We start from the raw sequence: 60948 nt of genomic DNA, 5'->3' as shown, positions 1-60948 counted from the left end.
AGGTTTTGATAACGTTTCTACTATTTTGGTTATTTGTCATTGTTTGTAATACGAAGAGAATGTCCGGTCTGAATCTATGTTTGATAAGGAGGAGTTTAGCTATTACCTGGTCACGTTTACCCCCTTGAATATTCCAAGAGCAGATTCTCATTTAAAACTGGTTTGAGTTAGAAATTCTGCAAGTATTACCCCCAGGTTAAATAATTTCTAATAATCAGCAGCAGATTTACGAAAACAGTTCCGATGAGGAAAGGAACTTTAAACAAAAAATAAGAGGATATTAAAATCCGGTTTCGATAAGAACTTTCGTTCTTAGGAGATTCTTTAGCGGACTTTGAAATCCGGTTCCAAACAAGACTTAAGCTTTTACAAGCAAAAAGTGTCCAAATGTTCGATCTTATGATCAGAATACATGATAAAGATTTTCTAAAATACGAATTACAATTATAAAGCGTTAAATTTAAATTAACATTTAAATAGGTTTTGCTCTTTCCAAGTCAAGCAAGTGATCAGAGAACCCACAAAAAAAGCAAGGTCGTGCTGCAATACAAAGATCCAAGTTATGGCTCAAAAGGGAACCTGAATGCAACAAGACACGAGTCAAAAGCACAAGCAAGAAGCAAGCATTGTAAAAATAGTTGTGGTGCAATAGCAAGGAGATGGTTTGAACCCTCCTACTTAGAAAAGGGCAATAGGGGGAGTTAAGTTATTTTAAAAGAATACAGAGATTGCTTGACATAATTAAGAAACCCACCAGCATTTCCCATAGGGGGGAGAGGAGCAGTACCCTCAGTCCCAAGATAACGAGCAAACATGGGAACATCATAGGGTAGAGGCTTATGTACGGAATGTCTCTCAAGAACGAATGTCAACCTTGTAACTAGCATCCCAAGGAATGGGTTCCTAGTTATGAAAAGGAGCAACAAACGGAGAATTGTTCCATGTACATTAGCATTGACACAAATAGGGACAAAGAACCAACACAAATCAGAGCTCATGAGCTCATCATCATTCAGGGGCAAGAAGTAAACAAAAGCAAATGAAGCATTATCATTAAATTCCTGCACTGAAAGCCAGTATTACAATCACTAATTTCAGAATTAGAAAAAACAACTAGAATACAAAGACTAGGATTAGAAGCTGAAACATAAACAGAAATACAAATAAAAGATTGAATCAGGTTAGCCTGAAAGATAACATTTCTCATAGAACACCACCAATGATCCATGGAAGACATCAGAGACGTGCACAAGTAGTGGCAAAAAGCTGGGTCAAGATTGAGATATGCATGACGGCTCACAAAAAAGCAGTGCAGGAAAAATATAACTTAAGTAGAGGGGGAGGGAGGAGGAGAGATGTTGATGGAGTCTCTCTTCCTTCTTTTCTGCATATCCAGAGGCTTCTCAATCATCTCATAGTTGAAAAACTCCATAAGATCATCAATATTATCCATTTCCTCATCAATCATTATTCTTTGATGATGGTAAATTGACGCGTATTTATGTTGCTTGATGTTAAAGACTTTTAGATATTCAACGATGATTTGATATTATCTTAAATAGATTCCTTGTTATATTGTATTAGAAGTTAGGTTAATTTATTTATTAGAATATCAATTTTAGAATGTCCTTAAGTTATTTGTTTCAAATTTACTTTGGGAATCCTCTTGGATTTAATTATATACGTATTTATTTATCTTTTTACGTCAAATTTTGTAGAAACTCACGTGTACCCACATGTGAATAGTCTGAGTAAAAGAAAAGGAAAAATTAATTTATAGAGTTACAAGTATCAACAATTAATTTTAGTGTGGAAACTCCTATGAGGTTTCATATTTGGTGGGTAACGATTTTTTTTTTGAACCTCGAATTTGAGTCTCTCTCCAAATTTCACACTTTAGTAAGTGGACTTACATCGAACAATAAACTTGGTGAATACATTGACTACTAAAAAAGCAAAAAAAAAGTTGTCTTAGTATTTTGTCGCTTATTTTTATTTTTCTCTTTTTAAACAAGTCATAAAACCGATACAAATTAGAAATTAATGGGGAGGTGGAATTCGAAGCAATCAGTTAATCTTTTAACGACTAAGACAATAGCTTATTGATTTAATTTTCCGCTTTGTTGAATTGTTGTAGACTTACACTCCGTACGGTACATTTTAGTGACCATCTTGTCGTAGAATCCAAAATCCGGTGAGAAGTACCTTTACGGTGAGAAACGTGAGAAGTAATGATGTCCCTTGGATTAAATAATTGACGGTCGAGATCAGGTTTGGGTTTCCTTTTATTTTTGCGTCATCTTCTTCTTCCTCCCAACTTTCAGTGAGTTGAAGTGCTTGATTAAAAATGGCGACGAGGATAGAAGTCACACGAATTAACTTCCCTCTCTCTCTTCCCACACTATTTATCCACTCCATTTATCTCTCCTCATGAACCAGTCATCCATTGCTGACATTTATCGTTGTAACCGTCAACATTGCCAAGAAACTCGATCAATTCAATCTCATAATTAACGCAGTTCAAAACCCGTATAGATCGAAATAACTCATTAGGATTAATTTGGGTAGATCGAAATTTTAAATTAGATTAAATTAATTGAGGAAAATATGATATACATCAAGCATGTATCGTGATATATTAACAATGAATTGGAGATACATCAACAATGTAAAAGAAACACATCAGTAATATACTAGAGGTACATTAATGGTGTACTTGAGATACATCAACAAAAAAAAAATAGAGAAATCTGTAAGAGATACATCAGTTGTATATTAGAGATTAGGGGTGTCAATTCTCAATCCGACCCAGTGAACCCGATGGGTTTGTCCGACCGTTTAGAATCCGAACTGTTTAGAACCCGCAAGCTAAGATCCGAAATTTGATCCGGTCCGATTATATTCAACCCGAATCCGATCCAACCCGTTAATATTGATCCGATTAAGATCCGGATCCGATAACAGACCGATCTGTGACAATCCGAATCCGTTTAATCCGAAGCAAAGCAATCTGAAACCCGTTTATGATCCGATCCGTTTGAACCCGAATCCGTTACAACCCAAGGAAAATCCGTATAATCCGATTCGTTTGTAATCCGTGACTCGTTTAATCTGAACCGTTTCAAACCATGACTCGTTTAATCCGAACCGTTTCAATCCATGACCCGTTTAATCCGAACCAATTTCGACCCAAACCCGTTTAACCCAAACCGTTCACGACCCATAAGAGAACATTAATTATGTTGCACTGCCAATTAAGCGTATGACTATTAGTTATACGAAGTACTTGTACTTCATTCTCCCTTTATATACTCTGTTCAAATGAAACTTGTAATTCATGTAGATTTAAGGCGTAAAGAACTTTCAGAAACGGATGTAGTATTAAACTAAGTTATATACTATATACTCAATAACTTATATTATCGATCTTAAATTCTTATTACTTTTAAAAGTTAGTTATCGTTTTCGTCTCCTAATTAAGTCATCGATATTATAATTATATAATTTGGAACCAAATGGACCCGACTCGGATTCCAACCCGCTACCGAATAACCTGATCCGATAATAACCCGAACCGATATGAAACTTAATTTGATGTAACCCGGCTAAATCCATTTCAATCCGACTTGTGTTAGTCCGTTACCCGATTAATCCGATCCGATATGAATCCGACCTGATATGAATCCGACCCGATATGAATCCGACCCGATATGAATCTGAACCTGTTATAGTCCGGCTAAACCTGTTAACAATCCGTCGTGTTTCAATCCAATCAGATCCGACCCAACCCGACTACAATCCGACCCGTTTACAACCCGATCCGATATGAACTCCTGCATAAAAAATCCGACCCGATCCGATCCGTTAAGTTTTCAATCCGATCCGACCCGTTAGCCAAATTAATCTGTTCCAAACCGATCGGTTTCAAACCGAATCCGATGAGTCCGACCCAAACCCGATCCGTTGATCCATGTGAATAGTCCGAGGAAAAGAAAAGGAAAAATTAATTTATAGAGTTACAAGTATCAACAATTGATTTTAGTGTGGAACCTCCTATGAGGTTTTATATTTGGTGGGTAACGATTTGTTTTTGAACCTCGAATTTGAGTCTCTCTCCAAATTTCACAGATATGACGACCTTCTATATTGATGGCGTAAATAGTAAGTTCTAGGTCCAATGAACCTATAACGATAACTTTTGTGTAAGATTGCTTACTGAAAAGACCACTTTGATTGCCGAACTAATTTATTCAATTGCTTAACTAATTAGTTCTAGTGCTTAACTAATTAGTTTCAGACTTTTAGTGCTTAACTTATTAGTTTCAGTGCTTAAATAATTATTTCTAATTGAATCCATTGCTTAACTTATATGACACTAAGGTAATATTTTGCATAAGAGCATCTTCAACGGTAAGCTAATTGCTAAAGTAGCTTCTCATGCCACATAATATATCAAGCTACTTTCCTTTTTATGCTAGTTGGTACCCTAATGGTTAGCTACTAGCTTGATATTAATGTAGTCATATTTGTCAATCAATATTTTAAATATAATATAATTTAATACTATTGCATTGGCCAATTTTTTCCAAGCAAATTAGCTTGTTTAAGCTAATTTGCTTGGTCAATCTCATTTATCATTTGAACTCCAATGGTCAAACTAGTAGCTTGGAATTTCTAAAAATTACAAGCTAATCTCTATCTACAACCATTGGAGATGCTCCAAAAACGTCTTTATATAAAAGTTTGTAAACATATAAATGATCAATATTGATGGCGTAAAAAGGTAAATTTCTAGATCCAATAAACCTATAAGTGGTCTATTAAATTTTATTCAAGTCTGACTTATTTCAACAAATTTCAATCATGTTCTATTCAGTCACGTTTCAATCTTAATCTCTCGGGACAAGATTTAATAAATTTCAACGGGATAAATTCCAATGAAGTGCGACCTAAGGAGAAAGGCTTAAAGCTTTAATTTAGGGAGAAGTGTGAGCGTGGTGGATGCACTAGCACAAGACAATTAGACAAGCCTCTTTTTCACACGGCATATTTTGATTTGTGTTTAGCAATTTGATTACTCGTTAATTTGTGATGTTCAGGCTAATAATCTCATCTTAAATACGGAGTACTTCTTTAGTTCATTTTTACTCGCAATTTTTGTCACTTTCACGCATACTAATGCACAACTTTGATTATTAATATCTTTAATTCTTTTTAAGCAAAAAAAATTTTAAAATTAATATTTTAAAAACACACATTAAGACGAATCTAACAAGATCCCACATGACTATGCTTCATCTTACGTATAAATCACCAACAATAATCAAAGTATAATATGTGAATAGTGCACCACATTACGAGTATTAAATATCAAAGGAAGTAATTTACAAGAATCAAAATGTAACAAGGAAAACAAAATGCACGTGGACCAATAATGAAAGGAACCCTTATTATACGACAATTAAATTTTCAATATGTTAATATGGGATAGAAATTAGACAGGAAAATTCTCGGATGGGAACAAATAACGACTTGTGATCAACTGTTAATTGATTGCAATTTTTTATTTTTTAAAAGATTGAGATGTACGAATCTCATTATATTAATCAAACCCATATCCTTATAATTAATTTCGAAGATGTGGGTTTGATTTGTACTTGTTGTAGTTGACGTGTGTTCTATGTGGTTGAGCTGATTTACTAATGAGGAATTTTTGTGAAACAGTGTTTTTTTTTTAATGTCCACATTGATCACTGAGGATGCTTGATTGGTGGTGAAGATCCCCACACTTCAAAGTGTGTTATTAGGGCCTTTTCCCTTACCTTATACAAATGTTAGTTGATTAGACCTTATAAAATTTACTATATTTGGTCTAATTTAGGCCCTTTTAGTTCACCTTATTTCAGGACCTTATTACTTATTTCAGGTTTAATCAAATCAGACCAGATCAGATCAGATCAGATCAGACCAGACCAGATCATATCAGAACAGACCCGAGTATTATGATGATTATTATTATTATATATTTATATCATTGTTAAGGGATACACTTGCCTTTTCCGGCCGTATTTATTTAAGAGATACACTTGCCATTTTTAGTAACTTATCAACACCACCATCTAATTAAATAATCTATCTAATATATAATATGTTCCACCACCCTATTAACACAAATAATTTCAGAACTACACCCCACCTCCCACCCCCTAAAATCACATGGTCCCCACTTATTTTACCTATTAAAATATCTACCCAACCTCACTTGTTTTATTACTTTATTTCATTCAATTTTTCATTTTAATACACGTGCCCGGCCAAGTCTACCCCTTAAATAAATACGGAGGGAGTATTACTTAAGGCATAAAAAAAACATTAACAAAACATTCAAATTCATCATGTCCAAATTAAAACCATTAAGTCCGATCAGAAACGATATGATCAGGTCATGTCCATATCAAAAAAAAATTATAGATCAGAACCATTATATATCTAGACCAAAACTGATAGGATCATATAATATCCAGATCATAACTGATCTATACAGATCATGTCCATATCATGTTCAAATCTGCAAACATCTTGTCTACATCAGAACCGATCCTTACATAACCAATATGTTCAGATCAAAATCGATTTGTACATATCATGTCCAACTCAGAATCGATATGCACGTCCAGAATATAACTGGTCTAGATATCGACTATGTACAGATTATGTTCAGATCAGAATTTTTCTGCAAAGATCATGTCCATATCAGAATTGATTTGTACTGATCATGACTGGATCAAAACTGGTCTGTACAGATCATAACCAGATCAGAACTAATCTGTACAAATCATGTACAGATCAGAAATAATCTGTACAGATCATGTCCAGATCAGAAGTAATCTGTACAGATCACGTATAGGTCAGAACTGATCTGTACAGATCATGTCCAGGTCAGAGCTGAACTGTACATATCATGTCCAGATCAGAAATGGTATGTACAGATCATGTCTTGATTAGAACTGAACTGTACAGATCATGTCCAGATCAGAACTGATCATGTCCAGAACAGAACAGATCTGTACAAATCATGTCCAGATCAGAACCGATCTGTATAGATCATATCCAGATCATATCCAAATCATAACCGATCTATCTAGATCATGTCTAGGTCTATCTAATATAAGGAATAGTTAAATCATGAGCAAAGTCAAATAAATAATAACAATATTATAAATTTGTGTAATATTTATTTTACACGTAAGTCGTTTAATATTAATAAATGTAGATTTTTGTTTAAACTTAATTATGAAGAATCAGCTCAGATCAGATCAGATCAGATCAGATCAGATAAGAAAAAATAAGTTCAGATCATATCAGATCAAATCAGAAAAAATAAGTTCAGATTCAGACCAGATCAGATCAGATCAGGAGAAATAAGGTGAATTAAACAGGGCCTTAATCGTCACATTAAGATTTTCACGGAGTTTTATGTCATAATTTGCTGTAAGTTTATATATTACTCGCTCCGTCCCTTCTTGTTCTTTACGTTTGGTATAACGCACTCGATCGACTAATTAACGTGCATTGAGATTTTTTATTTTTTTATTTAAACAAGACGAGTTACGTTTTATTTATAATGTTTTCACTTCTATAAAAAAAACCTGACATTGGAAAAATGAGAAAGGTTTAAAGCTACAATGGAAAAGTGTGAAAGATTACCCAATTAACTTAATTGGTTAAAATAATCCTTGGACATAAATTTTGATAGAATATTAAGCCATGTATGTGATAATATAAAAGGAAATGTGAATAACAAAGTGGGACATTCGAATTGGAATACGTAAAGCACAAAATGGGACAGAGGGAGTATAATTTAATAGAAAAGTAGGTGGGATTGGAGAGAGTGCACGCAGACGGAATTTCCAATAGAAAGGGGTATTGTCTTCATTTCACGTTGTGGCAGTAAGGGCAACTTGGTAACATCGCTTGAAATGGAACGGGGATTGACTTCGTGTTTTGTTGACTCCTTTTTCTCGTTTCAATTTGAAATTTGAAATTCACGAAATTGGTTTACTTTTCCGTTCTTCTCTCTCCTCTTTCATTACTTGCAGAACTATTTCTCTCTCCTCCTTCATTCTCCTCTTTCTCTCTCATCATTCATCGTTTATTGTCCCGCAATTCATAAAAAAAGGTATGTAATTTTAGTAAAGATGTTGATTATTATGCTGATTCTTGTATAATGTAATGATTTTGGTATAAAAGTTAATTATGAGTCTATATTACGAGCTTATGAGTTTCAATTTCATTACTTTGCAGACCTACTTCGCTCTCCTCCTTGCAATTCCTCAAAAAGGTATGTAATTTAATTAACGATGTTGATTTTTACGCTGATTTTGGGCAAAGATGATGATTTTTATGGTATAGATGTTATTCAGGATCTCGAAAATGTCGCTTAATAGGGTGAAATTGTAGTTTACACTTGTTCCTGATCGGTTTTGAATGAACCCTAAAATCGATTTTTATGAACCCTAAAATCGAGTACCCTAAAAGTCGATTTCTGATATGGATATGAACCCTAAATTCGAGGAATTTAAAGATAATCGTTTTGCATGCGATTTCTGGAGTTAATTGAGGATTAAATTGGGGGAGTTACTTTCCATGTGAATCGTTGAGTTAATTAAAGATTAATGGTGGAAAGTAACTTTCCAATTGAATTATGGATTAATTAAGGATTTTGCATGTTTCTGAATTTACAGACCTCCAATAATGGGTTGTTGAGTTGGAATATTGTTTTAATTAAAAGGTTCTGTCAGGAATTTGTTGGTGCTAGGTTTCATCATCCCCAACATGATCCCCAACATGAACGGCATTACAGTCATCATTATCATAATCATCCCCAACATGAACGTCATTATCATTATCACAATATTGCAATTAAGTACCTAATTACCAATTAACTAAATAACCAAGTAAACTAATTAACTAATTACCAATTAATAGTTTTTAATTACTTTGGAAGTCACTAATATATACAGTCAATGAATCAATATTAATCAAAACATTTACTAATCATGTTGTGAAACACAAACTGACCTCTTCAAATTCTCCGGCACCGCTGTCATATCCTACGTCACCGTCATATATCATATCCTCCGAGAAACTCATCATCTTCCTCGACAATCTCTAATCTCCGTCTCGCCGGAATTATCGAAATATTCGGTCAGTACATGTCGTTCATCTCCTTCTTTCTTTGATTTCTCACTCCAATTTTGATGAAACCAATGCAATAAGCTACTCGGAAGATTTATTTGAGAGGGGGAAGGGGGAACACTAAGGGGGGAAGTACTAATCAATGGTAGGTTTCTGTCTCTAGGGTTTGAAGTAAAGGAAGTCAACCAAATTGGAGAAGAAGGAGGAGAACGGTAATGCAATTGGTTTTTGCGAGAAACATGCAAAATTTCCCTTTGATGGTGCGTTACAAGAATTTACCAGCCCATTTTCCCTTTACCCCTTATTTTTACCTCACTTACCTTCATTCATTTAAACAAGTCATTTTTTTCCCCGGGTATTGTAAAGTCCCGTTCATAGCCGCTATCATTTAGTACTTCCCCGAATTGGAGATGGTGAAATAAAATATATTGAATGTGAGAGGATATGAGACCATAATTTTGTCACACTTTTTGGGTAAATGAAAAGTGTGACAACACCTCTATAATTACTACTCCCTTCGTTCCTTAATAATTGTCGCGCTTTGACCAACATATAGTTTTATGCAATTTAATTGACTTATTAATTTATTAGGTGGCCGGTAGTTGATAGTGAAGTATTTTTTTTAATATAGTTAGTTAAAAATGTGTTAAATATAGGGGTAGTAGTGGGATAGGGGTGAGGATGAGGTAGGGGTGGGGATGGGGTAAGGGTAGGTGGGTGGGGGTTGATTTTTTTTTAATGTTTTTTTCAGGAAATAAGGAATATATGTGGGTCCATGGTTAGGTGAGAAATGATATAATATTAGTAAAACTATGCCATTTATAAAAACAAAGCACATATTAAATGACGAATTTAATATATATATATATATATATATATATATATATATATATATATATATATATATATATATATATATATATATATATATATATATATATATATATATATATATGTATATATATAAAGGAGGCATATTTGCTGAATTATTAGAGCGCCACATAGGATTACTAATGGTTTCGGCCAATGAAAAATAAGATTTCTAATTTATTTTTGAATTAAAAGAATCGATTTCCACATAGGTAATTAATTAGGTGCCACGTAGATATTTTAATTAATTAATTACTAATATATATATATATATATATATATATATATATATATATATATATATATATATATATATATATATATATATATATATATATACAAATCCATCTAAAATCAAATTCATCCAAAATTAAATACTAATATAAACTAAAATAAATAAATAAATATCTAAAATAAAATTCATCCAAAATCAAATACTAATCTAAAATAAAATAAATAAAATTCCATTTAAAATCAAACATGAATCCAATAGGCATATTTGCTGAATTATTAGAGCGCCACGTAGGATTACTAATGGTTTCGGCAAATGAAAAATAAGATTTCTAATTTATTTTTAAATTAAAAAAATCGATTTCCATGTAGATAATTAATTGGTGCCACGTAGATATTTTAATTAATTACTTACTAATATATACAACTCCATCTAAAATAAAAAAACTCTAATAATTAAGAAATAAATCTAAAATAAAATTCATCCAAAATCAAACACTAATCTAAAATAAAATAAATAAAATTCAATTTGAAATCAAACATTAATCCAATATTAGAGCGCCACGTAGGAAATCTAATAGTTTCGGCCAATGAAAAATAAGATTTCAAAATTAATTTTGAATTAAAAAAGTCGAGTGCCACGTAGATAAATAATTAAGTGCCACATAGATATTTTTATTAATTAATTATTAATATTACGCATATACAATTTCAGCAAAAAACAAACACTCTCATAAATTTTTGTAAAAAAATCTAAAATGAAATTCAATGCAAAATCAAAAACTAATCTAATATATATATATATAAAGGAGGCGTATTTGCTGAAATATTAGAGCGCCACCTAGGATTACTAATGGTTTCGGCCAATGAAAAATAAGATTTCTAATTTATTTTTGAATTAAAAAAATCGATTTCCACGTAGATAATTAATTAGGTGCCACGTAGATATTTTAATTAATTAATTGTTATTATATACAACTCCATATAAAATCAAACACTCTAAAAATTAAAAAATAAATCTAAAATACAATTCATCCAAAATCAAATACTAATCTAAAATAAAATAAATAAAATTCAATTTAAAATCAAACATTAATTTAATATTAGAGCGCCACGTAGGAAATATAATGGTTTCCGCCAATGAAAAATAAGATTTCAAAATTAATTTTGAATTAAAAAAGTCGAGTGCCACATAGATAAATAATTAAGTGCCACGTAGAATTTTTTATTAATTAATTATTAATATTACGCATATACAATTTCATTCAAAAACAAACACTCTCATAATTGAAAAAAATAAATCTAAAATGAAATTCAATGCAAAATAAAAAACTAATCTAATATAATATATAAATTGGTATATATATATATATAGGAGTTTTATTTTAAACATAACAATTTAATAGAATCCGTGCATCGCACGGGCTAAAATCTAGTTTAATCTAATACGAAGTATATAAAATCCCATATACATAGGAGTTTTATTTTAACATAACAATTTAATAGAAATCGTGCATCGCACGAGCTAAAATCTAGTTTATAAGAAAAGCGGGCGAATATGAAGGGCCTGAGAGATTATATATCCTAATTACCGTTATAATTTTATATCAAATACTTTGTACCATATTTATCGTACATGTACGGTGGCTATATATAGGACTATATGAGTGTGATTAAAACTAGGCATATGAGTTTTAAGTACTCCCTCCATCAAAAATATTCGGAGTACTACCTAAAACTCATATACGGTGGCTATACATTAATGTGTTTAATACTCATGATGAACATCCAAAATATTACTCTTTCCGTCTCATATTACTCGTTACAATTATTTTGCACAAAGTTTTAGGTGATAAGTAGTTGTTTGGTTATTAATTGTTATTTTATTGAAAAAGTTGATGTGATAAGAGTTAGTGAAATATTTTTTTTAATTGAATGTGAGAGGGTGTAGGGACCAGATTTTTTTTAAGTGAGAAGAGAGAGACAATATAATAATTATGGAGTCATTCCAAATTTATAAGTATAACAAGTAATGTGGGACGAGCAAAAAATATAAGTATAACAAGTAATTTGGGACGGACGAAAAAAAATATAACTAGTAATGTAGGATGAAGGGAATAAAGTAAAGAGAGACACATTGATTGGTAGATCTAGATCATAAGGGTAGTTATACGAAGTATTTTAGAAAAGTTGTGTGCCCATTTTTTAATAAAGATAAAAATAAAGCTGCAAATTAAATGAGTTTTGGTCACGAATTCTCCGGTTCTTGTTAGCTTTTAAGCATTATTAAAGTATAAGCAACCCTACATTCTCCAACCAATAGTGCAATTGATATGAACACTTTTTTTTTTTTAATTGACTTTTAAACTTAAGTTTCCTATAATATTGTCATTGTCATATGCACAAGACTGTTGATTAAATCACTTTAACTCATAATTATTCAATAATTAAATGTAATTATTTGATTTTAAAGTATAAAGTTGTCGGATTTGAGCTTCTTCTCCGTTGGGAGGCCGGATTCCCCCTGAGTTGTTGCCGACGTTTCAGTTTTCGGCAAGAGCTTGCGTTTGGTCGCCGATTTTGTGGCAGATTTTGAAGTTGGTGGCTTAGTCGTTGGTTGTTTTGGAGCCATGGGATCAGTGTTTGGAGAAGGAGGGAGGGTTTTTAGAGGTACGGCGATGATGATGATGGGTTCAAGGGAGATAAAAGGTTTGAGGGATTGGGAAAAGTGAGTTTGTAGATGGTCATGATTATAAAGAGTGGGTTGTTGACGAATTTATGGGAAGGGATAAGGACTTGGTTTTGAAATTTGAATTGGATTTTAATTTGATGGGATGATACTGATTATCCTCGTTTTATAGGTGGGTAAGATGGAATGGGAAGAGTTTTGGTGTTGGGAAATGATATAGGATGCGTGTTTGAGTGAGGAAATGTGAACAGTTATGCATGCGCCTGGTTCGTAAGATTCATTGAACCACAATTGATTTCCATTCATTTTAATTGACCCACATAAATGCAGATTAAATGCTAACCAAGTAGTCAAGTGCAAATACCTTAGTGTTGTGCAGGGTGACTATGGTAGTGCACAATTGGGTTTTGCAATGGGTGCTGCATGAAAGTCCATTCGAAAGAAGAAGAAGATGTATTTTTGTACATAAGAATTTTTTTAAAAGACATAAGTAAAATAAGTAAAGCAAAATAAAGTTGGAAAATAGATTTGGCAACAAGCATCATTTAATTCGAATCATACCAAGTTCTAACCTTAGTTTGTTGTGTATGTCCCTATTTAATGGCTTTGTGAGAATGTCCGCTACTTATTCCTATGTGGGACAATATTCAAGCTTGACTAGTTCCTTTTCCACATTGTCTTTTAGAAAGTGATGACGAATGTGTATGTGTTTGACTCTTGAGTGGTGAACTGGATCTTTAGAGATACAAATGGCGCTAGTGTTATCACAGAGAATAGGAACACATTTTAGTTTTATACCGAAGTCACTAAGCTGCTGCTTGATCCAACATTTGGGAGCAACAGGATGTGACGGCTACATATTCTGCTTTTGTGGTGGATAGCGCTACTGTGTTCTGTTTCTTTGATTCCCAGGAGACAGCATATGCTCCTAGGAACTTGACCATTCCTGATGTACTTTTCCGATTTACTAGATCACCTGCATAGTCTGCATCTGTATACCCTTGAGGTCAAAATAATCATAAGTAGGATACCATAAGCATAGATCATATGTTCCTTTTAATTTAAATATCTCAGGATTCTTTTAACAGCAGTAAGGTGAGATTCTTTTGGATTAGATTGAAATCAAGCACATACTCCAACATTGAATGCAATGTCGGCCTGCTAGCAGTGAGATAGAGTAGAGACCCAATCATACCTCTGTACCTTGTCTGATCAACACTTTTACTTTTCTGGTCGTCGTCCAATCTTGTGTTAGTTCCCATGGAGGTTGTCTCCATTCCATATTTTTTGATTAGGTCCTCAATATACTTCTGTAGGCGAATCATTATGCCTTGTTCCGTTTGTTTGATCTGAAGTCCTAGAAAGAAGTTGAGTTCTCCCATCATGCTCATTTGAAATTCCTGTTGCATTAGGTCAAAAAAATTCTTGCATAGAATTTCGTTAGTTGCTCCGAAAATGATGTCATCAACATAAATCTGAACAATTAGAATGTCTGTATTTCTTGACTTAAGGAACAAAGTTTTATCTACTTTACCTCGAGAGAAATGATTATCTAATAGAAAGTGTGAAAGACGTTCATACCAGGCTCTCGGAGCTTGTTTTAATCCATACGGTGCCTTGTCCGATTTGTAGACGTGATCAGGAAGTTCTGGATCTTCAAAACCCGGGGGTTGTTCCACATACACTTCTCCCTTGAGATATCCATTTAGGAATGCACTTTTTTACATCCATTTGGTACAACTTGAATGCCATGTATGAGGCAAATTCTATAAGGATTCGTATGGCTTCCATTCTGGCTACTAGAGCAAAGGTTTCTTCAAAGTCTATTCCTTCTTGTTGATTGTACCCTTTAACTACTAGTCTGGCTTTGTTTGTTGTGATTGTGACATATTCGTCTTGTTTATTGCGGAAGACCCACTTGAGACCTATCACCCTGTTGATTGTGGGTTTTGGTTCAATATGCCAAACTTTAATTGTTTCTCTCAAATTCATTCAATTCCTCCTGCATCAATAATCCAATCAGAGTAGGTTAGTACTTCTTTGCAGTTTTTGGGTTCAATCATAGATAAGTAAGCATAAAAAGCACATAAGTTTTTAAGTTGTGATCTCGTAGTTGTTCCTCTTCCGAGGTCGCTTATTATTTGATCAAGTGGATGTGAACTTTGGTGTTTCCACGACTTTGGTTGGAATGGTGTTGTGGTATCTTCTGTATTTTGAACTTCGTTATTTGGTGTTTTGTGGGTTGTTCGTCCTGAACTTGTTCCTCTTCGACTATTCCATCTTCAAATATTTCTTAATTTTGTATTGGTTCTTCAGTGCTGGGTGTTCTTTGAATCTCTTTGTCCTCTGCTTCTTTTGTCAATCCGAGTTCGAATTTCCCATTCGTTGTGGCTTCTGTACATGCATTACAAGAATCAGTTTCATCAAATATAATATGTATGCTCTCTTCCATGCACATGGTTCTTTTATTGTATACTCGATAGGCTTTGCTATTTGAGGCATAGCCCAAGAATATAGCTTCATCACTTGCCTCAAATTTTCCCTTTCCATTGTTTTGAACAAAACATTTACATTCGAAGGTTCTGAGATGAGTGATAGATGGCTTTCTCCCCTTGTAGAGCTCATATGAAGTCTTGTTTTTTATAGATCTAATTATTACTCTATTTAGTATGTAGCATGTTGTGTTTAGTGCTTCTGCCCAAAAGCTCGTGAGTAGTTTGTTAGCAATTAGCATGGTCCTTGTCATGTCTTCTAGAGTTCTGTTTTTTTCGTTCTACTACTCCATTTTGTTGTGGTGTGCTTGGTGATGAGAAGTTGTGGTCTAGACCTGAAGTTTTGCACAGATCATTGAATCTTGAGTTCTGAAATTCTGTTCCATGATCCGATCTGAGGGGAATTAGTTTGTGACCACTTTGTCGTTGGACTTTTGTGGCAAATGCAACAAATTCTTCAAATGTTTCGTCTTTGCTGGTTCGGAAGATGACCCATATGTACCTGGAGAAATCGTCCACAATCACCAGTACATATTTTTTACCGCTTTTTCTCTAAGTTCTCATTGGTCCACATAAGTCCATGTGGATCAGCTCTAGAGATCTTGTGGAGCTAATTAATCCTTTTGATTTAAATGACATTATTACTTGCTTTCCTTTGACACAAGCATCACGCACTGAAATGTGTTGGGAAGACCTGATCTTAATTTGTTCATTAGAGACAATCTAACGTGACCAAATCTTTTGTTCCAGAGTAAGGGATCTTTTCAATAACACTGAGGCAGGTTAGGTTAGCGTGAGGAACATAGTTGAGGTTAACCACATAGGTGTTCCCTTTTCTATGTCCCTCCAAAATCACTGTCTCAGTTTTACTGTGTATGATGTATCATTTATCAGAAGAGAATTTCGCATAGTTTCCCTTACCACAAATTGAGAGATACTTATTAGACTATGTCCTAGACCTTCAACTAAAAGTACATTATCGATGGAATGAGATTTTGACTTACCGACCTTGCCAATGGCAATAATGTTACCTTTCTTGTTATCTCCGAAAGTCACCGTTCCACCTTCGTAGGTCGTGAGTGAGAAAAATATGTTTATATCTCTTTTCATGTGTTTGGAACAACCACTGTCTAGGTACCATGTGTTTTTCCCCCTCACTTCGACCTGCACAAATTTGTTAGTTGGAATTCTTAGGAACCCAGCATAGCTTGGGTTCCTTGATTGGAATTAAATCAGTTTTCTTTAACCATTTAGTGTTGATATGGTTAATGTTTCTTTCCATTCTTTCTTTATTTTTAGGACACAAGGCTCTATAATGTCCTACATGGCCACAAAAGGTGCATATGATATCGTTATAGAGATCTACTCGGGTTTTCCTAGGAGTGTGTTTTTTGTGATTGAATCCTAACCCTTCTATTCGTTTGGTTCTGGCTTCCTTGATCCACTTTGGAGTGCCTTCAATTATGTGTTTGTTATTTCTTTCGATTTCTCCTTCTAGGTTGGTCTTTTCTTGGTGTACCTTGACTAATTCTAGTTGGGTCTTTTCCAGTTCCTCTTTATAGAGGTTTTTGGTTTTTACTATCTCTAGATTTGTCAGTTCTTGTTTTAGCCAAGTGTTTTCACTTCGTAAAGCCTCACATGTTTCTTTTATGAAGAGATTCGGGTTAAAGAGATTAAAGAAGAGTTTTTCTATGTCTATGTTAGTGTCTTTGGTCCATTCAAGTTCTTAAGTGAGATCTTTGATCTCTTTTGGAATTTCTGTTTAGAGTCTTGTTTTTCTTTTAGGAGGTCCTCATAGTCTCTAGTTAGACACGAGAGTAAATCAAAGAGTTCTAGTTTAGATAAAGATTCAAGCCTATTGTGAATTTGAGCAAGACTTGCCTGGAACTTGTCAGATTCTGAGTCAGAACCATCGTTTTCACTTTTGGCTACTAGGCACATGTGAGCTTTTTCTTCATTTGGTTGTTCCTGCTCTTCGTCTGAAGAAGAGTCCCCCCATGCTGCTATCATTTCTTTTCTGACTTCGGTTTTAGAAAATGTGTTCCAGTTTTCACTATACTTGTCTTTAGATGGTTCTTTACCCTTTCCTCTTTCTTGTTCCCAGAAAGGGCATTCTGTGATCCGATGTTCTAGGTTTCCACATTTATGGCAACCTGAGTCTGCCTTGGGGAATTTTCTGTTAGGTTTGTCCCTTGGTTCTCCATCTTTGAAGTTTCTGAACATTCTTCTAAATCTTCTGGCAAATAGGGCAGTTTCCTCATCATCCTTAGAGTTCTCATCATTTTTAGTCTTAAGAGCAAGAGCTCTATTAATTGGAGTTTCTGAGGGTCTGGCATTCAGTTGTAGTTCATGGGTCAGGAGTGATCCAACGAGCTGTTCCATGTTGAATTTTGTGAAGTCCTTGGTTTCTTGGAGTGCTGTGATCTTTGCCATCCACGGGTCTAGCTTGGGGAGGACTTCTGAGAACCTTTCTTACTTGTTCTTCGGAGGTGATGCATTTTTCAAAGGAGTTCAACTCCTTTATAATGTTAGTAAACCAAGTTATTATATCTTGGATTAGCTTTCATGGAGAACAATTCATACTGGTGCATCACGAAATCGATTTTTTTTTTATCTTTTGACTTCATTTTTCCCTTCATGAGTGACTTGGAGAAGATCCCAGATTTGTTTGGCATTTTTGCAGCCCATCACTCGGTTGTGTTCGTTGGGACCCAAACCACAATGCAGAATTTTAACTGCCATGGCATTGAGTTCTAGTTTCTCGTAGTCAGATTTGTCAAACTCTGCCACTGGTTTGGGACACAGTCTCTCCAGAGGTGTTCAACTTTGTGACTTGAAATTCTCCTACTTCGATCACTCTCCATACTTGATAATTCTCAACCTTGATGAATATTTTCATCCTGTTTCGCCAGTAAGAGTAGTATTTTCCACTAAACATAGGTGGTCTTTGAGTAGAGTATCCCTCTTCTAGTTTCTCCGTAGTGTTCATTGTTCCAGAACCTTTTTCTAGTGAGAGTTACCTGCGATAGAGGATTCTAGCTCTGATACCAATTGTTAGTTTTACGGAGTTCCATAAAAGGGGGGGGTGAATTGAACTTTTACAATTTTAATAACTTAAAGCAATATGAAACGCAAAACTGTAAGTAATGCAAGCAAGATTTAGCGTGGAAAACTCTCTAGGCCCAATAAGGAGGGAAAAACCACGGCCCTGTAGGGACTTAAAAACACTTTCACTAATTAGGCAAAACGACTCAGTTTACAAACCTAATTCTACCAGGGCCACAATCTGTAGATCCTCACTGATTAGAGATGACTAGGAACAATCCCTAAATTTGTTCCTTCCCTATGAAACAGTTCCTCAATTGTTCCAACTCACAAATCTCTTTGGAGATCTTCACTCTTGCACTGTAAGCCTGACTCAGGCTCACTTAACATACATCAATTCAACTTTTGTTTAGAAAAAAAAAATATTAACTAAAATAAACGCAAGATATAAGACCAAGTAACTTTGTACTGCTCAATATGGGAACAGGAACATACTCTAATGCAAAGCTTAAAGATGATATCTGAATGCTCCGATTTTTGCTAATAAGTTGATCTGATAATCTTATGAGAAGAACTTGAGGGTTTATTTATAGTGAGTCTGACGGTTTAACCTAAAAACCCTAGACTCTAACTTTACACGAGTTAGGACTCTTAAGAGATAGAATTCCGCCAAAATAACTTATGGCAACCAGGATGAGATAATCTCAAGATCATTAATTATCTTTACAATCATGAGGGTTATAATGCAACTTAACCTCTTTAAATATTATCCTCAAGTAAGACTCTAACTTTCCAAATAAGGTTAAGACTTAGGTGTGACATTGAGAGTTTAAGCATTCTTTCAATGAGACTAAAACACCTAAGTGAATTAGTACTATATGGAACTTGTGCAGACATTGTTCCCATACCGTGCAGTTACTAGTATACATTAGTCTTTTACCTTTCAGCGTTTACCATACATTTCATATGGCTGCTTAGACACTTGATCATTGATTCATCTTCATGTGATTCTTGATTACTTCTGTCGAGGCTACTTCTCGGAGTCTCTTGCTCTTCACTCGGCATGAGGTTCTTAGTCCATCTGTTGTTACCTTGCAACCTGTTCCTGATGTCACTAGATACTGTTTGTGAGTACAGTTGAACTTGTCATCATCAAAATCATGGAATCAACAACTGGTATATATAATAATTTAATAGAGTGTTTGATCACAACGTCTACCTATTTTATTAAATAATATAACTATTTGACAAGAAATTGAATTTATACATAAAACAATATACTTTGTATGGAGTATAAGTTTTTATACATTAGTTGTTTGGTTGACATACAAAAATATGGGAAGTTAAAATTCCTATGAATTGCAAAGTAGGTGAGTTGTTTGGTTGACAATATTTTGATAAAATGGGGGAAGTGAAACTTCCTAGATATTTCAACTTCCCACAAAATGGGGGAATTTGCTTACCTAGTCCCCCATAGATAAGTAGAAATTCACATGGGAAGTTACTTCCTACATTATTAACCAAACAACTCTATCAAGTTCCCATGAATTTAATTAAGGAACTCATTTTCTATAAATTTGCATTTCATGGGAAATTCTACTTCCTATGTGAACCAAACGACACCTAAACAACAAAGGAGTATATTTTGTGTAAGAAATTGACAAGTATAAGATTTTGTAAAAAGTTTATTTAGTGTTCAAGCTATAATTTATACAAAAAAAAATTAAAGGTTTCATTGTTCCTTAGATTAAAATCAGTTTATTGTGTCATTGTGTACGGTTCTATTGGTGAGTAATAGTGTCCTGAAAGACGAGCGTAAATATATTAGTTGAAATAACGACTACCTAACTTTAAGTTATCAATATCAATTGTTAAAGTAAATTCAAATGATTTTAGGTGGTATTGGTACCAATGGGGCGGATCTTTGTTGTGACTGGGGTGGGCCTAGCCCCCGGCAGAAAATTTTTGTAGTGTATTTTTAGTTACGCCCTCCTAAAATTTGTGTATAAGAACATCTTTAATGGTAAGCTAATTTGTCAATTAGCTTGTTATGCCACATAAGATATCAAGCTATTTTATAGTCTAGCTAATTTATGCTCCAATGGCTAACAAATAGCTTGTTATTTAAATTGGTCCTACTTGTTCCACTTGTCAATTATTTATTTGGCAAATATGAGAGTTAGTTGTCAAGCAAATTTGTTATTTTCACTCCAATGGTCTAGCTATTAACTTGAAACTTTTATAAATTTCAAGCTAGTCCCTAGCTGCAACCATTGAAGATGCTCTAATTGTGTAATTACATAGTATATTGCTTAATTTTTTTCTACGGACCCCCCTCGTAACACCGTTCAAGGTCCGCAACTAGGTACCATCGTATCAATCATCTTAAATTCACAGTTTATTGTTCTACATAAATGAACCTATAATTAAGCTTCATTTGACACGCCATTTCATGCACCTGAAAATCTTAAATAACAAGGTGTTGGAATTTGAAGTTAGTCAAGTTAACTTAAACTAGCTTTTGTGCCCGTTCACAGAACGGGCGGTTGTATAATGGTTGTTCAGCTGTCTTTTAAAGTTTTAATTAGTGAGGACTTGTGATTTTTGGTAATATATGAATTAAATAGAGGTGTAATTTGAAGTAAGATTGGCAATGGATCGGAGGTAGATCGGGCCGATGGAGATTCATCCGCCTCCATCCGTCAACTTTTCATCCATCATCCAACCCATCCGTCACTCCATTTACCCTACATCCGCATCCGACTCATCCATCATGCATCCGCAGATGAATAAGGTGGATCGGATGATTAGCTGGTGTAATTAAAATTATCGTCAACTTTATGTATAATATCAATCAATATAAAGTAATATGTGTTAATATAGTGGACAATGAATTATAATTTTGATACATTTACATTATAAAATAACCGAAAATGCTAATAATAAAAAAAATATTAGGTAATACATACAGGATTATATTAATAATTAAGTAATTGTAGTAAACAAAATTAATTAATTATTTTAACGGATGCATGGATGGATCAGATGATGGATCGGGTGACGGGTTAGATGAAGCTCCACCCGAATCCGACCCGACCAATCACCCGATCCACGCGCCACCCGTTTAACAACAATGTTTTATCGGGTTTCAACCATAAATTCGGTTCGGGCTGTTCGAATATCCGTCGAACTTTGATGAAATTGTCACCCCTAATTATATGTTGAATTAATATTGAATGTTAAAGGGGTGAAGTGGAAGAGGTTAATGTGTATATTGGACTATTAGTAATTGATGTTGAATAAGGAAGATGAAGTGGAAGAGGAGTTAAAGTTGTAAAACATAGAAACAATAAAATAAAATAAAACTAATAATGAATTGATGAATGAAATGAGAGATGACACATGGCTTCTAATAATCTATGATGACACATGACTTCCAATAATCTATGGTTATCCTTTTTAGATACTAGGTATAGATGTTACTTCCTCCGTTTCCTTTTGTTTGTTACAATTTTTTCTTTTAGGGGTTTTACAATATTTTTTTACGTGAGAGACTCTTTCTTTTTAAAACTTATTATACTCTCATTTTTTATGTCAACTTTTAATTTTAATTGTTCCAATTTTTTCAACTCATTAAATATATTTACAATTTCCCAAATTTTACTTGAACTTTTTTTATATAATAATTGTTGGCAATCATCTTATATACTCCGTAGAGTAGAATTAATTTAAGTTTTTAAAATTTTCATGTAACCTATCTAACTTATTATTTAAAAAAATACTTGAAAATTTTCAGCTCCTTAAACAATTAAGTATACTAAACAACTCATCCTATCAAGTATGAAGTACCTTATTAGTTTCAGCTATCACCTTTCCAATTTCAACTAACTTATCAGTTTTATTTTTATTCCTTTTATTATTAAATTTAATGCTTAAGTGCAGACCAATCAGAGAATGTTTGGTTGGTACTAAGGTATGAGGTTAATTGAAATCATGAATGATATCGAGATGGTACGTATTAGCGTATGTGTTTGGAGATTGACTCTTAATTAATACTAGAGGTGAGCAGAACAGGATATCATGTCCCTGGTTCCTTGAAATGGGAACCGGAACCTGTTGCAATAGGTTCCTGAAAATGAGAACCGAAACCGGAATCAAAACCTGTTCCAACAGGTTCCATTTCAGGGTACCCTGTCATTTTAAAAAATTTAAATAAGTTATTACTAATTTATTGAAAAAAAATCTACTCTATGGTTTGAGCTTTATTTGTTTTATAATTTGGGTGTAAGTTGCAATTTTATATTTATATTTTCTAAACATTAGCTTGAATTGTTTTATATATTGGGCATATGAATCTTTTTTATATGGCCTAATCCCTTATTTTGAGTACTTCATTTTAGAATTGATGGTTACCTGGAATCGAAACCTGCACAATAGAATCCTAACAATTTCGGTTTTAATTCAGGGTACCCTAACTTTTTGCTCATCCTTAATTAATACCATATACTTGGTTCAATTCATGAACGAGATATTTTATTTATTTGATAAATAGAGTAAAGATATGGGCCAAATCCACCCATAACTTCTAAACCTCGTACCTTAGACGTTTGGGGATATGATATGGGTTAAATTAAACGCTTAAAATCATCAACTTAACACATGAACTTAAAATTTTAAATCTTTCAAAACTCATTACAAGAATTTGTATCTTTAACGACAACCTAATTACGACGGGTCAAAAATTCCGTCGCAAAAGCCTTTTGCGACGGGGCTAACAATCAAACAATGACGGGAATAACCGTCGCAAATGTCTTTTACGACGGGTTTGCGACGGAATTTTCTATTAACGACGGCCCCCTTTTATGACGGGTTCGCGACAGGAAATCCCGTCGTTAATCAACGATTATTGGCCTTTCGCGACAGGATTTCCCGTCGTTAATAGAACAATTTCTTGTAGTATATATACCTCATACCTAAAAATTCCAAACTACCGGTCTACGAACCATCGATCTTACTACCTTCAATTCATCACCGTCATTCCGTCATATACAAGATTTTCTCATAATACCTTATTTTGTTTAATTGTTTTGATAACCATAGATTTAACAATTTGTATCTATCTATACTAATATATTAAAAGGTGTTGTGAAAGATGTATATGTGTCACGTAATACTCTCCTTATTACGCCACATCATCCACTTACCTAGTGTTATGTAATGGACAACCAAAAATCAATACAATGAGGTTTGAACACTAGACCTCAAGTGTGGATGATAACTCTCATTACCATCTTAACCAACCACCAATTGTGATTTATCTCTTCAAATTAATTTATAAATAAATGTTGACATGAATTTTAAAACAACTAAATTTTTATGTGACTTTTTGATTTTATGGACTATCTTGGGGGAAAAAATTAAAGCATTATGACAACCATGAAGAAACATGATGTCACAAGTCTTATATATAAGAATTAACTATAGGATTGCCCTACATAGCTGCATATATATCTAATTTGGTGTTTATTAATTAATTTAGACACTTAGTTCCATGAGAAAACAAATTATACAAATTGTAAGATGACATGATTGAAAAATATTTGCCATGATAAATGACGTAGCGTGTATGTGTAGTTGACGAACTTAACGGATGTTTTTAATTCTATAGAATACAAGTATTTTGGTCAATATTGAACTTAAAAAAAATCTAAAATTTTAATTATTCAATGTAACAATCGGTGCATCACCCGGGCCATACACTAGTTAGAAAACCAAAAAATGATTTGTGGGTTGATGTTTACCAAACTACAACGTGGCACCAATTCACCAAACAAGACCCACATCGACGTTGCATAGAACGACTTTACTTGTCCTAAATTTTGCATGGACCCTCCACCATTCAACTACATATACCCACTGCAAGAAATTGCACTATTAACGACGAGAAATCCCATTGTGAAAGGTCAATAATCGTTGATTAACGACGGGATTTCCTGTCGAATCCGTCATAAAAGGGGCCGTCGTTAATAGAAAATCCCGTCGTAAATCCGTCGTAAAAGACATTTGCGACGGTTATTCCCGTCATTTTTTAGTTGTTAGCCCCGTTACAAAAGGCTTTTGCGACGAAATTTTTGACCCGTCGTAATTAAGTTGTCGTTAAAAATACAAATTCTTATAGTGACCTCTTAAATAAATATAATACGGTGTAGTCGTTACATAAAGATATGTTATTCTACTAATTGGGACCAAACTACCAAGTAGACCAAACAGTACGTTATTCTGTCAGTTATCCAAAGCTAACAACACTTAATTAAATACGGAATAGCTTAATCCAACTTTTTTTAAGGATATCATACTCGGTAATCTAGAACCCATACATTATAACTAATTCGAATTCGAGTTGAGTCAAGTCTTAATTGAAAGAAGTTCTTTTAAGAAATGATGGTGCGTCCAATGTTTAAACCAGAAATCTTAGTTAGAAGGTTACTACTCGCTTTCTGGATGATAATATGTCATCCTTTAATTAATCAAAGAAACTTCAACTTATAATATACGGTTTTTTCATGAAATACCCCTGAGGTTTCACGAAATGCACCAAATACACCTGCGCGTTTCAAAATACATAATATACCCCTATTTAAACTTATTTGCACCAAATGCCCCTAGACTTAACGGAAGTCTAACTCCGTTAACATTAACTCTTGATTAATCTAGCTAATCCTAAATTAACCCTAATTAACTACTGATTAGTCTAATTAATCCTAATTAACACCTAATGAACCCTAATTAACTCAAAATCCCCTCTCTCCTCTCAATCTCACATCTCCTTTTTCTGGGTATCAAAATGGTGAACCCATCTTCATCAAACTTCAATTGCTAACTCAAATCCCAAAATATTTGAACCCAGATTTTCGAATAAATTGAAATTGTGATTTGAAGTTTGATGAAACCGTGCACCCGTATCAATTTCGTGCGGCCGCACATGAACATGGTGCTGCCCCTATTTCTGGGCTGATTTTTTTTGCGAATTTGAGGGGTTGGATTCGAAGGACGAAGAACAAAGTTGCACAGCAACATGGAACAAACAACCCCTATTTTTCTGGGCTGATTCATTTTTGCGATGGGGCTGTTCGACGGGGGGAGGGAACAAAATAGGGCAGCGAGCAGCACATAGGAGGGGGAATATGAGCTCCGATTAGGGAGGGGGATATAGCGCAGAGAAGATAGATTAGAGAGAAATTAGAAATTGGAATCGGTAGCTAGAATTTCAGTTTAGAGTTGGGGATTTTTCTTGCTTCTTCGTTCTTCTCATTTTTTATTCTTGAGTATTCTGATTTTGTTCAAAAATAGCAGCAACATCGTATGTAAAGGGACAACAGCAATTGTTAAGGTAGATTAGAGCAATTTGGAGTTCAAATTTGAGTTGGATTTTAGTTTTCTGGGATTGGAATTCAGAAACTTTCAGTTTCTTTTTCTCTCTCCCTCAGTTCTGTTCTTTATTTTCAGAATATCAGTTCTTCAATTTTGGGCTTCAAATTCAATTATTAATAGTATAATTAACTCTCTCTTTTATTATTTAATTCTCTCTTTAATTGGTTGTTTATAGTTTTTTATTAGTTTATGCTTGATTTTGTGATTTGAATTGTAATTAGGTTATTTGTCAGCTAGAGTTAATTAGAGGAAATTAGAGGTTAATACTAACGGAGTTAACAGCCGTTAGTCATTAAGGACATTTAAGGGCATTTGGTGCATTTTTTTTAAAAAAAGGGATATATTATGTATTTTGAAACGCGCAGGTGTATTTGGTGCGTTTCGTGAAATCTCAGGGGCATTTCATGAAAAAACCGTATAATATATAGTATAAAAATAGAAATTGGTGAGGCCAATAGCAATAAATTCCAAAAGGATAGTGTCACACGAAAAGGGGACGAAGTTAGGTCTTAAACTTGTAACATTATTGTCCCTACAAATACAAGTGGTTAGATTATAGGTTAAAGTTTTAGAAACTTGTAATTGACACGACTAAACTTTACCTGACCCACCAAACTGGTTGATGCTATATTGCTATTTTACAATATTATACAGTGTTTGATTCTTTTGATTGAAGAATATGTTATAAGAAAATGAACCTAATGTTAAAATGTCAATGTCGAGTGTATAGCAGAATCAAAATCCAATACACGTATATAGTTATGTATTGGGTAGATTCGTAAATAGACTATGTACATAAGTTGGTGGAGTTGGTGGGGAACTCACATTGTGACTTGGAGGTCACAAGTTCGAGCCCCATCAACTGCGAAATGCTTGGGAATGGCTCAAGCGATGACCTGCGGAGCTGAGCTGGTTCACCTGTGCTAGGTACTGGTTCAGTTAGGGTCTCTTCTTCTTACCTATTAAAAAAAAAAAAAAAGTTAGATTCTACGGCGTCAACTTAGCTAATTAAGGGATTGACAGCATGACTTTGATGTCATAAGATTAAATCCCTGGTCATTAAGAGGATTTCCCTGCTAATTGAAGTTGTCATGAGTGATTAAGGGCCTATTGCTCTTTAATCAAGGTCCCGGATTCGAGCCTTGTGAAGGAAAAAATCTCAACTAGGAGGGATGTTGCCCATCGAGATACCTATGCAAACTCACGCGGGAGATTAGTCCGTTCGCCCACTACAAAAATTTGTATCTTTTATGACAACCTAATAACGACGGGTAAAAATCCCGTCGCAAAAGAGCTTTTGCGACGGGGATAACAACTCAACAACGACCGGAACAACCGTCGCAAATGTCTTTTACGACGGGTTAACGACGGAATTTTCCATTAAGGACGGCCCCCTTTTATGACGGATTTGTGACGGAAAATCCCGTCGTTAATCAACAATTATTGACCTTTAGCGACGGAATTTCCTGTCGTTAATTGTACAATTTCTTGTAGTGGCCTAAAACGGTGGGAACTCCTCGTAGTAGAACCAAAAAAAAATATTAAAAATTAAGAGGATTTTCCCGAGATAATTTGACTTGTAAAAATTATAAGACATACTTGCGAGAGTATGTATTAATTATACTTTAATGTATTTCCTTTAACCATTACTAATTTACTTCGTAAAGGCACAAAATAAATCAGTTCCAGAGAGAAAATTATGAGAATGGTTATAATTTTCTTAATTACTCTCACAAATGTGCATTCCTAAAAATGGAAGATTTATGTGAAAAGAATATATGTCTAACAATTATTGACCCATCACCCTGTAATCACATAGTCGAAGTTTATTTCCAAAAAAAATAAAATATAATCAAATAGTCGAAATATATCTTGTGCCACAACATTGACAACAACATTTGATCACGTTGGGAATGTGACATACTCTAAATTTCAACAAAAATGAGGCATTTGTAATTGTACTAGATTACAACTTCACTTTGTCTTTGTGAATTAGGGACATGAATAGATCCCACCACTACAAGAAATTGTACTATTAACGACGGGAAATCCCTCGCGAAAGGCCAATCGTTGATTAACGACGGGATTTCCTGTCGCGAACTCGTCATAAAAGGGGCCGTCGTTAATAGAAAATCTCGTCGTAAACCCGTCGTAAAAGACATTTGCGACGGTTATTCCCGTCATTATTTGGTTGTTGGGATTTTTGACCCGTCGTAATTAGGTTGTCGTTACAAATTCTTGTAGTGCACTGTAAGAAACTTGTTAAAAAAAACTAACAAAGTGTCCGAGAAACTGTTATCCCTGTTTTTTTTTTTACTAACGTAGTAACTACTTTGTCGTATGATCATGTCGTGTCGTCAGGTACTGTCGTATATGATCATGTCGTGTCGCCAGGTACTGTCGTGTTTGCAGGTCAGGACGTGTCGCCTGGATAGGTCGTGAGTAGAAGCAAGCAACCGACGACAAGGACACTACTAGAATTCGCAGTTTTAACGACAAACTATTCACGACGAAACAAAAATTTTGTCGTTAATAGTCTATTTGCACTACGTTACTACGACAAGCCCAATTGTTGGTAGTAATTGATTAAAACTAAGAATACAAAATTTAATACAGTTGTCGTTAATGTGAAAAGTAAATAATAAAAAAATTAATAAATTAATAAATAAAAAGTAAAAGCCGTCGCTAAAAACATTTATTTAGTCAGAGCGGGATTATTTTTCGTAAATACCGGGCAAATTAAATTTTCACAACTTCTCATAATCAATAACGCAATTCTCTGAAAATGGTTGAAACCCTACATCTTCTTCCTCAATTTTCCTTCCTAAACCCTAATCACAAAACTCACGATTCACATACAATCGGAAAACAAAATTCAATAAAAAGAACAAAAAGCGAGACAGAAGAGGAACGAAATCAGGAACGAAACCCGGTCCTCTCTTCCCCATCAATTCGCGTTTTCTCTCTTCCTCATCCTTCCTCATCAATTCGCGTTTCTCTATATCAATTCGCGTTTTCTCTCTCTTCCTCATTAACTATGGTGATGATGGCGGCGATATAGACCGAGGTAACATATTAGCTTCTCTGATTTTCTCGAATTTGGTTTCTTTTACATAATTTACAAGTTTAGACCTTACGTTTTATAAATTAATTTATGTTTTAGGTTTAGATCATAGGTTTTTTTCGTGATTGAGTTTGAGCTATTTCTGGAAATTAGGATTTACAATTTAGTTTTTCTGGTGAAATCGACGAACTAGGTTTGATCTATAATCTGGTTTCGAGTTGGGTTTTTTTTGGGTATGAGCTTCTTCATTTTCTCCCTCATCCTGCATCTGTGATTTTAGGGTTATTGAAATTGATTAGTTAATATTAATTATGCTTTGTATGATATACTGGTAATCTCCTTACAAATTCATCAATTTCTGCTATTCTAAGGTTTGCTAAACGTGGATTATCATGAAGAGGAGTTTCGATTTGACCTCTTTTAAATTGTTTCCTATTTCAAATTCTGATGTTGATCTATGGGATATGAACAGGCCTCTCAATTTTTTATTTTATTTTATTACTTTTGGTTCAATTTTGGGATTCCTAATTGTCTTGAGATTCTGCAATACTTAACTGTTGGCCGCAATTTGATTGGAATGAATTTTTAGTCACTTTCAGATTGTGAGGGTCATGGATTATGTATATTTCAATTGGATTTTACACCGAAAATAAGTTCACTTGATTCTCTATATTGTCATAGTTCTTGATGCTCTAATCCAAAATTGCATGTGCTCAATTTTACAGATATACCAGTTATTCTTCCTGTTTAAGAATTCTAGATCACGAGTCTTTGTTTCATTATGTTCAATCAAATTCATACAATTCTTCTATGATCATCGCCTCTTAGGTGCACAAAATTATGTCATGACTTATTATCTTATCACCTCATTTGAACTGTAGTATATGTATATCTTTGTATGTGATTTGATTTTTACAACCAGTGTTTCTTCATGAGGTAGCTTGGGAATGGAGATGGGTCATGGGGATAACGTGAATCACTGAGTAAGTTGATCCGTGGGATATAAATATATAATGTGGTGGACGGTTGTTTCTTCCATGTTCAGAGTGTATACTGATTCTGTTGTGTTTATTCTCGCAGTAACGAGGGAAAACATTATAAAGTGCCGCCTAATTTCCCTACAAGATTTCATCCCTCAGATGTCATTGAATTTGGCACAGAAAAAAAAGGTGGTGTAGACATCCTTTCACTCTGCATATGTACTTTGATTTCAGTAACATATGGAATAAGTGTTAGTACATAATCATTTTTAAGTCGCAAGACAAAAATACTAATGAACCGGGTGAAAATATATTTAGTTTTATTACGCAAAAGTCAGTTTTGATTAGTAAATTCAACAAAGTTTAGTTTCCGTATGTAAAATTATATCCTAATATGTAAAATATTAGTTCTAATCTATTCAATTTTCATATAGGACCAAGTGTAAATGCAATACAAGTCTTCCATTCTTAACTAGATGAAATGTGTCTGCTGGTGATTTTAATAGTTATAGCAGCTTGTTGTTAATTCAACTTCAGTTTCACTGGCATAATTTGCTGATATACTTGCCCATTTAGGTGGTTAGGAGTCTCATTGATCTTGGAGCACTTTAGCCTACAGGAGTTCTGTCATTGGTATGGTATCACTACTAGAAAAACAGTCTTTAGGAGCGCTTAAGCAGCGACGTTTGTTCAAAATAGTGTTGGGGGCGGAAAATGGACTGGAAAATTGGAGCGCTTTGATGAAGTGTCGGCAATTCTCTACGGTGTAATCAAGCGAGGCTTAAAAAAAAAATCAAAACCCCTAAACCCCACTTCTACCTCTAACCTCCGAGTCTCTGCACTATTCATCTCTCCCTCCCACATTCATCACTAACCCTAAATTCCAATTTCACTCTATTGACTCTTGATAAATTTTTCTTGAAATTCTCTGGTATGTTTCCCTTACTCTCTTTTGTAATCTTCTATACGAATTTCTCTCAAGATTAGGTTTTTGGAGTATTAATTGCAATTTTATTAATTGTTTGCAGTTAGAATTGATCTCTGTCGAATTTCGCTGGTAGTTTTTCTTCCAACTTTGCTGGTAGTTTCTTCTTATTTTTTCGATTTAAGTTTCTCCCGAATTGCATTTCATATCTCAAATTTTCTTTCTTATATTTCCAGCAAATGATTTTTGATGATGTTATAACACATCCTTCAATCCCTAAAAAAATATCCAATCAATCCCTACACATTCTTCCGAATATCAACTTGGATGAGGTTAGATTTCAATCTATGTTACGCTAATATATGCAATATATGTCAAATTTTGCCTTATATTATTATTGATTCCACTTTTAGTTGCTCTTGAGTTTCTCTCAATTATTTCGAGTATTGTAATTTTCAATTTTGATTTTCTTTTGATTTTTCAATTTGAATTGATATGTGTTTCTCTTCTGATCTGAATTTATAGCAGGTGATATTTTGTGCTAATAAAACGAAACTGACATTGGTAAATCATGATCTCCTTGGCTTTTTGCGCTTCTCCAATGGTTAGTTGTCTTAAAATGATCTATTATTGTGAATTATTTGGGGTTCAGGTTAAGAGTTACAAATAACTGATAAATTATGGTAAATTCATGTTATGATTGTTGTACTTATTCAAGCTGTGCTTTGAGATGTCTTTGGAGGCATGGTTTCCTGTTTTGGACTAATACGAGTACTTGCTATGTTCTTATATGTTGATTTTTTTTTGTCTAGTGATTAGATTATACCTAGCAATCAATCATTGTAATAAAAAAAGAACACCATCATCTGCAGGGGGTAAACCACCTAATGCATTGTCTACTAATGAACAACAGAGAATTCCTGGTGCACAGGTTGTACCTCCTGCATTGCCTACTAATGACATTGGTGTTTCATTCTGTTTATGACCTAGTTGTGCCGAATCTTTGCACAAGTTGGGTTCTTTCTATTTTCCTAGTTTTTTTAGACATGATTACAACAGTTTATCAAATAAATAGATCAGGTATTGACTTCATTTCACTCCAAGAGTCAATTTTAGAAAAAAAAAGATATCTTTACACGACTTCTTTACAAATTAAGGTAAAAACATGTATTAATATGGTTGACAAAAGCGGTCCTTGTGACATTGATTCATAGTACGCAGTATAGAAACTGTCTGGTAGGCTGGTAGCTACAGGATAGAAACTGTCTGACTACTGATTAAAGAAAAATTGTCAGGAAACTCATATTAATTTAGTCTTGTTTAAGATTAAGATCGTCTTCCTTGTTTGGGTTAGCAACTGCATTTGTTTCAGCTTCTTCAATGGCTTTCAAGATCTCTCCTCTCTTAGTTTCTAAATCGCGCATCTTTATGTTAAGTTTCTCGAGCTTGAGCTTTAGTTTTGATGGATCATTCTTATCTCCAGGGTTCTTTTTCTTCTTCTTTTCTTTATCTTTATGATTATTATCACCTCCTTTTCCCTCAGTGCATGCATATGAGAAATGAACTGAGGGAGTATGTATTTCTCTCTGAAGTTTTCGCTTAAAAAACAAGTCACTTAAAGTTATACTTCGTTCATAAGAACTTAAAGCCTGTTGTATTTTCTAATGTGGGATGAAACTCGAAAAAATTGGCTAATGTTGAAGTTAATTTATCTGCAAAATTGGCTAATGTTGAAGTTAATTTATCTGCCAACATTTGAAAATTAACTTATACAGGGTTAGAAGCCCAATTACAGTGTCTTAGGTAAGGAAGCAATCATATTGAAGAATGTTTCGTAGTTGATAGGGAAAGGAATACATTCCTCTGACCTGCTACTGATTCAGAAGGATTTGTAACATGTTAATTAAACAATAAATATATAGTTACCCAATTATAGACTATGTTACCTCTATGTTCAAAAGTTAAAATAAACAACAATCCGTTATATTATTTATCTTCTTGCTGCAAAATTATGGAAATCATTTTTTGGTCTGTATGTACACAATTCAGCACCTTGGTAGACATCCATTACTCTATCCAGCTTTCACTTTTCTAGTCTATTAGTCTATATCATATCTTAGAGAACTACGAATTAACTGTGCTACATCTCTACTGCTAACCGGCTTGATTTAAGAATTAAGGTTTCTTAGTTGGCAACCCACATGGCTTTCATGTCAAAGCTTTATACACAGTGAAGATGGATTGTTACTTATACTTCACTGTGTATAAAGAGATCACAGGAGATCAGTGTGTATAATGAGATCACACGGCTTAATGCTTTAACTGATGCTAGTGAACATAGTGAGAAGCCTGACAAAATTTTATGCCCTGCTACTCATCTTGTCATGTAATGGTAGCGGCTACTGCTACTGCTATGTTGTTGCACCCCTTTGTTTTGTTTCCCCCTTTTTTTGTGTCTACTATACACCAAATTAGCAATGTCAAGCTCATTCATTGACTCATAGATAGCAGAAAGATCAGTCAAACCATTTGCAAATGCATTCTTCATGTTACTAATGTAATTTATTTTTGTTCTGCCAAGTAGTACAACAGGTTTTTAAATCAAAATCTTGAGATCAGGTTGTAGGTTTTGGAGGCTGAATAAACCCAATAGAGTAGAACTTCAAACTAAATTGAATGCTGCCAACAAACTGAATGAAATTCTTGCAAATCGCATGGAGGAAGTACAAGCTGAGAACAATGAAATGAAGGAACGTGTTAGCTTGGTTGAGTCTAGAATGAAAATGTTGCAAGATGCATTGGTCTCGCAACTTAATGTTACTATTCCAACTTCACAAGGTGGACCAGAAATGCAAAAATAGGTCGAAGCCGCTACACATTAGTTTTAGATATTTGGTGCAAATTTTTTTTTTTTTTTTAAAGAATAAGGAGTTATTTAGATTTAACTCCTAGTATAGACTAAGTTATTTGATCTTATTAGTTTGCTTGTTTTGACTCGCATTAAAATTGTCTATTATAAATCTTTTGTGATTGATTACATTTAATATAAATTTAGTGTATTAATTAATTTTTTGAGAGAAAAATTTAGTGTATTATTCTATATACTATTTAATTTTGAATGAATTCCAGGTTACAAATATTTTTCATATTAACGACAAAATATATTTATTTTATGTAGTAACATTAACGACGAAATATTTTGTCGTTGTTGGACGATAATTAAAATTATTGTATCAACTTGATTCTCTTTTACGTCAACTTTGTTGGTCGTTATATGATGTTTGTTCGACGCCATTGAATACATAATAACGACAAACAATCATTTTGTCGTTAATAAATAACGACAATCATTTTGTCGTTAATAAGTAACGACAAACAATGATTCCGTCGTGCAAAATTCACGACGAACGTTGACGTTAATACTAATAACGTCGGAAGCTATTACGACAAAACTCACGACGAACTTTGTTCGTCGTTAATAGCTTTAACGACGACTTTTTAGACTTATAACGACGAAAAAGTCTGTCGTTATAAACCCTTTTTCTAGTAGTGGGAGTATGCGACCAGGAACTAGGTCAAGATTATGGGCCAAGATCCATGCCCCAACGCCGCCAGGAGGGTTGATCAAGTCAAGGAAGCATTCAACGACTAAATAAGTTATTGTGAAAGGGAGGAAGATGTGGAGGAGTTGGCCATTCAACCACGTCCTACTTTACGGGGATTCTCCTAACTGACATAGCCGTTGCCTTACTACTATAAAGAGGCGTATCCGAGCACAACAAAGACACGTTCACTTAAGCATTCAAACATCCTAGCATTATTATTCATTATAGCAAATGTTAAGCAATCATTGTATTTCATTTATCGCAAGTATTATTTTCTTTACTTAATTAGATCAATCTTAGGTATTATAGTGGATTGGTAGTCTCATTGCTACCTGCGATTTTTCTCCCTATTCCTGGATTTTCCGCGTCACCATCTCCTTGTGTCGCTCTCTCCTTTTCTCTTTCTTTATCTTTAACCTAGCTAGTGTCGACCCAAGCCAAGTATCGCCCCTTAGACGAAATTTGGCATAAAGAGTTTGACGCCATCTGGGGACATTAACTAGGTTTCCCTTGGAAAAGTTCCCTAAAAAAATACCCTCTCAAAAATGTCTTCCGGGGATATGACACTCGAGGAGATCTGGCCCGCCTATGTCAAGGTCCAAGCAGAATTGGCTAGCCAAAAGGCCGAAAACGAGTGGCTCGCATCTAAAAATGTGTCCTCAAAAGCTTCTGTTGAAATCCTCCAGAAGGAGCTAGAGTCTGCAAAAAGCTCGAAGTACCAGTCTCGCTTCAAACCCAGCGGAAGAGCCCGTTAACTGATGTTCAAGTTTGGCGACGAAGACGACGTGACCCCATCCGACGACGAAGAGCCAACAGAGAACGATGGTGGAGAACCTGACCCTCTTACCCATCGCCTAAAATTCCTAGAGAAGCAGAGTTCGTTGATGCTGAAGTTGATGTCCAAGCTGCCGGGGGCACCAACACTAGTGGAGACCGAGCCGACCAACGGGAATGCTGCATCACCCTTCTGCAAGGAGATCGTCAGAGTGACAGTCCCACACCAATTAAGGATTTATTTACCGATTTATTTTTGGAGGGAATGTGTTCCTGTTGCAACCCACTTAATAAACAACACACCATCCACTTTACTACAAAATAAAACCCCCTTTGACATTTAATTTGACTCCTCTCCGTGTTATGATATAATTCGTACCTTTGGTTGTCTCGCGTTTGCTCGCAATAAAAAAAACCAATGGTGACAAATTTGAAAGTAGAAGTAGAAAATGTTATTTTTGTGGGATATTCGTTTGGAAAGAAGGGATGGAAGTTGTTTGATCTTAATACAAAATGATTTTTTTTGTCTCTCGTGATGTGAAGTATTTTGAGAATGTCTTTTTGTTTTCCAATCCAGAAGATGTCAACATTGTGCCTGAGCATGTTGTACTAGTAGACAAAATTATTGGTACTGATTTTGATGATATTTGTTTTCGGAAGAGGATGAATTGGATCAGCCTCCTCAAATACAAAATCCACAAAACTCGCCTCCTTCAAATATGCCCACTCAAAATCCACAAAACTCTTCACCATTAAGGGGGTGTTTGGTAGGATTACTGGAAATAGAATGGAAATGATTTTGATAAGAAGGGAAATGGTAATAAAAAGTGTTACCTTAAATGATTGTTTGGTATTATAATGGAATGCAAACAATTATAATACATTCCCTTTCTTTTTGTTTGGTATGATTAATAATGGAATGGAAAGGAAACACTACTTTTATTCATTATGCATATTTTTTTCAATTGAGAAAAAAGGAAAAGAAAAATGAAAAAATTGGTATTGTTAATGACAAGATTATCTCCAGTATAATTCTCTCTCCTCAATTTCACACGTCTCTCTCTCCTCCAACTACAAGAAAACTCTATTTACTTTATTTCTGTTCAATTAATTCTGTCTTCTTCTGTATTCTTTGATATTTTCTTTTTTCTTTTATTCATCATCAAAATCATCAGACCATCAAAATCAAGATCACCAAAAACAGATCATCGTAAAGGCAGATCATGGCTCACGAAGTCGTGATAATCAGCTATTACCATCATCCATCACCACGACTGTTTATCATCATCATCTACCATCAACATCAAATCGCGACCATCAATCGCCATCATGTTCGATCATCATGAAAACAAACACATGAATCGCAAATAACCTAGAAATCCGTTGATGTTAATGATGATGATGGTGGATGATGATGATCAAATTCTGCAACCCTTGAACCATTTCCATTGATGTTGATGGTGGATGATGATGATCAAAGGTTGATGATCAACAGTCGTGAAGATGGATGAATGACAGGTTGATGAGTGTTTGAGCCAATGGAAACAGTTTTTGTTTCCTTGGATTTTTGACTAGAAACAAAATGGGGGGGGATGTGTTACAGTCAAGAAACTGTAATTGTTACTTCCCATCACTAACCAAACAAAAAGTAACAACAATTATTACTTGTTTCCGTTTCTTGTGTTAAAAAATGTCATACCAAACACTCCCTAAATGTGCCAACTCAGCCCACTACACCACATATCACCACAAATATACTACCCCCATAATTAGAAGACCGAATTCCACTTGAATCCTCTCCACTATTTGAAGCTCAGCAAGCCCAACAATGTTGCCCTATTTTGCCTGCTTTTAGCTCTGAGGCCCAAAGTCCAGCTTCTCCTCAGCCCATCTCCTTGCTACAGCTTTAGCTGCCTACTTCTACTGATCCGACCAATATGGGTCGAGGGTTAAGATATAAATTTCACTAGTCTTGTTACGTGATTTTGTGACTCATATCGTTGTCTCTGAAAGTCCATCTCTTCCTACTCCGTCTACACAACACTACTCAGGTACTCCCTATCCTGTAGCACACTATATAATTGTGATAATTTTTCTATGAATTATCGTAAGTTCATTGCAGCTATTATCTCCAACAAGGATCCTACATCTTTTAAGTAAGCCATGCGAGACGTTGGTTTGAAAGATTCTATGCAAGAAGAAATCCGTGCTTCGAAAGATAATGGCATGTGGACCTTCAAAGAGATTCCACCAGGTAAACGTGCCTTGGGCAGTCAATGGGTGTACAGAACCAAATATTTCTCAACGGGTGATATTAAACTTCTCAAGTCTAGACTTGTTGTATTAGATAATCATCAAAAGCCCGAGATTGACTATAATGAGACATTTTCTCCTGTAGAAAACATGACTACAGTTCGCGATTTTCTTGCTATTGCCGCTTCCGAAAATTGGGAACTTCATCAAATAGATGTTCACAATGCTTTTCTTTATGGGGATCTCGAGGAGGAAGTTTACATGAAATTACCTCCTGGCTTTGAGTGTTCAAATCCAAAGTTGGTGTATCGATTGCGAAAATCCTTATATGGTTTAAAACAGGCACCGAGATGTTGGTTCGCGAAGTTAGTTGCGGCTTTGAAAGGATATGGTTTATTGTAGTCTTACTCAGATTATTCTTTGTTTACATACACTACAAGGTCTGTTCAGATAAATTTGTTGGTGTATGTTGATGACCTATTATTTCTGGGACGATACAGCTGCACTAAAGACATTTAAAGCTTACTTGAGTGATTGTTTCAAAATGAAGGATCTTGGCTCTTTGAAGTATGTTCTTGGGATTGAAGTAGCAAGAAGTGCCTCTGGTTTATTCTTATGTCAACGAAAATACACTATCGATATAATCTCTGAAGCAGGTTTGTCAGGGGCAAAGCCGTGTGGTTTCCCGGATGAACAAAATCATTGTCTCGGGCGAGCTACGGGGCCACTGATGGAGGATCCCAGAGGCATATCGCCGACTAGTTGGTCGGCTACTGTATCTTGCTATCACACGTCCTGCGCTGGCTTACTCGGTTCATGTATTGTCACAATTTCTCCACGAGCCTCAAGTAGAGCATTGGGATGCGACCTTAAGAGTTGTTCGTTACTTGAAAGGAACACCGGGACAAGGTATTTTATTGCATGTAGACGGTAACTTATCTTTAGAGGGATGGTGTGACTTAGATTGAGCAGTCCGCATTACTCGTCGTTCTTTAACAGGATGGCTTGTATTCTTAGGCCAATCACCCATTTCATAGAAAACAAAGAAACAACACACAGTTTCTCGTTCTTCCGTGAAAGAAATATCGCTTGATGGTCGCAATTACATGTGAATCAAAATGGGTGAAGGGGTAGCTATTGAGTTTAGGTGTTCATCATCCTAAGGCGATTCTATTATTTTGTAATAGTCAGTCTGCTCTACACATGGCCAAAAACCCGATCTTCCATGAGCTCACAAAATACATTGATGGATTGTCACTTCGTATGTGATGTGATAACAGAAGGAATAATAGCACCGTCTTATGTTCCTACCATTTCGCAACTCGTTGACATATTTACAAAGGCGCTCGGGAAGTAATAGTTTGATTTTCTTTAAGCCAAATTGGGCATTTTTTTTTCCTCATTATGCTCCAACTTAATCGGGTGTTAAGGATATATAATATAGTTGTTAGGAAGATACTCCGTAACATTTAGAGTATTAAGGTAGTTCGTAATACTAGTTGATTCCGTGATTCTGGCAGTAGGGTTTAGCAAATACGCCAGCTCTTGTACTCTATAAATATGTCATATCAAAAAGAACATCCCAAAGCTTTGCCGTCTACAAACTTTTCAGAGGCCGATCTACAATAATATATTGTTTGCGATCTAAAAGAAGAAAGTTATCTACTATTAGCTCAAATAATAGTTATGTATGGTGTGAGTTCCCCACATATCTTACTACCTATATTACACTTGTGCTGGGTGTATTCTCATTGTCGGTGTGTATTGGTTATAGTTATAATTGTAACAAGCATATCACTCTTGATCAGAGTCACTTCATTGTTTATTGTTAGGGTCACATTTTTCATTAGTTAGGGTCAATTTTATCCTTGAGTAAATTAACTTTAGTCCTCAAATAAGGTCATTTATATGTTTGATCGGGGTTCACTTTTATCTTTGACCTGGGTCACTTTTTACCTTGAGTGAGATCTATTTTTCACTTTTTACGCGCTATGTTGGATGTACAGCAAAATACCTTAGATCGGGGGCACACAAAAGGTTTTGTTTTGCCTTCACATATATTTTCTCACCTTTAGAGATAGAGGCGAGTACTACACGGTAAGGCAAGTACGGAACCAGAAACAGTTTGTCTCCACATGTAAAGTTTTCGTCCCTGACAAAAAAAAATGCCTCAACTAAGAGTTATCAGTTACCATTACCTGCCAACATGCATACTTTCCTCTCATCTATAAACTATGAAACAGACTTCGATTTTGAGGAGGAAGAGACTCAGCAAACTAACCTCATACCTCTCCTATACAATCCCCTGCATCATTTCTGTACGGAGTAGAAGTAACCTAGCAGATCATCTATGTCACAGCAGATCATCGGACATCTGATAAGACAGATCAAGCAAAGCAACCGCAGGAAGTACCTATTGAAAGTACCACAAGTCCTCAAGAACCGCACAGACCCTCAGGTCTGCGGGGAAACGACCTGCTAGACGACAACATAGATACGTCGTTAAGCAAAAGGGCAAACAACAAGTACATCACTAACGTACACGCGGCAACATCTGAATAGGCCAAAGTACTGAATAGTACGCCTATAAATACTGCCGTCCCCATTCATTTGCGGACACGTTCAATACAAGTACAATTCTTAACCCTCTCTACTTTCTCTCTCTAGAGCATTATCTCATTTGCTGACTTAGGCATCGGAGGGGGTTTCCTCGGTTAAACCCCCGAGGTTAGCTTACGTTCGTTCTGTCTGACAGGGCAACATCACCAGGCAGGGCTCCCCCAGTTCCATACTCGGAACAAGTGGCGCTAGAAGGAGGGGACTTCCCAGACCTTGCTTCTAAAAGACCTACCCTCTCACACAATGACTGAGTCAAGCGAACCGATAATCCAGCAGATAGAACCACCCACCTCAAAAAACAACCAGAGAACCACAAATGTACCCTTGTTCGGCATGCCTCAGAGTCTTGGTCCGCCAAGAGAGACACCACAACCCAGAGCTATGGCAACCCCTAGCCAGGGCCAGGGTATCCCAATTCCAACCAGTGCCTCACTAGCACGATTGGGGGCACAGTTCTCACCCGACCAGATGCGCACAGCAATAGAAGTCCTGACATTCCTTACTCAAACAACCCCACAAGCCCAGGTCATGAGAACAGCCCCAGAGGTTGAGGTTGAGCAGAGGAGAAAACGTCCCAGACCCCAACATAGTCCGAAAGTTTGGAGGAGGAATCTGCAGCAGGACATGGAAGGGGCTGATAATCAAGAGTATGAAGCAGAGAGTATCACACCAAGCAGAGCTCAACCCCGGGCAAGGACTGAACAAGCACCCAGTCATAGACACCACTCCGTGTCAGGTACGCCCAATCCCATCCGAGCAGTAGTTAAGCCTGATAATTCTCCCTTCTGCGATGAAATACTCTCTGAAAGAATGGTAAAGATAAAAATGCCCACCTGCAAATACTCCGGAAAGACAGACCCAACGAATCACCTCTCTGCCTTTGGGGGACACATGATGCTATATACCAACACAGACTCTATGTGGTGTAAGGTCTTTCCTTCCACTCTAGAGGGGATGGCACAGAGCTGGTTTGGTAAAATGCCCAAAGGCACCATAACATCTTTCCGGCAGCTGGCTATCTTGTTTCGCACCCAATACGTGGCAAACATTGCCAGAGAAAGGATGACAGGGGAGCTGATGTCAGTCATCCAGGGGCCTCAGGAATCTCTGAGGGAATACATATCCAGATTCAATATGAAGGCGTCGAATATACCCAAGTTGCAGCAAGAGGTAGCAGTCCTGGCCATGATGACTGGTCTGCGGGATGGAGAGTTCAAGAGTTATCTGGGCAGAAAATCATTCACAACCCTGGCAGAGGTACTGGGAAAGGCAAATGAATTTATAAAGAGTGAAGAAATTGGCAGAGCAACCTCACGTCGATATGTGGCAAGTGAGAACAATTACGGTAGTCAGAGCAAGAAAGAGCCATACAAAAAAGAGTACCCAGACAGAAGAGAAAACCCACAGCCAAGAAGAGACTGGCAGGGACCAGGCAGAGGCAAAGGTAACGAATTCAAAACTGAAAAAAGGGGGAAGTTTAATGAGTATACCCCCTTAGTGGCATCCAGAACTCAAATTTTTGCCATCAGCAAAGAAGACGAGAAATGGCAGAGACCTCCCAAAATGTACAACAAGTACAAGGACCCAAAAAAGTACTGTGACTTTCACAGAGATCATGGCCACCTCACAGAAGAATGCACTCATTTGAAGGATAATATCGAAGATCTGATCCGGAGGGGATACTTGACTCAATTCAAAGCAAAAAGCTCGTATAGCAGGACCTATGAGAACAGAGATAATGATAATAGGTCCGACAGTAAGAAGGCGGAACCCAAGCAAAGCTATCCAGCAGACCAAAAGAGAATGGGCGACATTTTGGTCATAACAGGAGGGCCAGTTTACGCAGGAACCACTGTTAGCGGGGCCAAGGCCAGTGTGAGCGAATTCAAACACCAGGTTAATTACCATAATTCTGGCAGGTGGCCCGCCCCTCCAAAAATCCCGCAGTGCACTTTCACAGAGGAGGACTGTAAAGGCATAATATACCCCCATGACGACCCTATGGTATTAGCCCTGAACGTAGCAAACAGAAAAATCCACCGTATTCTGATAGACGGAGGTAGCTCTGCGAACATCTTGTTCTGGCCTGCTTTCCAAGAGTTGCAAATTGATGAGAAATACGTAAAGCCAGTCAATTACCCAGTAATCGGATTCACAGGAGCCACAGTGATACCAGAAGGGATAGTCAGTTTGCCAGTGCAGATTGGCCAAGGGAAGGATATCAAGGACATCATGGTAGACTTCATGATTGTGAAAGTCCCCGCAGCCTACAACGTCATTCTTGGCAGACCATTCATCCATGACGCAGGGGCTGTAGTCTCCACTTATCACCTCACCATGATGTATACGACAAATGATGGCCGCTCAGCCAAGGTCAAAGGCAGTCAGGAGCAGGCTAAGAAGTGCTACCACACTGCGCTAAAACAACCACCCAGACCCCCACCACTGGCAGAAGAAGAACTTCCCCAATCTCGAAAAAGAAAGAGAGCAGAGCGCAAAAAAGACAAGTTGTTAAGCATGGAAAACTTCGAGCATCGGGAGGAAGGTCTGTTGGAACCCACGTCAACTGACGAAACTGAGGAGATAGAATTAGAGGAAGGGTTGACAGACCGGACGGTTCGAATTGGCACAGACGTAGATCTATCCCTCAGAGTGAACCTCATTGGCCTGCTGAGAGAGCACGCAGACATATTTGCTTTCTCAGCGGACGAAATGCCAGGGATTGACCCCAGTGTCATGGTCCATAGACTGAATGTCAGCAGAGAAGTTAGGCCAGTGAAACAGAAGAAGAGAAATTTCTCGGCAGAGAAGAATGTAGCCATCCAAGAAGAAATCAACAAATTGCTAGCAGCCAAGTTCATAGAAGAGTGCGATTACCCAGAATGGCTGGCTAACGTTGTGATGGTAAAGAAAGCAAATGGTCAATGGAGGATGTGTGTAGACTTCACAGACCTAAACAAGGCCTGTCCGAAGGACTGTTACCCATTGCCCAGAATAGACCAGCTGGTTGATTCCACCAGTGGACACGCTCTCTTGAGTTTCATGGACGCATTTTCCGGCTACCATCAGATCAGTTTACTCGAATCAGATCGTAAGAAAGCTGCTTTCATCACAGACCCTGGAGTTTATAACTACAAAGCTATGCCATTCGGCCTGAAAAATGCGGGTGCAACCTACCAGAAGCTTGTAGATAAGATATTCGCACAGCAAAAGGGCCGGAATGTGGAAGTATATGTGGATGATTCCATAGTCAAGAGCAAAAAAGAGGCTGATCACATCGCAGACCTGCGAGAAACATTTGCTACGTTGAGACAGTACGGCATGAAACTAAACCCAAAGAAATGTGTGTTCGGTGTTAAGTCAGGAAAATTCTTGGGATTTCTGGTCAGTGAAAGGGGAATAGATGCCAACCCAGAGAAGGTGGAGGCCATACTCAACTTGCCAGAGCCAAAAAACATACGAGATATACAGAGATTAACTGGAAAGATGGCAGCACTCACTCGTTTTATCAGTAAATCTGCAGATAGATCCCTCCCATTTTTTCAGGTACTGAAAGGCAACAAAACATTCAAGTGGGAAGCAGAGCAAGAAAAGGCATTCGCAGAGGTAAAGAATCACCTGAAGAGCCTCCCAACAATAGCCAGACCAGAAGTAGGGGATGTTTTGCAGTTGTACATCTCGGCCTCCAAAAAGATTGTAGCAGCAGCCTTAATAGTGGAAAAAGACAAGGCCCAACAACCAGTATATTTCGTCAGTCACATTCTCAACCCCGCAGAGCAGAGGTACCCCCTGATCGAAAAAATGGCCTTCGCAATTATGATAGCTGCCAGGAAGCTGAAACCATACTTCGACGCTCACAAGGTACAAGTATTAACAAATCAGCCTTTGGAGAAATCATTACGAAGGCTGGATACCTCAGGCAGACTGCTGAAATGGGCGGTAGAACTCTCAGAGTACGATATTGAATACAGGCCAAGAGCGGCCATAAAGGCACAGGCATTAGCAGACTTCATAGCTGAGGCATCCTACGAGGAGGAGGAGGAACCTCTGGGGACCTGGCAGATATATGTAGATGGCTCAGCCGCAGTTACGGGGTCAGGAGCAGGCATTATAATGACTTCACCAGAAGGCAATGTCTTTGAATATGCCATAAAGTTCAAGTTCAAAGCCTCAAATAATGGAGAAGAGTACGAAGCAGCGATCGCAGGCATTCAAATGTGCAAGGCAGCGGATGCTAAGAAAATCGTGTTGAAAACAGATTCCCAGTTAGTGGCCAGTCAGTATAGAGGCGAGTATGAAGCCCGAGAACCGTCCATGCAGTGGTATCTGGCACTGATGAAAGAAGCAGTAGCCCAGTTGGAAAGCTTCGAGATCCAGTTGGTCCCCAGAGCAGAGAATAGCCAAGCAGATGCTCTCTCAAAATTAGCAAGCTCTTCGCTGCAAGACCTGGAAAGAACAGTGATGGTGGAAGTACAGGAAGAGAAGAGTATCGATAAGAGGCCTATGGTAAATGCCATCAGCACAGAGCCTCAGTGGTACGACAGTATAGTATCATACAAGCTTGGCAGGGGTCTCCCTACAGCAGAGCCAGAACAGAAGAAGATAAAGCGAAACGAACACTGGTTTGTGATCTACCAGGGCAGATTGTACAAAAAATCCTTCTCCCTACCCCTGTTGAGATGCGTCTCAACAGAGGAATCACAGAGAATCATTGAAGAAATTCATGAAGGATTATGCGGTAATCATATTGGGGGTAGAACACTAGCCTTAAAAGCTCTTAGAGCAGGGTACTATTGGCCAACCATGGTGAGTGACTCGCAGTCATACGTGAAGAAATGCGACAAATGCCAAAAGTTCGCCCCAGTAATCAATCAGCCCTCAAATGATCTGCAACCAATCATCAATCCCATACCATTCGCTCAGTGGGGAATGGACATCCTGGGCCCGTTTACAGCCGCGAGTGGAGGAAGAAGATACTTGATCGTGGCAGTGGATTATTTCACCAAGTGGATAGAAGCAGAGCCCACAAAGAGCATAACAGCAAAACGAATGAAAGACTTCATCTGGAGAAACATCATCACAAGATTTGGCATCCCAGAAAGTTTGGTCTTTCATCACGGGACACAATTCGATTGCACACCGGTAAAGGATTATTGCGCAGGGCTAAGAATCAAGTTCGCTTACGCATCAGTATGCCACCCACAGAGCAATGGACAAGCCGAGGCGGCGAACAAACAGATCCTTGGAGCTCTGCGAAAGAAAATCGAGGATTTTAAGGGTGCATGGGCAGACCTCATACCAGAAATTTTGTGGTCCAATAGAACAACTGAGAAAGAGGCGACAGGAGAAAGTCCCTACAAGTTAGCCTTTGGAGCAGAAGCAGTATTACCGGTAGAGGTTGGCCTACCCAGTTTCAGAGTGCAGTACTATGATGAAAGCACCAATGAACAACTCATGAGGGAATCATTAGACCTTCTGCCAGAGGTAAGGTTGCTAGCAGAGCTGAGACTCACAGCAAACAAAGAGAGAATGAGCAGAGCTTACAACAAAAGAGTCAAGCACAGACCTATGCAGGTGGGAGACCTGGTGCTTAGACGAACAGCAGCCACAGGAAAGGGCAAGGCAGAGGGGAAATTCACTGCAAATTGGGAAGGACCATACCAGATCACAAGGGAGATAGCCCCTGGCTCATATCATCTCATGACAATGGATGGAAAAGAGTTAAAGAACAGTTGGAACGCCAACATGCTCAAAAAATACTATGTTTAGTATAAGTGATCTATACAATGATAAGGCAAGATAAGCCAAAATTATCCCTTTTTGTACTCCTTTTTACAGAATACATATAATGAAATGAGCTTGGCGGTTCCAAGAAAATATATGGTGATAAGCAAAGTACGATGTAACTTAGAAATACACCATGATACACGCATTCAACAGATGACTTGACTTGATCACTCAAGTTAGCTGAAGAACAGTGTCATGATGAATTTCTAAGTTAGAATATCGCAAAGCAATTTCTGAGTTTTGCCTTGGCCAAAACCAAGGCAATTCAAAATTGGAAGCAGCCCAAAAGGCTAGTTAGAATATCGCAAAGCAATTTCTGATTTTTGCCTTGGCCAAAACCAAGGCAATTCAAAATTGGAAGCAGCCCAAAAGGCTAGCTAGACTATCGCAGAGCAATTTCTGAGTTTTATCTTGGCCAAAACCAAGGCAATTCAAAATTGGAAGCAGCCCAAAAGGCTAGCTAGACTATCGCAGAGCAATTTCTGAGTTTTGCCTTGGCCAATTCAAGGTTAAAGGTAGCTCAAAAGGCTAGCCAGAATACCGCTGAAATGTCACATAGCAGTCCCTAAGTTTGCCTTGGCGAAAGCCAAGACAGTCCAAAAGGGGAGGTAGTTATAAGACATGCTATAAAGTTTGACTCTGATCAAGGCTAGAACTTTCCAAAGGCAAACAAGATATCAAAAATTGGCTAAGTACTTAGCAAAATATGCATATCAAATGCCGGCGGCTATACCTTCATTAAAAACCAAGGAAAATAGATAAAGTACAGCCCTACAAAATGGCTCTGGGCAGTAAAAATACCAGCCCAACTCGAAAATATTTCAGAAAGAAAGGCAGCAATAAACTAACTACAAATTGTTCCAAAAACGAAGTGACACAAACGCCACCACCCAATAGGGTAAACGCAGAATAATATTGTTCAAAACCAAACTATTACATAACAGGCCCAGTAACACAAGAGGAACAGGGGGATAGCCGCCACACCCATTATTCGTTGTTGCCCGCAGCATCATCCTCGTCAGAGAAGGGCAAGTCTCCTGGGTGAATGTTCTCAACGCAGAAGTCAGGCACATCATTAGGTTCCGCGGCATGTCCCTCAGCAGTTTCAGCCTCTCGCAGTTCCCTAAGGATAGTAAGGTGCAGGCCAGCGAGCCAATCCTCCTCGATTAAGCTCCAATCAAACTGCGGATACTTGTGCTTGATTATAAGAGAGGCTGCCTTCCACCCACCGTCATACCTCTGCGTCAGAAGAGCATACTGAGCGTCAGATCGACAGAATTCTTGCACAGCAGCAGCCACCTCCTTCTGCACAGAACGGCGAAGGCCTGCCAGCTCATCAGCATGCCTCTACTCAACAAGGCTTAGCTGCTCCGCCAAATCTTCAGTGCGTTTCCTCTCAGCCTCTATCTTCGCCTGAGCTTTGGCCAAGCTCTCCCTAGCTGGACGCAGAGCAACGACCTCACTAGCCAAATGATCCCTCTCCACGGATATGGCCTGAACGTTGGCATTAGCAATGGTAAGGGAAGAAGACGCTCTCTCATTTTCTAAGGTCAAATCCCGAATCTGCCTGTCTCGTTCTTCAAGGAGAGCAAGATGCTCGTCATGCTTCCTCTGATAATAGAAAAAGAAGTCACAGAGCTCCTTCACTGCACCTCCAGCCTAAAAAAAAAAAAAAAAAAAAAAAAAAAAAAGTGTTAGAATAAAAACATGCAAAAAACGACTAAGTACAAAACAATAGGGATGTACAAACATACAAACTTCATACCTCTAACACCTTCTGGCAGGCGTTAGCCCCAGGAGTATAAACACGCTCCAGAGGACGGTCAGCTGGCAACGTTATTCCCTTCAGCATCCGATATGCCAACGTCCCACCCTTCTCTGGGAAGCTAGCATACAAGGATTCATTAGCTTTGACATCCCAGTTAGGAACAAAAATGTCGCCGCTAATCGGTGCAGGAGGAAAGAGGGCAGCTAGCTCCGGGTTCACCTCAGGGCGAACATCGAGGATCTCTTTCTCCAAAAACTCGTGGTTTCTGATATTTACATAAGAAGGGATGGAGGATTCGGGCAACTTCAACTGCTCCTCCAAATAAGCAGCAAGAGCAGCAGACGAGGTAGGGAGAGAAGCACTGCTTTGATTAGCAGAAGCAGAAGCTTGAGCCTGCTCCTGTGAACGAGAGCTTTCCCCAGTGCAAACGCGTTTACCTGGGCGTTGCACAAAAGGAACATCCTGCTCCTCGGCCACAATTTCCACCTGCTCAGAGATAGAAGAATCCACGACCTGATCTGGTTGAGCAGACCGCAGTTGGCCCGCAGCTATTCCAGTCGCGTCAGCAGAAACACTCTCCATCTCAGAGCGAGGCCGGCGTTGACCCGCCACACTACCTCCTCCGCGAGTGGTATGACCACGCCGCGCAGAGGAAGGAGTAGAAGAGGTAGCTCGAGAGGTAGGGGTAGAGCGTGGTGCCAAGATGCCTGCCCCGGTAACTACTCCCGCAGAGCCTCCGCCTCTGCCAGTACGGCCAACCACAGAGCCCCCACCCCTGGCAGGGCGATTAGCAGCAAGACTCCCTCCTCGGGCAGTCCGCCGAGAACTCGCCCTGCGACCACCAACAGCGTCAGCTATGGTACGGTAAGCATTGGCAGGGTCCTCTGCTGGTTCGTTGGTCTGTGGGGTCCCATCAGCAGCCAAGCCCAAAGAACTCAAGTCAAGATGTTGGCGACCTAGCAAGGCAACAGGAAATTGTCATGATAGTATAAAAAAAAAACTAAGTACAAGACAGAAAAAGTCAAAAGGAAAGAAAAATATACCGTGGGGATGAGTATTGCACAAATGCATAGCGGAAAGAACATCATTCCGCAGAATATACATTGACTGAGGTAGCCAATTCCTGGGCGCACGGCCAATATCCTTCCCATTGGCGTCACGTTTGACCACGGAGTCAAACCACTCGTAGGCAGCATCCTCCAAATTATGACCAGCAAGGACCTCTACACCTTCCATTCTGCCATTGGGAGGGACAAAAGTGCGGGGCAGCGGAAAGTCGGCGGGAACTCGGAGCCAGAAGAATCGACCCTTCCAATCCCTCTGCCCGGTAGGATTACCCAGACAAGTCATCTTGCCTCGAGCAGTGTAAGTGGTAAACAAACCAATGCTCCCTTCCTTGTTATCACTGCTTCGAATACAGTGCAGTCGTTTGCATAAAGAGAGAGTCTCAGGGAAGCCTTTGAAACGCACCACCCACAAGTAGCAGACCAGAGTCTGTATAGCAAACGGATGAAGCTGCGCCAGGCAGACATTAAAAGCCTTCAGGAATTTGGCCAAGGTTGGATCCAAGGGAAAGCGCAGCCCAAAGTCCAGATGATATGAATACAACCCAATATGACCTGGGGGAGGAGCAGTAATACGAGCATCATCTGCGGGGACAACCAGCTCGTATCCAGGGGGAAAAGCATAAAGCTCCCTTCCAACACCAGGATAATCATGTTGACGAGCTCCTTTGAGCCAATCCGCATCCGGCGCAGCATTTAAGGGACCATATGAAACTTCAGGACTTAAATAACTCTCAGTCGAGCCAATGGGCAGATCTTCCTCGACATACAACGGAAACGGTCGGAGAAGCCCCACCTCCTCGAGAATGGGATTCTCAGGATGATGCTCTGCGTCGCCACAACCACTGCTAGGGCCACTTGCCATCGGAGAACGTCTGCGGTAAACATGCAACGACCCATCAGTACTCCCAATAAAAGGCCCGTCTAGTTGATCAAAACTGTCCAACCAAGCTACTTCTGCCAGGGGTTGGATGTCTAGCCCAATAGGGGCATTAGGGGGAGGGTTCAATCGAACCGCACTGGCCAAATGTTCATGGCGCAGTTCTCTAAGACGTTGACGAAGGGCAGGAGTAGGCCCTGACACAACAGGCGTAGCCCTGCCAGCAACGGGGGACACACCCCCAGAGGAAGAACCACTGGAGACAGATATCACCGCAGGCTCAGAACGAGAAATGACATCATGCATAGACTTAGTCCTATTCTCTGCTACCGTCCTAGCCTCTTCATCAGAGGGTAAAGAGACAGAGGAAGGGGAAGAAGGAGAGTATGGCTCGGAGGAATCGCTCATATACCCAGGGCTACTAGGGTTGGCACTATCAGAGGTATCAGACATGTTGACTGAAAGAAAAAAGAAGAAAGAAAGAAGAATAAACAAAGGGTAGAAGGAGAAAAGTCAAGGCAAAACGACAGAGAAAAAAGAGCAAAACGACATAAAAATATACATGTAATGTAAAAATAAAAAAAAATAAAGAGAAAAGGAAGAAGAAGACGAAAAACTCCAAGAAGCGCAGAAATGGCGAAGCCAAAAAACACAAACACTCCCACATTTCATTCAAAGAACACATACCACAAAAAACTCACAAAAACTACTAAAACAGTTGAATGTACATGCAAAACCAAAGAAAACAACAAGGAAAAAGCAAAAGAATTACCTGGAAAAGAGAAGGGCGAAGAAAGAAGTTCAACAATGGCGGACTAGAAACCCTCGAAGAAAAACGCGAACCCAAAAAACCTCGACAATTTCAGAAGAAAACACCACCACCAGCGGATGCGCAATCACCGGAATAACACGAAAACACAAGAAAGCAAAGAACTTGGAGTTAGAGTGCTCGGAAAATGGCGAAATTGAGTTCGAAGCAAAGTGAAGTTAGAGGAGAGTAAGAAAATGAAGAAGGTAAGAAAGAGGAGAGAGAAGAAGAAAGTGACTGAAACCCGTATTTAAAAGAAGAAATAAACGGCCAAGATTTGAAGACCCTTCGAGTCACCTACCTGGATGAAGGACACGTGGGGCGCAATAAACCATGACGGTTTATTTTCCTTTCAAATGCTAACTACAGTAAAACCACGACGGTTTAAAAAAAAAAAAAAAAAAAAAAAAAAAAAAAAAAAAAAAAAAAAGGGGGGGGGGGGCAAAGATACGTACAGCCAATCGCGCAAGTTATGACCAGAAAGAGCAGGTCTAACTTCAAGTAGTCAGCCCTACTCTTGGGGGCTAGTTGTACAGGATGCAGCCAAAAAACACTGAAAGAGCAGGTCTAACTCCAAGTAGTCAGCCCTACTCTTGGGGACTAGTTGTACATGATGCAGCCAAAAAACACTGAAAGAGCAGGTTTAACTCCAAGTAGTCAGCCCTACTCTTGGGGACTAGTTGTACGGAGTAGAAGTAACCTAGCAGATCATCCATGTCACAACATACCATCGGACATCTGATAAGACAGATCAAGCAAAGCAACCGCAGGAAGTACCTATTGAAAGTACCACAAGTCCTCAAGAACCGCACAGACCCTCAGGTCTGCGGGGAAACGACCTGCTAGACGACAACATAGATACGTCGTTAAGCAAAAGGACAAACAACAAGTACATCACTAACGTACACGCGGCAACATCTGAATAGGCCAAAGTACTGAATAGTACGCCTATAAATACTGCCGTCCCCATTCATTTGCGGACACGTTCAATACAAGTACAATTCTTAACCCTCTCTACTTTCTCTCTCTAGAGCATTATCTCATTTGCTGACTTAGGCATCGGAGGGGGTTTCCTCGGTTAAACCCCCGAGGTTAGCTTACGTTCGTTCTGTCTGACAGGGCAACATCACCAGGCAGGGCTCCCCCAGTTCCATACTCGGAACAATTTCCAATATAACAAACTGCTACAATTAACACCGAACCAGTTAGAAAAACAAGCAGACCCCATAAAGTACCATTGTACCAGGGTGGCTACAAGGCTATGTACACGATGTTGCATCAAGTCACAGCATATACCTGCACCTATGGCTAATTGCCTAATTTTGTGTATAGTGAACTTCAACCTCAGTTTGCTGCATTCCTATGGAAACTAGTTCCTTTACATGATCCAGTGTGCTTCAAGGAAGCAATCAAGAAAGCCTGCCTCATGGATTAAAGAAATGAATAAAGAATTGAAAATTTCGTGTTCACCCTTTTAAACTGTGCCTGAGCTACCTAGATGCTGTTAAGCCGCCTGGTTATTGAGCACTGCTAGGTAGTTTAAAGTTCTATTTTTGGATGTTTCTTTCATCTGCATTGTAAGAGTTGTTATTTTACCACAAGCATTCCTGGACGGCTGGAGTTATAGCAGTGTATGTATCTGTATGCTTAGGCCTTTCAAGGTGCCCTCCTAGATTCGAAACTCAGAGCATCCTGATAATACGGAATGGAAAGAGCAAGTATTCATCTGAATACTCATATAGCCCGTGCTAAACTGCAACGCAATCTGTAATTTTCGTCAAAGCAGCTAAAAATCTTCCTAGTCGCTCTCACATGCACAATAAGGAAAGTGGTATCAGAATCTTAATTACTCATCTAAACAGAAGATTGAAAGACAAGGCAGGGATGAAATAGCTCTGTTACTACTACTACATGGTTAAGCCTTTTGAGGTTTGAAATTGAGAATGAAATCTCTAATCTCATCGTTAGCTCTATCAAGGGCAGTTCTGCCGTCAGCATCCAGTACGTCATAATTAGCTCCGGCACCTAACAGTTCTTCAATTTTGGGTTTGTCACCCTCTGAAGCAGCCATTAACAGTAGGATATCTACAGGGTGGATGTTCTGGCTCAACAATGCTTCCATCTTATCATATGTACCCTCCACCGCAAGCATTCCCATGTAGTTGAAGTACTGCAACATCAATGAACAACGCAACAAAATTTTCTAGATAAGTCTCTACTATATGCATACATGTAAACAAAAGTGTGAACAATCACAGATATTTGAGAAAAAAACATCATAATTTCTACTTCTATAATGAATAAAGTTTTGTATTTTTTTTGCTTAATACAGTTATACTGCTTTGATGCAGATGAGGGATGAGTTCACTTAATCTGCCAAATTCTGATTTGGACATCTTCCACTCATTGATTTGCAGCTAAAAGATTGATACTCCATACACTCCTTGTTTACCGGTTATTTTCTCTGCAATACCTACTTGGTTAGTTATTCATCTTTTATTCAGCACTGCAAGGTACAACCGGTTTTACCATACATGAGTTGGAAATATACTAGTCCCTTTATCCAAAATATGTGTTTGGTGATATTGAAGTAGATTTAAGGGATGACCTTGAAAGACGGAAATGATGTCCGATTCAAAAGGCTAACAAAAACTTAGTTGTAAGCGGAATACACATTAGTAGCTCGCTCACCAACAAAAAGTGAGATATAGGCAACTAGATTATTAGCTTCATCATATTCCTCATCCTACCATGTCTCCCTTGTTCGTTCAAGATCACGCAATGTCCTATCTACATTACCATGATTACTCGTATCTGTACGCTTTAAGGTCCATAGGTCTGTGATGGGAAGTGACACTGAGTACTAGTTTTCTAACTCGATGAAGTAACCTTCAAACTCAACCAGACATGATTTATTCACATATTTTCCTCTATTACTTGCAAAATTGTACTAGACCTGATTACACACGGCCACACAGAATAACCAAGACTAAGAAAAAAATACTACTTCTGGCAAGCTTTAGTTGTCACATTACTCATTCAAATTACGCTAAACATTGGTTCATCGTGATAACTAATTCCGGATTGAAGGGTACCAGGGTAGTACCATCCAGGCATTGACATATGCACAAAACTACACCTGCAAACATGTCCTACTCAAAGTCCAAAACTCACGAAAAATCAAAATCCAATACAGGAAATTTAATTTCTTGAAACATAAAAACAGCAGCAGAACCAGCATTTCAACAATTAACAGAGAATTATGAGAAAATTATCAAAACCCAAAAAACATGCCTGTTCAACGTCATCTCTATCAAAATCATCACGAGATTGGCTGCCATAAATACCAGCACCTTTAGCATTAAAGCTAAACCAACATTTGGCTCTACCACCGTTACTGGGACCAAGCTTGGTGGTGCTTCTAGTGGTGGTCCCATTTACGGTTCTGGGGATGCACAGGAACCCATTTCGCAAGTTCAACACACGACAAGTTGAATGAGAGGTTGAAGCTCTTGAATTTATTGCAAATTGGATTGAACATGAGATTGAAGCCATGGTGTTAAAAAGGTGGAGAGACAGAGAGTGGTTTATCCTTTCTCTCTCTAAAATCTGGCCACAGCTTTATATATGTGTGGATATTTGGGATGACACCATCTCAATCGTTGATCCATTCTTCTTCTTTTTTATTAGTTTCGGAAAAATAACACCGCAAGGGTCTCAACTTTTATTGATTCGGAATATTCCTTATTTTGAGGGGTCACTTAAAAAAAAACAGAGTTTTTGATCTCATAACTATCCTACAAAAACGGGTTTGAAGTGGTTATCAAAACAAAATGGGTTTCAAGTGTCGCGTGTCATTTTTTATCTGCCCGTTAATATACGAAACGGTATAATAATGTAGATGTACCTATTATATACCTCAACCTCAAACTCAACTACATTCATACTCAAGTTTGAGCATTATAGACTTTATATTGAAGCAAAGCACTAGGTTAGGAAATAGGAATGGTGTTGCATTTCCATGAAAATTTTGATGGTACTCCGTAGTACTCTTGTTAAATTACTCTTAAAACTAATTCTCATTACGAATTTACGACTGATAGATTACCACCTACCAAAGTACCAAGAGAGTGAAAAAGAAAACATATAAAAGGATTTTCGTCTTCTTAGGAAAAGCTCTCAACATTTAGGCACAGAGTTTAAATCTTAAACAGATATTTTAGTTGAGTGCTCCTTCGTCCTTCCCATGAAATGTTACAGAACATAAGTTCTAAGGTGGCTATGCAGATAGCTGAGCAGTGCATTCCTTGAACAAATTCGAGTAAACAAGGGTCAAAGAGAGTTTTCAGAGGAAGAAAAAGACCTTAGGTCAAATGCTGTTCTGAAGTCACAACTCACAACTCATTAAAAGCCTATGAATGTAAAAACTGAAAAAACACACAAGTATGATTCCGAGTCTTCTGACGGTATTGATGTAAAAAATCCCAGAATCCAGTATGTCACTACCATTCAGTGCATTCCTGGGAAGAATTTGAGTGAGCAGTCCGGGAGTTTTCCTGAGGAAAATAAAATTAATCAGATGCTGCTCTGAAGTCATAACTAGTTAACACTTAACAGTTAACAGCCTATGGATGTATCTACTGTAAAAACACATAGCAATAATTCCACTTCACTGATGTTTTGCATGGAATGGAGAGAAATCCCAGAATCCAGTCTATCACTATTATGTATAAAGACCTAGCCGTTCGAAGACTCCAGAGTTGGCTCACCAGCCATCATCATCTTATGAACCCATGACATGACATACCCATCAAACAAAAGCATTATAGGAAGTACATTTATACTAAATGACTATGTAGCACAAAAATGGCGCAGGTTCTGGAAACCAGAAATTTACAAGTTCCGGCCATTTTAGCACGGAAACAGTGGGGGATTACGGAAACTAAGGAAACCTCAGGTCCCAGAAGTTCCTATACTTCCCTGCTAAATGTAAATACACTAGACTCTAAGCTTTTCAGCAAAAGCTCATCATAAAGGTTTCCAGCTTCCTCTATCAAGCAACTGTAAGAATACAAGTCATGAGATCAGGTTAATAAACCTTCTTTGCAGTAATTGAAGCCACAAGAAAAGATTGCTCACTTAAAAGAATGACAACATCACTTATCCTTCCAGACCTCCTTGGCCTATGATCATAAGGTTGTAATATATGAGCAAAAATGGATCATGATCCTGCAATCTTAGTTCCTGAAAACAGTCTCAAGCTGTCAAGCATAATCTACTTTCCATGCCATGATTAGACAGTCAACAAGGACAGAAACCAATTTCAGGTCTGGCAGAGTGTCTTCTCATCTTGTCAAACAGTTTCTAGATCACCATATTAGTTAAGTCACCAATCAGAACATTTAGTTATAAGTCTGTGCTTCCTTCAACCTATTTGTTCAAGGCCACCAAATTAGTTATAAGTATGAAGGTTTGCAAAGATCTTTTATTTCCTCACTATATCTAATCGACCAACTATTCCAACCTCTTGTAGCAGCACAACCATCAGTTTTCATTGGACTCCAACGTTACTGTGCCAAGTATCCAATAATCAAAGTCTTCACAGTTGAATACGTTTCTAGCAATACATAGAACAATGACAGGCTTGACAGCCATAAAAGTAACAATGTCAACTCCACACGCTTGGTTGGATCCGCATAAGTTCTAGGCTGCCCCCATCATCCATTCTTCTTATAATTCTAAAGTCTAAACACCTCATCAATTTTCCCGGTCCTCCTAAGAACTCCAAAACAGATAGTGAACGGGTATATAGATTAGGCTCCAATCCCAAATTTCAATCTCTTTCAATAATCTCATCACAATTTCAATATCCTGCTGTTTCCCTACTATAACCACAAGTTCAGAATATGTCTTGATCCAAAGAGCTCACTGAGATCTTTAAACTTAAGAAGCATATGTATCAACCCATTGTATAATAAGAATTTCAAACCCAGCTGATTTCAGACATTCAAAACTCTGTCAAGGATATAAAATCCTCACTAAACCAATAACTCCTCTAATCTTGAATTACAAATTCATAGAGATATATTTAACTATGGGAAAGAGAGAGTTACGTGACCTACTGGCCTATGATCATAAATGGGTTTGAGATTGGAATTTTAACTAGCATACAATTCAACTTAAAAAGACAGCTTATATATTCATAATGTGATACAACTATATAGAAGAATTTTAGCATCAGAACCAAGTTTTATGAATGCTCTTTGGCCTCTTTACCTACACCCATGTCCAATTTTCAGGACTATCGTGCTTGAATTTTTTATCCCTGCTGTGTCAGACACTTGAATATCTACCCGTATCAAACTCTTATACTCATGTCTAAGTAACATTGGTCCTTCAATAGGAAAGGGAGCTCGTCCCACTACACCCCTGAGTACCATAAAAATTTAAAAAATTCAAATGGTTGAATTCCTGCTAATCATCTCCCTCTGCATCAAGTCAAACAATAACCATCCACCCCACCATCCTAGGTGTCCTCAACATCTCAAGCATATTGTTAGAAGCTATAACGGTGTGAAGTCCATGGACTATGTTAGAAGCAGATATAAAGGAATAAAATGACCATGTCTGAGTCTGCATTTGACTGTAAAGCCTTCTCATTGAACCATAAACAATACCCATATACCTCACCCTACTAAACCCAATGGGCCTACCACAGCCTAAAGGATAGCATACCTTGCATTGATGTTCTGGCATCAACAGCTGCACATTTCTGCAAATTTTACAGCTCTTACTAGGGATATTTGATGCCTTTTAAGTTTTAACTGGTTCAATTAGATGAAGAATATTACTTCATACTCCAGCCTGTACAAGTGCCTAAGAAACCAAAGCTAGCAACTTAAAAATGATTTTAGAAAGCGATATAAAAAATATACAGGTCATTGTAATATAGTATATATCTTAATTACCGTAATGTCTCTCCAAGGCTCCCATCTACAGCAGAACATGGAGGAAGTCAGACGTAGCTGTGTACGGTGAACCACTATTAGAAAAAACATCAATTGCGCCAGGCATACAATTTATCTGTGGGCTCGGCTAGCTGTATAAGTGGCAGCAACAAGTCCAGGATTCTTTTTCTTGCTCCAGGGGGATGCAAGGACTAAGGCCTGTGGCGAAAAAAAGCCTAGTTTTTACATTTTTCCTGCAGCCCACAGGGCTACGCCGCAGAAAATACTACCTATTTTCTTTTGGTTTTATAATATAAAAACAGCCATCACCCGAGTGCCACCACGAGTGCAGTAGCCCCTACCACGAGTGCCACAGCACACCACGTCACAACCACAAATCTTCCAAGAATTCACCACCACCGGCCCCTGAAATACCACCACAACCACGAAAGTCTAGTAGCAGTCTAGCACCACCATTAACTCTACATTTGAGGGAAAAATTTGAGCAAAATTCCTCTGTACTTGGACCACCCAGAAGAAAATTTCAGCAAACCTGTCATCACAAGACATTAATACCCAGAAATCTCCACCACAACCTTTTCAATCTCAAATACCACCAACACCACATCAATACATATCATCTCAAATGTTACACGAATCATCACCAACATCACATACATGGATTACGGAGTATGTAAGCACATGGTAGAACATATAAAGACGTTAACTAAAGCATATAACCTTGAGATTTAAGATATTTACAGAAGGTTATCAAGAATACCAACTAAATAGGTTTTTCACAAATACTTGTCTTCAAAAAAGACTGCCCATTGCTCTCGAACCTCATTGATTTCCTTATCACTGTAGGGATCATCTCCTCTTTGGTAATCCTTTAAAAACCACGAATTAGGTAATGCAAGTTAGAAATAAACTTTATTACTGCAACCTAAAACCAAATAAAATAAAAAATACCTTACCTTTTCCATATTTTGACAGTCATTGTACATTGTGACTATCTCATGCATAAATTTCATGACATAATAGCCACCCTCAGCACCCCCGGTTTGTTGAGCACACTAAATTAGAGAGGTGTTCATGAAATGTTAAGATACAACACATCCAGTTATTATGAATAAACAATGGTATATTAATTAACATGATGTACCTTAATAGAAAACCATTTGAGTCTAGAGCTGCGCCCCTTCCTACCTTGAACCTCATAGACATTATAAGCCCTTCACGAACACGCAAATGATAAAAAACATCAACGTCATGCAAAAAAATTCTTTAGTCAAAATCTAAATAAGGTGCACAAATCTTCATCTCACATATCCAAACAATCTTTTATTGTCAAAGATTGCTCCTTTTCAGACTTGGAGGAATCAAACTTGAAGGCTTTGCCGCATGTAAGGTTAATAACGATGAGCATCCAGTGCTCCCTGCATGAATCACAATTCACAAGACATATTATTGGTGGTCCGGCTATGATAATAAACAAAACATTCATCTGAACCACAAACAATTAACCAAAAGTATAGGTCATAAGTTTGGAGTTCATATATACTCTTCAAAATATGGGGCCAATATGAGTTGGTTTCCGGCATCACCCCTATCCCTACTGGATAAGAAAACGTTGCTCATGTACTTTGAGGTGACTTTATGGTGGTGACGGACATTTGATGCTGCTATTTTTTCGGGACAAAGAAACCCAATATGTGACAAATCAAATGAAGATTTGTACTTGTCAATCAGAAACCTGCATATAAAAGTTGTGTCAAATAAATGATAAAAACAGAGCTTTTTTGAAATTAATCATTTAGATCCAATATCTTAAGAGGGTGAAAATCTTACATCATGAAGACTTGAACAACGGAAATATTCAGTCTTTCCCCTCTAAGTAATAGGGTAATATCCTCTGCTGTGACAAAAGTTTCGGCGTCCTTTTCGAAGTGGAACACCTTAGCATCCAGGTGAACTGACGTGACACCATAAAGCTCAGGATGACTCTCCATGACATGTTGCAAATTCAAGAGAGTACTTTTCTTACCAACAGATGCAAGTATGTCTTCCCTAACTTGTAGTATAGGCCCTTTGACATTGCTGGCTGACTCCCCTGATTTAAGGTCGCTAATGTCAAGTTTTTCTTTGCTCTTCCCGTTAGACTTGTTGTTTTCTGATGTAGCCTCCTAACACCATTTCCAAACCATCAATAGAAAAAAGTTAGTCCAAAATAGACCATTAAGTCGGGTAGAACCTGCTAAGGTACAATTTGATTAAAATAGGTTGAAAGTGAAACACCTAATTGAGCTAAAAGGCAAAGAGTTGCCTCAAACGTCGCTGATTTAGGTGATATTGGTCATTAGACCAAGGGGTTCCTAAAAAATAATCCAGGGTTATATAAACTATTTGGGTTGATAGAGTTCAATAGTCCATTTTGAGTGAGTTAAGTGTAGACCAAAGTAAGATATTAATTAAAGCAAAATAGTAAATACTCTTTATTTGAGCCAAAAGACAAAATACTTCATCAAAAAATTCCCAATATTAGGTTATACTATGGCCCTGTTTGGCAATTAGAGTTTAGAGTTGATAGCCTAATGCAAGATGACATGTTTTGGAAGCCTCCGAAGCCTATACCTCCAGAATTCAATACTTAATACATAAAACTATATTGATTGTAAATGAAATATTCTTTTTACAGTCGCTCACTAATTTATTTACCTTCAACATTGGTGGTGGTAGATCAGAACCGGGGGTTTGGGACAAGTCGGAGTCTTCCGGAAATTTTAGACCGCCATTGTGCTGCATCACGGAGAGTAGTTGCTCCCTGACCTGGCTCTCTACGTCTTTTAACTTCTGTTCAAATTCCTCCATTAAGGAAGCTTTGACCTCCTCCTTGATTTTCTCCATTGACTGCTGATTTAGTCTCAATCCAGTGACCCTCCGGTCTGGCTTGCCAAAGGCCTTTCGATAGCCGATGTTTAGTCCCCCAACTCCATAGACACTGCCACGGCTATCTTTTTTCCCAAGAGCCATGCACAAGGCATCCACATTCCGTTGTGGGACAAAAGTCCAATGGGTCTGTTGCTGCATGTATTCCTCCTATGGACAATCAGGAACACTTATTAAATTATCGCCCATTCACTGCAATAAATATCTTATTCGACAATACTTACATATTTTTTGGCAACTTTCCGTGTCTCATCATTCTTGATAACCCAAGTTCCTCCTTCACCAGGCTCTTCTCTTGCCAAAATCCACTCCAGGCCTCGTTTAGCAATTCTACTAGATGATGATCCATCTGTGTCATTGGGGTATCTTCCATCCTTGATCCACTGTTCTTTGCTCCTCTTGTAACTCTTCTGCCCCAAGTGATGATGATGTTTGTTACTTTTCGCACTCTCCCTTGCTTTCTCACTTATAGCCTATTGGTTAAGAAGAAGAGAAAAAAAAACCATTATCCAAATTTCAATAATTATTGTATGTCAATAGTAACTGGCATCTTTCCTATGAAATCCCTT

At 37.5% G+C, this 60948-nt stretch overlaps 4 protein-coding genes across 4 annotated transcripts; all 4 read right to left on the bottom strand.

The window, feature by feature from the left end:
* Positions 1–16332: 16332 nt before the first annotated feature.
* Positions 16333–17913, bottom strand: LOC130471971 (uncharacterized). The gene is made up of 2 exons (XM_056842344.1): positions 17362–17913; positions 16333–16644 (listed from the first exon to the last, which is right to left on the bottom strand). The coding sequence occupies exons 1-2, from the start codon at positions 17911–17913 to the stop codon at positions 16333–16335; spliced, it is 864 nt and encodes a 287-aa protein (XP_056698322.1).
* A 28676-nt stretch (positions 17914–46589) lies between these two features.
* Positions 46590–48698, bottom strand: LOC130459233 (uncharacterized). Its single transcript, XM_056826471.1, has 2 exons — positions 47729–48698; positions 46590–47622 (listed from the first exon to the last, which is right to left on the bottom strand). The coding sequence occupies exons 1-2, from the start codon at positions 48311–48313 to the stop codon at positions 47311–47313; spliced, it is 897 nt and encodes a 298-aa protein (XP_056682449.1). The 5' UTR covers positions 48314–48698; the 3' UTR covers positions 46590–47310.
* Positions 48699–52303: 3605 nt separating this feature from the next.
* Positions 52304–54136, bottom strand: LOC110801917 (protein LHCP TRANSLOCATION DEFECT). The gene is made up of 2 exons (XM_022007321.2): positions 53778–54136; positions 52304–52653 (listed from the first exon to the last, which is right to left on the bottom strand). Exons 1-2 carry the CDS (start codon positions 54036–54038, stop codon positions 52399–52401), a joined length of 516 nt encoding a protein of 171 aa, XP_021863013.1. The 5' UTR covers positions 54039–54136; the 3' UTR covers positions 52304–52398.
* Positions 54137–54751: 615 nt separating this feature from the next.
* LOC110780478 (uncharacterized) lies at positions 54752–60384 on the bottom strand. The gene is made up of 8 exons (XM_056827017.1): positions 60149–60384; positions 59282–59616; positions 58995–59186; positions 58759–58869; positions 58596–58665; positions 58408–58506; positions 57452–58320; positions 54752–55039 (listed from the first exon to the last, which is right to left on the bottom strand). The coding sequence occupies exons 1-7, from the start codon at positions 60335–60337 to the stop codon at positions 58228–58230; spliced, it is 1089 nt and encodes a 362-aa protein (XP_056682995.1). The 5' UTR covers positions 60338–60384; the 3' UTR covers positions 54752–55039; positions 57452–58227.
* Between the last annotated feature and the right edge of the window lie 564 nt (positions 60385–60948).

This window comes from Spinacia oleracea, chromosome 4 (assembly GCF_020520425.1).
Source record: "Spinacia oleracea cultivar Varoflay chromosome 4, BTI_SOV_V1, whole genome shotgun sequence".
NCBI lineage: Eukaryota > Viridiplantae > Streptophyta > Magnoliopsida > Caryophyllales > Amaranthaceae > Spinacia > Spinacia oleracea.
Note: the sequence above shows the minus strand (reverse complement) of the source record. Positions and strands in the feature narration are given on the sequence as shown.

Coding starts and splice junctions, on each gene's coding strand:
- LOC130471971 (XM_056842344.1), bottom strand. CDS start 17,913: ATGGCAAAGATCACAGCACTCCAAGAAACCAAGGACTTCACAAAATTC. Junction 16,645..17,361: donor CAGAATCTGACAAGTTCCAG/GCAAGTCTTGCT, acceptor AAATTTGTGCAG/GTCGAAGTGAGGGGGAAAAA.
- LOC130459233 (XM_056826471.1), bottom strand. CDS start 48,313: ATGGAGAGTGTTTCTGCTGACGCGACTGGAATAGCTGCGGGCCAACTG. Junction 47,623..47,728: donor CCTGCCAGAAGGTGTTAGAG/GTATGAAGTTTG, acceptor TTTTTTTTTTAG/GCTGGAGGTGCAGTGAAGGA.
- LOC110801917 (XM_022007321.2), bottom strand. CDS start 54,038: ATGGCTTCAATCTCATGTTCAATCCAATTTGCAATAAATTCAAGAGCT. Junction 52,654..53,777: donor ATAGAGATGACGTTGAACAG/GCATGTTTTTTG, acceptor TTGATGTTGCAG/TACTTCAACTACATGGGAAT.
- LOC110780478 (XM_056827017.1), bottom strand. CDS start 60,337: ATGGAGAAAATCAAGGAGGAGGTCAAAGCTTCCTTAATGGAGGAATTT. Junction 59,187..59,281: donor GTTGTTCAAGTCTTCATGAT/GTAAGATTTTCA, acceptor TTTTATATGCAG/GTTTCTGATTGACAAGTACA. Junction 58,507..58,595: donor TCAAATGGTTTTCTATTAAG/GTACATCATGTT, acceptor TCTCTAATTTAG/TGTGCTCAACAAACCGGGGG.